At 40.9% G+C, this 61,504-nt stretch overlaps 4 protein-coding genes across 4 annotated transcripts in view; all 4 read right to left on the bottom strand.

The window, feature by feature from the left end:
* Nucleotides 1-1,067: 1,067 nt before the first annotated feature.
* Nucleotides 1,068-6,443, bottom strand: commd2 (COMM domain containing 2). Its single transcript, XM_049587678.1, has 6 exons — nucleotides 6,285-6,443; nucleotides 4,013-4,090; nucleotides 3,211-3,293; nucleotides 2,135-2,209; nucleotides 1,934-2,032; nucleotides 1,068-1,555 (listed from the first exon to the last, which is right to left on the bottom strand). Exons 1-6 carry the CDS (start codon nucleotides 6,349-6,351, stop codon nucleotides 1,346-1,348), a joined length of 612 nt encoding a protein of 203 aa, XP_049443635.1. The 5' UTR covers nucleotides 6,352-6,443; the 3' UTR covers nucleotides 1,068-1,345.
* Nucleotides 6,444-8,689: 2,246 nt separating this feature from the next.
* Nucleotides 8,690-20,933, bottom strand: lmnb2 (lamin B2). The gene is made up of 13 exons (XM_049588354.1): nucleotides 20,508-20,933; nucleotides 16,484-16,620; nucleotides 16,222-16,378; nucleotides 15,850-15,975; nucleotides 15,658-15,756; nucleotides 14,981-15,052; nucleotides 14,761-14,886; nucleotides 14,411-14,631; nucleotides 13,272-13,509; nucleotides 12,969-13,076; nucleotides 12,619-12,738; nucleotides 12,374-12,451; nucleotides 8,690-11,607 (listed from the first exon to the last, which is right to left on the bottom strand). Exons 1-13 carry the CDS (start codon nucleotides 20,724-20,726, stop codon nucleotides 11,572-11,574), a joined length of 1,737 nt encoding a protein of 578 aa, XP_049444311.1. The 5' UTR covers nucleotides 20,727-20,933; the 3' UTR covers nucleotides 8,690-11,571.
* Nucleotides 20,934-26,115: 5,182 nt separating this feature from the next.
* On the bottom strand, nucleotides 26,116-48,590 carry b4galt6 (UDP-Gal:betaGlcNAc beta 1,4- galactosyltransferase, polypeptide 6). Its single transcript, XM_049587569.1, has 9 exons — nucleotides 47,819-48,590; nucleotides 42,638-42,754; nucleotides 39,946-40,059; nucleotides 37,314-37,438; nucleotides 37,068-37,184; nucleotides 36,662-36,849; nucleotides 36,418-36,540; nucleotides 33,739-33,840; nucleotides 26,116-33,202 (listed from the first exon to the last, which is right to left on the bottom strand). The coding sequence occupies exons 1-9, from the start codon at nucleotides 47,931-47,933 to the stop codon at nucleotides 33,055-33,057; spliced, it is 1,149 nt and encodes a 382-aa protein (XP_049443526.1). The 5' UTR covers nucleotides 47,934-48,590; the 3' UTR covers nucleotides 26,116-33,054.
* A 7,359-nt stretch (nucleotides 48,591-55,949) lies between these two features.
* The window catches only part of ttr (transthyretin (prealbumin, amyloidosis type I)), a 6,463-nt gene continuing 908 nt past the window's right edge, over nucleotides 55,950-61,504 (bottom strand). Inside the window, exons 2-4 of the mRNA XM_049588806.1 lie at nucleotides 59,163-59,302; nucleotides 58,928-59,063; nucleotides 55,950-56,507 (exon numbers count right to left, since the gene is read on the bottom strand). Coding sequence (XP_049444763.1) covers nucleotides 56,400-56,507; nucleotides 58,928-59,063; nucleotides 59,163-59,302 — 384 coding nt within the window. The 3' untranslated portion in view covers nucleotides 55,950-56,399. The remainder of the gene's footprint in view (nucleotides 56,508-58,927; nucleotides 59,064-59,162; nucleotides 59,303-61,504) is intronic.

The following is a 61,504-nucleotide window of genomic DNA, read 5'->3' as shown; positions in this document are numbered from 1 at the left end:
GACAACCGTGCATCAGTCTCATCAGGAGCTCAGGAAAAAAGCAAAAATAAAGTTAGCAAAATATAAACCATGTACACAGGTTATTATCATGTGACATGAGCCTAAACTTCAGTAGACAAAGTAAATGTAATATATTGCTATATTATTCCTTTTAGTATTTATAGGCAAGAAAATATCTGCTGTAAAAGTAGCCTATATGTGGGGTTGTAGCATTATTTAAGTAACTAAATACAAATACTTAAACTGCAGTCTGTGATATCTGTTCAATTTGGCCTTAATATGCCATTTTGCATATTTGGTCTTCATATTTTAAAAGTACTGTTTCACAGAGGAGTCTGTATTGTTTAAAAGAGGCACGGGTAAAAAGCAATGTGTATGAAATCTTTATGCACAACTGACACGGCGTCCAGTTTCACTTAAATTCTTCTCTTAATTCTTTCCCACAACAGGTACCATGCAGAAAAGATCACTCATCACCCAAAGAGGAAAAGAAAAGTGAAAGAAAAAAGGAGAGGACTTTAGTTTCGGTCCAACCGATGTGTGGTATTTGTTATGGGGGTTGTAATGTCATCTAAGTGATGTCAGATTTACATTGACAAATGACTTTTTCACCTTTCTGTTACTTTTTAAGGACATCAATTGTCCTAAAGTGGGTGAGGCTAATCTGCAGCACCCACAGAGCACTCTCAGTCAAGCCAGGGTGTATTGAGCATACAACTGGATACATAATAATCTAATTATACTGAACAAGTTGTGTGAGAGGTTGTAAATGGATGTTTTGATATAGTTCTGCTGTTGTTAAAGGTGGCCCCCAATGACTTTAATTCATCAAGAATTTCCTCCATTTTTGGATCCTTCGTTCACCATGGAGGCATGCAAGAAAAGCACATTTCCGTCACAAATTCAACGTAACACGGGGTGAGTAGCTGATGTACAACTGATCATTTTATGGGTGTACTATTCCTTTAAAAACTCATGTTCTGTTCCAGTCAAATGTTGACGCAGAAAAAGCCAAGGCCTTTCTACCTTTACCCTGTTGGCTTTTACAAACCACAAGAACAGTGTTTCATCTCCATTTTACACTTTAATACAATATCAGCAGTACTGTAGAAACATTATATACAATATAGTCAATACCATCCGGCACGTATTGTGACTCAAGGGTAAAAAAGTGATGACCATTTGCCAGTCAGATGGGCAAAAACCTAGTTTTTGATCCAGGACCAGCTCAACACTGCACTGCAGAGCAGAGAGACACTGCTTATTGTATCCAGGTATGGAGGCAGTGATGTGATGTTCCACAGGTGGCAGGAGGCACACGTTGCACAGAAAGTGACCTGGGGGGTTATTTGATGTTGCGACATATGCGGCGAGCATGACTGGTTTTCATGGCAGCCAGAGCGGCCTCCAGTGTGGAGATGAGGTGCAGGAGGGTGCTGGGGTCTGTCTGGAGAACCATTCTGCTGTGGTCATCACGGCTGTCACAACCTCCTGTCAGGAGCAGACGTATCGTCAGCATGGGAATGACCTGCTGACGGAGTGAACGACTTGCCAACTGACAGGAAGGAGTGTGGGGAAACCAAAATAAATGTGAGAAGTTAAAATCTGAACATTGATAAGCAGGTCATTTATAACTCCAAGTGCCAGTTTACAGACTGTTTCAAACTTGACAACAAACACACTGTGAATAGGTCCAAGTGTATTTCCTGTTGGAATGTTTGCAGTAGCTGACAGGAGGTAAACAGAAACCAAAGCTGTTGCCGTAGCAACAGAATATGAATAAAACAGTCTATAAATATACCTATGCTGTTCTTTTACTTTGTAGGGTACTCTGACCTCCTCCTTTGCTTATTTCATACCTGCAGGCTCACATGATGATACACACACACACACACACACACACACACACACACACACACACACACACACACACCTGTACATCCAGTCTCCATTCCAGGTTTTGGTAGGCGGGCAGGTTGGAGGGCAGCTGACTCAGGATGCTGCGGATCTGTTTGTGGTGTTGCAGGTAGAGCTGCAACATAAACCCTCACACATTCAGCTGGAGATCAAGGAACTGATATTCAAAGAGTAACTGCAAATCAACTCAGATCAATAAAACAGATTCAAAAGTCACCTGTAAGAGGATCTGGTTAAGCTCTTCACCAAACCCCAAAACCAACACTGAGTCCAGAAAGTCCACTTCAGAGATCTACACCCACACCCACACCCACACACACACACACACACACACACACAAAACAGGGACACTGAAAAGTTAGTTGACACCACACCTAGTGAAACATCTGGCTCACTAGTTTTTGGGTGTTTTAGTGTTTCACAATGGCACAAAATACGCTGAAAAAATACCACACATGCTTAAATGTTACACACAGACGGTGACATGTCATATCTCACAATTCCAGTTATTGCATTCCAGACGCTGATAATGTGCATGCTGACATGATCACAGGGACTAAACAGAAGCTCAGATCATGTTTGAATTTCTTTATGTGGTCATCTGTTTTAGACACACTACTGCAAATGTTTACATTGTATAGCCTACTCTGCTACAAGTAGCTACATGCAAACGTCAGGGAAACATGTAACATTGGTTGCCCATGTTGTTAATTTCTACCTAATTTTAGATCATACTCCTGCTGGAACATGTCGAGTTGTGTTCACAAGCTTTTATTGGGAATTTTCATTGCAGAGAGTGCTCCTGTACACAGTCATTCCACAGCTGCAAGTACACTGCTACATGAAGCTACATGCTAACATTGCTGATGTTGTTAATTTTGGATTATATTACAACTGGAACATACAAGCATTTATTGGCAATTTAAACAGGACAAAGTGTCGCTTTACACAGTCATTACCCTGCTGCAATGACAGTGCGGAGACACCCGTATTATTTTTTTCCCAAGCGTGTTTTAATTAGTCCCACCCTACTGTGCTGTGATTGGTTGGTGCTAATTCTTAAGTGGTCAATGTGGTGTGTACTAGTCAATCACAGCACAGCAGGACAGGAGCAGACAAAACATGTTTGGGAAAAATTGGTGTGAGATGATACGAACCCGGAAACGCTGAATAATCAGAACAGACTGGGGTTTTTTTGTGGAGGGGGAGTCCAGACAATGTGAAGCTGTCTTCATGTTAAACACAGAGAGCAGTTACAATGTGTGTGTGTGTGTGTGTGTGTGTGTCAGTCACCATGTGTTTGGAGCTCTCCGTCATCAGGAACATCAGGCCTTCCACTCCATGCTGCACCATTTCCACAGGAACAGATAGTTTTCCTGCAAGCAGAGGGTCATTATGCATTTACTCTGACGTCCTGGCAGCTTGTGTGTCAAAGCTGCATGATATGAAAAAATGTCCTACTGATTTATTGAGCTGGGTTTATCAACATAAATAATGAACTTTACACTTGTTTGAATCATTGTATTTATTGGTTAATGAACACAGAAATCCATACAACCATTTTCAACCACTTATCTGGGGCCGGCTCACAGGGGCAGCTTTGTCTCTTTTAGCAATTAATAAATCAAGCCGTACCAAATGATTTAAATCATTATGTATAATTATGTTTTCTTTCATTATTAACTGCAGATCTGACATGGTATGAGGTGTGGTGGATGTGGTTTGTGCTGCTGTTGAACTCTATAATGTTAAACTGCCCAGTGTAATATCACCTCACTTATAACAAATAAAGGTAGACTAAATATTAGAAACACATTATTATTGTGGGGCTGTTGTGTCCCGCTGCATTTACTTAGCAAGGTACACCTAATGGTCACGACTAAATACATTTCTAAAGCAACATAGCCTAACAGAATACAACATAAAGTAGTTTAAACCTTAATAAATACCCTATATGAGCAGAAATGATTTACAGTATATATTGCCCGTGACTGGTCCACTACTGCCCACAGTGTCATCTAGCACTTTGAGCAGCAGTTTCAGTGGCCCAGTCAGCTGCTTGGTAAGGAAGATGTAATGAAAGCTGTATTCTTACTTGCTGCTCCCTCATAGATCTTGGGACTGGTTCCTCTCCTTAAGAACTCCAACGCTATCCGACCAAACTCTCCAACCACTGTGGACAAAAAATGTATTTATTTATCCAGTCATTCAGCTGTTATAGAGAAACAGCACCTGTCAAACTGAGAACCACAGAGAGCAGTTGTTCCCATCCTTTCTCCTTATGGGACCCATTTTCTATTATTAAGTAAACTGACAACCCCTGATTAGTGGATATTTCATATTATATTCAATGCATAGCAATAACATTGCACAATTGTACAACAACACAAACATTAAATGCAACAATAGCAGAATGTTTCTGTAAAATAAGCGATGCAGATGAATTTTGAGCAGATTATTTCCTGTGAGTATCACATAAGAGATGAGTTTTCCTGATGTTTTAGAAACGTTTTATATGATTCTCTGTCTGTGTTATGTAGTTTTTTATTTTTAACAATCATACAAACTTCATATGCTTCTTTTTTTTGACAGTTTTAGGGTCTTCTTCTACCTGACACTTTGCCATTGTTCTATTAGCTCTTTGGTTGTTTTAACTGCATACTTTCTAACCAAAGATGAAGCTGTTTATCAGAGTGTGAAGGCTCCATGAATATAGCTTGTGTTCAGGGTTTCATGGTGCCCTCATCATGTGAGATGTACTTCAAGTTTATATGTTAAGTAATGACTTTAAATTTAAAAACAACAATTTCATTCATTTTTCTTTACAGAAACGAGTGCCTGTATATAAGAGACGGGTGCCTGTTATAATCAAACACAAATTCTCCTATGGTGTCAGCCAGATGCAGAGGGCTGCTTTGTTATGAGAAATGGTTTGATTGGTATTGCATATCACAAAGTTTCCAATGTCTATGTTGCAAATCCTGACTCTCTCTTGTTGCCTTTCATCAAATTGTCCACGCTCTTCATCAGTTGTAGTATTACACTCCCATGGATCCCACACTAGGTGTACTAAGTAAGAAACTGGACTGTTTACCTAACCCTAACCCTAACCCTAACAGCTGTAAATCACAGAACTGTGCTAATTGGCTTCTAAGAAACATATGCACTAATATAATATAGTATATTTCTATAAATTGAGCTGGGAAAATGTGCATGAAATCCTAATTGTCCAAAACAATCCATCTCTTGCTGTTACCCTTTCTCCATTACTTGATAGAACTTTCCCTGAAGGTATGCACATATAAAAAAAATATTAAATGGTCAGAGTGTAAGGAATTTCACAGACAATTATTTCTTTGCTTTGCAACATTTTGTAGCTTTGATAAACATTAGCACAGTCACTAATGTGCTCAGATCAGAAGTGTGTGAGGTTATGCTGGGGCCAACACACTAATATGATTAACAGATATACTTAGATACATTTAGTTTTAGTGACACACTATGCAACTCCCTTTAGCTCCTGTTAACTGTGAGGAGCTGATATGGCTGAGCTATATGGAGAAAGTCGAATATCTTAGAATATCAGAATATTCTTAGACCAAGTACCTTGATATATTGATATTGTGACGATATTGTGACGATATTGTAGGGTTGACTATGGGTGCTTTCACAAAACATTTACATAATGAGATTTCTGATAAGTAATCATCAGCAATGTGGATGTAATGACTAAGGGAGTAAAGGCAAATCAGTTCAGAAAATTACAACACTTTATTGTAATGCAACAAGGAGAGGCAACACTTGGAATAACCAAGATCTAAGACAGTATTTTGTCTTATATCATGATATCAATGAAATCAATTTATTGACAAACTCCTGTCTCTCATGCTGTGGTCATGTAGTCTGGTGTTGCATTATAAACATCACTGAGTCTAACTAGGTAAATGTCTCTTTTTGAATTTACAATCTTTTCTGTCACAACACAAGTTTAACTTTAAGTCAAATGTTCAGTCAGTTTCTCCCTGTACACTTGATAAAACTGAATTGCTATTGCTGTTGTCATAACTTCTGATGTTGGTGTAGTAGTAATCTATAACTGTTGGTTTCACACTGTATCACCTTGATGTTAGTGCTGTGATTATAAACCAGCTCCTAACTCAACAGTGGATAAACATTTTCTTTAAAGCTATCACCTCATTTTAAACAGTTGTGTGTGTAGTTAACACTAATGCTGCATAGCCCGTTTAATACTTTAAAACTGTTCAATAGTGAACATTGTCACTGTTGTAAGATCAGCTGATAGTCACGATGTACCGTTACAGCAGCCAACATGTAGTCATAGACCTGATCCAGGAGCAGTTACTGACCTGCGGTATCAACCTTCGGCAGGAAGGAGAGATGCTCTTTATGGTCCTCGGACAAAACCAGCAGCATCCTGAAGAACAACCAGCACAGTCCTGGATAACTACAGTTCAACAGTCAAAAACCAACACATCCATCAACCCGGAAAACCATTTGGACCGTTTCCTCTTCTTCTATGGTGTTTAACTGCAGCTGCTGTCTTCACTGCATTACTGCCATCTAGTGGACGTAATCAGCTCCTACATGTTCCTGCTGAGTGTGCTCCTGTGACTGTGAGGTGTGGAGTGAGACAAGTAAAAGTGTTCAATATCAAATAAGTAAGACTATACTACTAGAATATATATTTATAAAATATTTAGTGTTACGTTATGACATTTGTGCTTCTTTATTGGAGCTTATTTCTATTTTTTCTCTGCTGGTCTGTTTCTTAAGGAGTTTCCATTACAGTACCTTCTCTGCGATTCAAGACAAACAGGGTGGAGCCACTTTGTTCCAACAAAACTGAAAGAAATTCACTTGTGCTATGCCTTTGGATTATTTGATCAATACATTTCCCATGGTGCAATGAGATATGTAATCCCTTCAGCGTGTTCTAGGTCCACCTCAAGGCCTCCTTCCAGTTGGAGCTTCTTTGCTCCTTTCGATGCAAAGGACTGAACTCCCTCCGGATGTCCGAGCTCCTCACCCTATCTCTAAGGCTGAGCCCAGCCACCCCACGGAGGAAACTCATTTTGGCTGCTTGTATCTTATTCTTTTGGTCACTACCGAGAGCATGTGACCATAGGTGAGGGTTGGGACGTAAATGGACCAGTAAATAGAAAGCTTTGCCTTCCGGCTCAGCTCCCTCTTCACCACGATGGTTCAGCACATTCAGTGCCTGCATCACTGCAGACGCCACAACAAACTGCCGATCCATCTCACACTCAATTCTACCCTCACTCATGAACAAGACCCAGAGATACCTGAACTTCCGCGTTTGAGACACTAAGTCTCTTCCAACCCCGAGGGGGCAATCCACCAGTTTCCGGCAGAGAACGATGGCCTCAGATTTGGAGGTGATGACTCTCATCCCAACCCCTTCACACTTGGCTGCAAACTGCCCCAGTGCATGCTGGAGGTCATGATGTGATGAAGCCAACAGAACCACATCTGCAAAAAGCAGAGATGCAATTCTGAGCTTCCAAAACCAGACCCCTTCATCCCCTCTGCTGCATCTTGAGATTCTGTCCATGAATATCACAATCAGTATCAGTGACAAGGGACAACTCTGGCCAAGACCAATGTGACGGCCTTACTAATGTGTCTCTTCCTTCACAGCTGTTCCTTGTGGTTGAAGAGGCGGGCCGTCCAATCTTCCTGGCCACACCTGAGGGTGTGGTCTTACTTTATAAAAGGCCTCAGTTGTCAGCCTGCTCTCTCTCTCCCTGACTGAGCAGCTGACTGCCACATGGCCAACATGGTGTAGTTTGGTTTGCCTTTGTTTCATTTGTTCTGTTTTACATACACATCCACACACACACACCCACACACACACACTGCAGCCACTCACAACATGACAACATGTGTTACTTCTTATTTTGAAGTAGATTTAGTTAAATAAATCACCTTTGTACCTTAAATTGTTTGTGTAGACTCTCTTTTGTTGCAAACTGTGAGCCAAGTTTGTAACAAATGGGGGCTCGTCCGGGATCGATTGTCTACTGGGAAGAGCAAGAGAAGAGGAAGCAATCTCAGGTTCAAGACACACAAGTGGTGATGTCACACAACAAGGAGAGGCGATCCAAACGCGACGAAAAACTTGACAAAAAGTCCCAGGCCATGGAGGAGCTCAAAGCTGAGCGTGAGAAGAAGAAAAACAAAACAGCAGAACTGCTGGCCAAACGTCAGCCCCTGAAGACGAGCGAGGTATACTCTGACGACGAGGAGGAAGAAGAGGAAGACGATGACAAATCCTCAGTCAAAAGTGAGTCATCCACCGAGAACGCATTTCACTTTAAGCCAAGTATGCGGATGCAGCTCTCACTTTGGTCACACAGGGACCTGCAGCAGGTCAAGAGCTGGTCCCGTTCCACGGCCAGGATGGAATCCACATTGCTCCGACTGAATCCGAGGGTCAACAATTACTCTGAGCCTCCTTTCCAGCAACTGGAGTTAACTCTTTCTAGAATGCTTTCTATAATAATGGTATTAATACCCAAAAATAGAAGGTCTTTGTCACTTGCTTAACTTCTAATCATATTTTTCTTCCTTGATATTTTATGACAAATATTTACTCCAAGGAACACCACAAATAACCACCCCTGATATCAGATGTGTTTATGTAAAACATTTATTGTGTATACAAAAAGTAGTTCAACATCAGTTAATCATGAATGAAAACTCACATTTGGCATGCCCCTCCCCTCCCCCCTCCCCCTATATTATCACAATCACATCTATATTGTAGGACAACTGGGCAGAACCAAGTCATGTAACAGTCCCTCCAGGAACAGAGGTTTGTCAGTTAGTGCATGTGCAGCAGAACAAACTGATGTGCATGCATACTAATATGCAACAGTAACTCCACATGTAGTTCCAAAGAAATATTTTTGATTATCCGACTTTGGAAAAGTGTTCTATTAACTTTTATTCTGTATCAAAATTGCACCGATTGGTAAAATTAGCATCTTCAGCTTGACCAGTTCTTGTGAAAAAAGAGTAAAAGTAAAAAAGTCAGGATAGGCGGTTAGAAAATATTTATATTGCAGGGATTAGTTAAATAAACATTCATTCTTGTGGTTGACCCAAGAGACTTCCTGGAGGGACCGAATTACCATCGTATTTCAGAGCCTTGTAACAATCAAAATCAGATCTGTATTAACTTAATAGTCAGTTTCGTCTAAATATGTCAGACTTCAAAGTTGGTCACTTATGAATTATCAGACAAGAAAGTGTTGCTTTTGCCAATATCAAAGTCACTGACCAGGTGACGCCTTTTAACTCAAAGCAGAACACTGCAGGAGTAGTGTTCGGTATCGTTTCCTCAGAATCCTGAAATATATTTAAGGTAATTAACACCCAACCTTAATCATCCCAGAAATCCGTAACGCTAAATAATAAATGAAATATCATGTGTAAACAAACTGATTATACATAGACAAGCACTCTATTAAAAAAAAAAAAAAAACAACAAACAAACAAACAAAAAAAACAACTAGCGATGAAAAGCACAGCATACAGACACACTAGAAAAATGGGGCCAAAATGACACAAGGTGTGAGAGCAACGCTCGTACGGTGTGGTATCACCTCATACGCTGTAGCATGTTGCTTTCACTTTTTATCTTGTGTGTACAATGTTCTGCCAGTCACAAGGCTATTCAGTGGCCCACAACCCCCATCCACCAGATAGAGCAGTCATGCTGCTTTGCACGGTTCAAGGAGAAACAAGTTTGTCCCATCACGATCCCAGCAGAGAGAACCTGGCGACTATAATTCTGACAGAGCTGACACGAACACGAAACCACGAGTTAAACTAGTTTTATGGCTGTAAACCTACTTCCTAACACAACACTCCTTTCATACAGGAGATGCTGTCCCTGGGTGTCACTGTTGGGCTGCTCATTAAAGACTGTTAAACATTAGCCAAGAGACCTGTTCCTGAGGCAGGTCACCACTCCTCTTCACATTTTAGTGTGCACTAAAGGTTTTCATTCAAATATATCTTTAAGAAAAGTTTGATTTTAACTGACCACTGCTACTGACTTGGCCCCTCTGCACAACAGATCTTTGAGCAGTTCACAACAACTGCTTCTCAAATATGTGTGTTGAGCTGCCTGGAGGAGTCAGTAGGCTTTTTTAACAGATTTTGCAATACTGCCATTAAAAAAGATTCGCCGTTACGTTGGTTTTTGCTTTTTTACACTAAAGCAAAAAAAATGCTACCATGATGCTGCCCCAGTGTGAGAATTAAGATAGCATGCTGGCGTCCTGGAAGCAAAATAGGCTTGACATGTAACAGCAGTGTCGGCAACTACTGTGACGGCTCCTTTATTTTATACAGACATTGATTTGGCTCTATTACTACCTCTGCTGCTAGGTTAGCAGCTTAACAACAATGCCCCCCATTATACGTTCACACGTTTTATACAGTACGGCGAAAAAAAACAAAACAAAAAAAAAACCAACAAAAAAACCAACAAAAAAACAAAAACAAAACAAATGGCGAGTGAGTCAACAGCCTGCTCTCCACGACGCAGCATATTTTCTTTCCACTACAGACCACACAAAGGCAGCACAGATAACTGACAATAGAAATCAAAGGGTTGTCAGTCAAAATTAACCTGTAGTGTTTTGTTTTTTTTTTCCAGGATGAGTTGGCCCTGCTGCAGGGAGCTCTAACAGGTACTCACAACAGCTCCTGCTATGAACAAGTGTGTCCCAAAGGTTTGACATTCAGTTTTGAGTCTAAGCTAACCAACATCTGCCAGTTGACCACAAACCAGCAGTGTATTCAAAAGATTGTTTTGGATTCGGGAAATCAGTTCCTGATCTGAATTGAGAATCTAAGGACAGAGGGTGTTGTACGCTGGACAGACTGTAAAGCCTCTCGAGGCAAATTTGTGATTTATGATATTTGGCTATTTAGATACAAAGAAAATGGACTAGACTTTTCAGCGGAAGACATAAATAAAATATTCAGAAAAAATCTACCTATCAGTTATCCACACAAATTTGTTATAAATGGGAAACACTTAAAAGTCCTGATTTTGGAGAAAAACACTGTTCTCCAAAATCCAATTAAGACTTGCTCGATATTTTGTTCGCTATGAATTTATCATATTTCTATGGCTATACAGCGGAGGTCCTTTATCTTGAGAACTCAAATAACAGGTTACAGATTGTGTTCTACTGTGTATGAAGAATGAATGAACCGCAGAAGAACAAAAGACAGCTAGTGGTAAAAAAAAATCATTGACATGTAGAGTACTGTTAGTAGTAAGGGAGGGGAAAATTCAGCTGCAAGACCACAGTCTGACTGAATATTTGGATCCATCATCATCATTGTCATCATCATCATCATCATCATCATGATCCACACACTTTGCTAGTAATATTTGAAAAAGGACTCATTAAAGCAGGTCCAGAGAGGTGGAGGGCAGTAAAAAGAGTCCATTAGTCCAAAAATTCTTATACTGTCTTGAAGAATAAAAAAAACCACATAACGATGAGGCAATAGATAAGATCATAACTGAGTGGCTCTAGAGAAAAAAATATATAATGGGGAAGTGAAAGCCAGCAGAAGGGGAAGGCTTCACATGATGGCACACTCTCTGGATGACACTTTGCCCTGTAGGGGAAACAGAAAACTTCACATTAGTGATAATAAAATATGTATGTATATGAACATTTTTGGAGCATTTATATAACTTAAAAACAAAAAGGGTTAATATAAAGAGGAACTACTAAAAGCCTATTTTCTTATTTAGGTGCAATAAAACGTCTGACAGTAATACAGTATTTACCACTATTTGTTAACAACTGCCTTGAAAGGGTTGGTGTTGTGATATTTGCGCATATCCAAAAACCTGTTGCTATGTTTGAAAGTAGTTGGGTTTCCCCTTCTGACCACAGATGTCGGCTCTTCTTTTTACCATGAACCATTACTCAGCCTTGCAAACCGTTAGCGAGTTGATTTGTGTGCAACGTATCCATGACAACGTACAGAGGCAACCATAAACAGACAGGGGGCCGTGTTTCACAAAGTGCTGTAAAAACTGCAGTTGAGACACATATGCAGAATGCGCTGTATATGCGCTAAAAAAATATGCCTAAAACCTAAATCATATCTACATATCCCACATCTTAGTGAAAAAATAGTTAATTTGGAGGAAGGCCTAATCTAGAAATTCCAAACTGAATATGCTGTTTACATGACCCGAATCAAATTCAGAATAATGTCGTATTAGGAATCATGGTGGAATATTAGTGTGCATGTAAACATACTCACTGCTATAAACAGGGTGGACAAAATAAAAGAAACACCTGTTATTGACACTCAGTTTTCACATGCTTTTCTCACAGGTTAATCTGGCAGGAAAAACAAGTCCACTCACCGTCTGTGCCTCTTCCTCCTCTTCCTCTCCATTCTCTACCTCCACCTCAGTCTTGGTTACGCTCCTTGTGGCCACCTCCTGTAGGACAATCAGTCAACACGTCTCAAAACAGAAACACCATACTACCAAGCTCAACAGCCCTCACCAAAAATAACACGAGAACAACATTCAAAATGTAACATGAGGAGGTCTGTGCTCCAAATCAATATAAATCAGTACAATCAGCCATGCATGGATATCTTTACCTCGCCATCAGCGTTGATCAAAGTGGTAACTATGTCATTTCCTGTGCCCCAGGAAGTCTGACTCTTCCACAACAGGTCAGTTGGTGGACTGTGGGCCACACCAGCATCAGCAGACCACACCTGTATACACAGTGCAGGTAAATAAACATGTTTCGACTCAGCGGCTAGATGGCACTCAAACATACACACAGAGAAATAACATCAGCTGAAACACTAAGAGCTTTTCAGCTGGCTTCTACCCCATGGAAAGGTATGAAATGGTTGTTTGATCTCTGACTCAACCTTAGATCTCAAATAGATCCCATTCACCCCCAGCTCTCAGACATTCTCTTACACACGATATTACTCACCGTGACTGTCTGTCCAGCCTTGAGGACAAACTTTGGGGAGAACTTGTAGATGATCTCTTCCCCGTTGTCAACCTGTCTCTTCAACCTCCAGTTGCCCAGCGGCTGGTCCTGCAAAACATAGGAAAGCTTAACATACAGGATATTCTGACACCAAACCTCAGAAGGCTGCTCTCTGCTGACTTTATCACAGTTTTTATTCAACCCTACATGACGATGATTCAATAAATCCAACCTTGATAATGTCATTTTCAGTGTTTGTTGCAACTATGTGACTGCTGGTGATCGGCACCCTGTCTTACACACCTGCTCAGTGTCATTGGCCAGTGTGACTGCGTTTCCATCCATGTCAGTGGGCGATATGGTGACGGCTCCGCTGGCGGTGGCTTCTTCAGACACCAGCAGCTGCCCTTCTCCTCTTGCCACCTCTGCCGCATCCTTAGCCTCTGCTTCCACCCTCTTCCTCTTGGAGGAGCGGGAGGAGGAAGAGCCTGTTATTCTGGAAACAGTGACTCGAGGTGATGGGCTGGGGGACAGCTTCAGCCTGAAAGAAGCACAACAGAAGGGGTCTGAATACGAACAGACGCATTCTGTATTCCATAGTCTGGTATGCACCTCCCCAGAAATGTAACTACACATCGCAGCAAACCTCCCATTTAGTTTATTTCTTTTGTGAAGACCAGAAATCCTGGCTTTATATGAGTAGAGGAGGTCTGCTAGGCACTAGGCTAATTTATGCAACAGAATATGTCATAGGCTTGTGCTAACAATGTTAACAATTTGTGCATGTGGAGAAAATGTGTCTAGTAAAAGACAATTGATTTGTGGATGAACCTTGTGAGTTATAATGGAGCCGAATTTTGTAATGTACCTTTGTTAAATGTTCCTGGCTTCACTTGAGTTGAGAAAAACTCCGCTAGCCACTAGGCTAATTTATGCAGTGTAAAATGTCATAGGTTTATGCTAATACAGTTAGCATGTTGTATTTGTGGGGAAACCACCTGGCAAGACAGGAGTTTTGTTCTTGAATCTTGTGAGTTATAATGGAGCCATGTCTTTAAGGGTTTGTTGGTTGAATCAATCAAACTTAACTACACTTCACATGAACTTAACACAGTGGCATAGTAACCCAATCACGAACTAGTGTTTTGGAGGTGTAATACCACAGAGACACAGACACATCACTATCTAAGTACAGATGCTCACAACAGCATAGACCACCTACATTGGCTATGGTGTAAGCTCTGCATAGCCTACACACAACTATAAATCAGCCTTAAGTCAAAGAGGTGTAATGACTGTTATCCAAATAACAATGACTGACAACCTGGGAGAGACTCTGGCATGATCAAACTGTCTGTCTTGAGCTCCCTTTCACCTACAACAATTAGCAGTTTCACATAGTGTATGTGTGTATCCAAGGTGTGTGTGTGTGTGTGTTGTACCTATGCTCCTCTCCCTCCAGCAGTTTCCTGTATGCATTAATCTCCATATCTAGGGCAAGCTTCACGTCCAGCAGCTCCTGGTATTCACTGAGCTGAGCGTTCATCCTTTCTCTCAGGTCGCTCATCTCTTGTTCTTTTCCTTCCATGGCACGGCGGTGCTTGTCTCTCTCTGCAGACAGAATTTCCTCCAGCTCTCTGATGCGATCCTCTGAGTTGGCCAACTGCACATACAAACACACACATCAGACCAGCATAACCTACAATTCTTAAAGCTAATTAGCATTCAGTTCCTGAAGTTGACGATAGGTGAACTGTGAGATGTGTGTGTACAGGTGGTCTTAAAGGTGTACCTGTTTCTGCAGGGCGCTCAGCTGATATCCAAGACCCTCGATTCTCACACGGGACTCCTGCAGCTCCTCCCTGGCTGTGCTCATTGCCTTGTCATTAATCTCTGAGGACACCTTGGCGTTATCCAACTAGAATGAGAACAAGACAGACCTTGTGTGAGTGTCAGAGCATTGAAAAATAAAGAGGTGGAAAAAAAAAAAAAGAAAAAGATTTGTTTCTCACCTTGGCCTGGAAGGTTTGTTCCAGTTCTCCCTTATAGAGAGAGACTTGCTCATCATGTTGCCTCCTTAGGTCCTAGTGGGAAAACACAAACGAAATTAACGCCAAGTCTCAAATAAAGAATTTATGTAATTATGTAAAATCTATGCAACATTTAAGACTCATGTAATGGAAACTTTAAGGCCTCTGTACTATGTGCCACCAAGCAGGAAGAATGTGAAGTAATGTTGCATTTTATGTCTTTTCAGGATATCACAAGCACAAGTGCCTCACATGACGTTAACTCTTTGCCAGTGTGTAACAAGCTGTGAGTACTTCACTTGATGTCCAAGGACGTGACTAGATTAGATGGCCCAGACTGCTTTGTCAATCTTCTGATGATGCTAGTCAAAGATCCCTGACCTCGGCTGTTGTCTGTGAGTATAGGTATCTGACATCTCTTGTGTTCAGGGCTCACTTTTTGCACACAGCTCAATCTTGACTGTTATGAGTCTGTGTGCAGAAGCTAAATTAAACTTACCGAGAGACAAGTTTCTGACTCAATGTGTTTTGTCTAGTAGAAACTGCCACCACAATTCCTTTTTACTGATATTACAGTGTACATAGATATATATTGTTTGTATTTCCCAGTCTTTCCACAGATATGACAACAGCTACTATAAATGAATTCCCCAACATACCTGTAAAGCTTGTGCTAGTTTGAACTCAAAGTCCTGTCGGACTCCAGAATCCACCTCCACTATCCTCTGCTCCTGGCGACGCCGAGACTCGCGCATCTCCTAAACACAAGGAGGAAGAGGAAGAGTGCGACTGTGAGATGCCTCAGCTGAGCACATGTCAATGCCCTCACACACTATACACACACCCCTTACCTCTTCAAACATGCTCTTCCTGAACTCCAGCTCCTCACTCAGGGATTGACAGCGGTTCTCCAAGTCTACGCGCATCAGGGTCTCTGCCTCCAGCTGGCGCTTAGCAACAGCATGGCTGTCCTCTGCCTGTAATAAACATTAACACATGAAAACTTAACACAGGTCTGACTGACTGGCCCATCATGAACAGGCTGTGGTAGAAGACCAGAAAAGATTTAAATATCTGAATATCTGGATTCTGGTCTCATTTTGGGCCAACATTTGCTGGGTGATAAAGATGATCCAAGGAGTGAATTCATTAGATTCTTAACCTCTCTGAAGGGTTTCTTTCTTCCCTCCTTTCTTCCCATCAGAAAACCTTGCAGTACACACCTTAGCCAGCAGGCCCTTGACATCAGCCAGCTCAGAAGTCAGAGCAGCGTTCTGACTTAAAGCTGTAGCAAGAGATGCTTCACTCTTGTTCAGCTGGCTTTCCAAACCACTGGCCCTGGACAACGCAGCAGCAAGATCGCTGTCTTTCTTCTTGGCACTGGAACACATGGACAGAATGAGAACAAGACAGATGTTAATATTCCAAGTGGCCTTCTCAAACAATGTGACCTGCGCGATAATAAGTTGTACTGTATCATATCACCTGCGTGTGGCTTCTTCCAGGTCAGCCTGAGCCTTGCCCAGGTCTATCTGCAGCCGGGCTCGCTCTTTCGCAGTTTCATCCAAAACCCGTCGAGCATCAGCTAACTCTGCCTCATACAGAGACTTCAGGCCTGTCACCTAAAGAGATGGGCACACAAATTCATTATTGGATGATTTGGCTTGCTGAAAAAAGAATAATTACAATTCACTTTGCTTTATTTCACAAGTATAAGCTAGGTATGGGTCACGATTTTCGAATTTTGAATAGTCGTTTTATTTTTGAAAAATCGATTTTTTAATGCGACTATTACTATTCGCTGTCTTTTCTCCCTTGTAGACCCTGCTAGTTCCAGATAGAGGCTTTACAATACTGCAGGCTGCTCCTGAACACAGTCTTTTTGGTGGCAGGGATTTCCAAGAGATGCAGATCCCACCTCTCCAGATGCTTTGCCACTGAGCTAACTTTACGCAGTCATTAGTGGCTGGTGGTAGAGCTAACAGTTCTGTTAGGTACAGGATAGCAGGGGGCAACGTGCTGCACCGACTTAAATACCACAGTCATCAAAGGTACTTCAATTCTGTCCACTATGCTGTCTATACCAGCCATTTATAGAAGTTTGTCAGTCTTTATATAGCCTTTCAGAGTGTGGCCTATACTGAGACATGCAGCCCTGCTGATCACTTGCTCAATCTGGTCTAACCCTGTTCTGTGCATAGGGCACTGTGCATAGTGATAAGGACTTCACAAATGTCTTCAACATCTACAAATGCCTTTGCTTTATTACTCCCTGACCAGCAACAATTTCTTTTTTAATAAACTTAGTTTTATGCAGCTTCCACTATGGGCAAGGATCCAGTGTCAGGATTAACAGATTGCAAACTATTTTCTAAACCGAGGGCCTAAATTCTAATTACTTGCAGTAATTTTCACTGAACTTCCAGTATAGTTTTCAACAATATACTAGCTATACACACGGTCATTTAAGCCCAGTTTGCCTGCCGTTTGCTCTCAGACACAGCACAGCACTTGTGCTGAACCATATGAGCCACATGTGCTTTCAGGCAGCTGCCAGCAAACGTCCTCAGGATGGCGCGGAGAAGGACCGTTAGTCCGGATCTGTGTTTCAACTTAAAAATGTCAGAGAATAGCTTCTCACAAAAGAATGTGCTTCAAAACAGACACAAGACCTGCTTGATAAATTTGGGCAGCTGTGGGGCGGGGGAAGGACACTCCCTCACATCTTGTTTACACATGCAAACTCACAGTTACAGCCTTCCCAAGAGCCTGAAGCATATGGGTGTGTTTAGTTTTGAGCATGTAATTTACATACTCAGCTCTGATTGGACAGTTACTTTCTACTATTGCCTCTGTACTGGTGCACAACAAAGTACTTTATGTCCTATTGTTCATACCTAGCCAAACTGTTTGGTTGAGAAGTTGCACAGTTAGATACAGCTTACTAAATTTTAAATGTTTAAAAAAAAAATTCAAATTTTAAGTGTGTGTGTGAGTGTGCGTTTTAGGGGCGGGGTGGTGTGGCCTTTATTGAACAGTTCAGTTGAGGCTAGGAGGCAGACAGGAAAGTGGGGGAGACAGAGGGACTGTGACATGCAACAAAGGCTGGATTTGAACCAGCAACTTGGCACTTATGTGGCATGAACCGAAACTATTTGGAAACCAAGGCTTTCTAGCCTGCTTCATTTTTTTTTTCAAGACCTGTGCTGGGACAGCATTGTGGATAATGATAGATATCTCTGGTGCTAGTACTGCAGGAAGGAGGAGATCATGAGACATACCATTAGTAACAGCTCACTGGAGCACTCAGTGTATAGTCAGACTAAAAGACATTCCACCTACACATGACCAGTAAACACAACTTTGTTCCTACACAGGCAGAAGATGGTAAAAAATAAAGCACATATACACGATAAGGCGGTGGTGGGGGGGACTGTACTTTGTAACATCTACTGTACCACAATCCATGTGACAAAAGACAAAGTAATTACTTCTGCAATAACCAGAATTGTAAAACCCTGTCTCACAGCATTATACACCACTGTTCAGTGATTTGGCCTATCTGGATCATACTTATTGAGCCTGTTTATACCTGGGTTTCTCAGGTGATGCGATCACAAGTGGACAGCTCTAAACACAAGTGTACGTAGCCACAAAGACACATTGTGATCCCACCACTCAAACCACATTTAGAGGTGGTCTGGGCCAAATATGGACACATTCTTTCAGCAGCGTGAACACCAGTGCTGCTCTACAATTAAATTAAATTTGACTAATTTTAAATAATAAAGGTTTTGAGTGTGCATATAGCACTGCAAACCTCCCGCCGGTTTTAAGAACCACAACACATTTAATCTTTGCAAACGGAAATGATTCACACGTTTATTTGCATGCTGAGCGGGGAAATCAGATCTGACCACAAATGTTCACTAGAAACACACGTGGAAAAGCATTTTTATGCCAGGTGTGAAGAGGCAGACACAGAGCTGTCTGCCTGTGGTCGGCTCACACGAGACGCGTGATAATACCAGGTATTAACAGACTCATTGTCTCATCAGTGCTGGAAACAAGCCTCCACCATAGCAACCCCTTGGATTATTCTCTATTTTTTAGAACCAGGAATCAATTTCAATTTCAGCAAGAGTCCAAACAGCATTGAATATTGATTTTATCCAATTCCCACCCATGTTAAAATAAATATAATATGATCACTTAAATCACAATACGCAGTAACATGCAGGTTAACTGGTAACTCCTTAAAAGTTGCCGTTTTTTGCTGGTACACATGCTTGTTTAATAACTACTATGTTCTCTGGGCCTGTAAGTGGAAGCACGGGATCCCTCTGCTTTAATGAACTTACTGATAAACACAATTCTCAGGAGGTCACAGCTTCAACCAGATGGGCCTGAATCTTCACCACCACCAATGACAAACCAAAGCTTGATATTATTGTGATATTTGCTGTATCCAGTCTCCATTATTCTGCTACAGAATTTTGGGGAAAAGGCATTAATATAAATTCTGCACCCTTGTCACGGAATATGTGGCAGAATGACTTGAAACTCAAGGCAATAATCTCATTAAAGGATTTTAAATCCTGAATGAACGCATTAGAGGTAGATTCCTTCAGATGTCAATGTTTTTAATTTACCTGATTGCGAAACTAATTTAATTTCATCTTTTGATTTGTGAGTTTATTTTGCTTGATTTTTTATTTTGTCTCTTTTTGTTTTGTTTTTGTTTTCTGTCCATAACTATGTGTTTTATTTATGCTGCTGCCTGGGCCAGATCCCCCTTTAAAGAGAGATTCTTAATCTCAACGGGATGCTCATGTTTAAATAAAATCAAAGTATTACTATGCATAAAGGAAGGGCTACCATGAATTTGAGGGACAAGCTGCAATCACAGATATGAGTGCCTCAGTACGACTTTGGTTGAGTTTAATATATTTTAAGTCTGAAACATGATCTGCTTCAAGATACTGCAGGTTATGATATCAAGTGAATGAACGTTACACATCAATCAGTGAGGACTCGTGAGGTCATATTTATATATTGGCGCGCAGAACCACCCGCTCAATCTTCCCGGTCCCGTTACATTTGAATGCAGATTAGGAAATGCATGTGTATTACTACCGCGAACGAGGTCAGGTTACCGTAACGGTCATCTGTGCCGGTAAACCAGTGTAGTGCACTGATAAGCTAGTGCACTTGGTTGTGAACACATTATCCAAGCAACTCGTTAGTCGGTTCACGTTTTAACGGCCAGCTGGCAGCCATAACTACAACCAACGTGAGTTCGTTATAGATAAACATCGGTATTTGTTTGTAACTTAATACTTTGCGTCGACTCCGTCTTAGTCACACACAGTCGTTTTCTTTAGTTATATTCACCGGAGCTGAGAGTGGACGTTTACGTAAGGTTACGCGGAGTGGTCGGCTGCTGTGCGGCTACATGTGGATGAGTGATTGAATAAGAGAGAATAGTTGAAGCTGGTGTTGGGCTCACCTCTCTAGTGGTCACCTCCTCTTTCTCAGACACTTTGACCATCAACCGGTCGTTCTCCAGCTCCAAAGACCGGACACGGTCGATATAAACGGCCAACCTGTCGTTCAGGTGCTGCAAATCTTGTTTCTCTTGTAAGCGGGAGATCCTGGTCGGGGAGAGAGGTGTAGAGGCCGCCGACCGGCCAGCTTCACGGCTCGGGGTAACGCTAGCTGTCGCCATGACGGTTTTCTTTCAAAATCCTGAGTTTGCTTCTCCGCTCCGTGAGCAATAAAACACAAGTGTATCCGCTGTCACCGATAAATGGGGACGCAAATAACTTTATCTTCAATTAATGATAGCAGGTCAATCAATGAGTCGCGTGCTCATGCAGTGTCTCAGAGAGTAACCTGAAACACTAATGTGATTCCAAGATGGCCGACGCCGCTATCAAGACCGCGCCAAAAGCAGAGAGCGCTTCCTGTGTCGCAATGGACGATGGGAGAAGGGGAATCTCTCTCTCTCTCTCTCTCTCTCTCACACACACACACACACACACACACACACACACACACACATTGTTGCACTTCTATCCTTGTGAGGACCATAGTTGACACTGGCCTAATGCATTCCATACGTCCTTAAGCCAAGGGATTGTTCGTTATTTATGAGGGGGGAGGGAGTGGTGAAAAAAGGGGGAGGCTTGTGGAGAGGGACTTAGGTTTTTAATTTTGGCTTAGAGGAAGAGTATACACATTTTAAAGGTTGTTTTTTTGTATTTATTTTACTGCAGATTTTTAATAAAACATGCTTTCCAAACCTGCCCCAGTCATGTTTTCTCAAAAAATTGCCAAAATTACACCATTTATCATAGTCAGAAATTGTTCTACCGGAAATTATTGTTGGATTTTTAAGATTTCCGATAGTCCTTGGACAAGTTGTGTGACAAATGCTTCTGTCAGATAAAACAAACAAACAAACAAACAAACAAACAAAAACAAAACAAAAATCTGAGCTTAAAATAATTATATTTCATCACAATCACTTTACTCTATGCACCATTTAAAATTTGGCCAAAAATAAATGGTTTGCATGAACTAACCAGCATGCACGACAAGAGTCAAGAACAGTCCCTAACCTTAACCAACCCAACCACAACCCTTGCCCTGAGCTAAACATGGCTGTAACCTGAATCCTATAACCTCAGACAGGCATATGAAGACGTGACGACTAGCCAGAGTGTCCTCACGTAAAAAAAAATGTCCTCACTCTTGCTAAAATACTGTTTCTGGTCCTCACTATATCATGTATGCACACAAAGACACACATTCTTGTTTCACAGGGAGCATGTTATTTTAGAAACTACAACCACCAATTTACACCACATAGATCTCCTATGCAATTATACAGAGTGAAGTGTTTAAGAAATAAAATAGTATTGGAATTACTCAAAGCAAAAGCCTTGGATCTAGGCAGTTATTATAATAGCCTATCTTTTTTATCTAGAAGCCAGAGATCCTGAGTTGCACAGCTGGGAGCTGGTTTTCTTCTTCTGACCACTGAGGTTGGGTGATTCAACAATATTCAGGAGGAAAACAAAATGTGTGAGTTGTGTAATTTAGGTGAAGTGGGAAGTGAGTCCCCTTTTCTTTTATACTGTAAAAACTATGATGACTCCATAGAGTTAATGTGTCATGAAACGGCTCGTCTACACTCTGACATTCTCTGGTGCTCAGATGACCAAAAGCTAGAATGGCTGTTTATGTTTGTTGTGTGTAATCTTGCCTATTTTGTCGTAAAGCCTGGAAAAGAAGGCAAGATAGTTTGTTTGATTAGTACTTATTGTGATTTTTTTTCAGTGCTACACGGTAAATGTCTCTGTGAGTAATCCATGAACTCGTCTTCCACAATGTTGATGTGATTATAAAGGATACTTTTGTTGCTTTGCCCCATTTTTCTATTTTCTTTCTTTTTTATGTTGTCTGAAAATATGAACATTGGACTCTGGTCATGGCTTGTTTTGATGTTATGGTGAATTTTATGGTGAATAAATGAATTAATTCATTCATGTGATATACAATGAGAGGGGCAAATCCACCCCAGTACTCAAATATGCTCCAAATGCCCCCCTCCAGTATACTGATAAAAATACAAAGAAAAAAATGACTAGGCTACGACAGGCAGTAATAATCATTAGCAAATGTAACCATAATCAAAAGTAAATCAACCTGGTCTCACTACCAACACATCAAATACCAACGCTTGGGCAGTGGGCCTAGGTGTCAGATACCAATGCACTGAGGCACTGTTTAGTAGTGATATGAGATGCAATGGGCAGCTTTGACAACTGCTGTAGAATCTCTCCACCACCAATCTCATGCTGGCTCCCTAAAATGACACTCCACTATCAAAACTATGAGAACCCCAGCTTTAAACAGTTGATTACGGCCCTGCCTCATACTGTACACAACTTATAGGAAACGCCAAAGGCAACAATGCATCCCTGTGGAAACACTTAAACAGTTTTACCAGCAACTCATACAGTCAAAGAGGGATTACAGATCATGCCATGGCACATGAATTTAACACATAGCCTACTTTATAAAATCAGTAGAACTGACACAAAATGTTGATTTTCCAACTCTAAGTAATAATACAGTGGTTATCTGATCACCAGATTCCTTTTGAATCCAAGGGATCAAGGAAGCAAAAATTGCAGAAGTTTCTAAGAAATCATCAAATTCTACGGCGAAATACATACTTGTTTTATTACTGAGATATACAGCTGTATATTGATATTGGGCTTTACTCATTTTTGTATTCTCAAGTTAATGTTGGACTGTATTAACAGTCCAGCACTGGAGCCTCTTTCCAGATATATCCAAAGACACAATAGTAACAGAGTAACTCGGAGCATGGTGCATGGCAACTTTAAAATACCACATTGTAGATCTAAATTTGGACAATCATCTTCTCCATAAAGGGCTGCCGACTTGTTACCACATTACAAACTGAAATCAGATTAATTAATTCCAGATATAAAATCCTTTACAAATTAAATGCTGGCTAAAAGCAAACCAGAGCTGCACCTATTTATAGTGACTTGTACTGTGCATTTCCAAGGTCTATTGCTTAATGGTGTATTGTGTGATGTTTATATATTTCCATATTTGTAGTGTATTGTGGTTGAATGATGTTGAAAGCTGTATATTTTAATTACATTGGAGATGTAATAGCCCAATAGGGACGAGCAGGACTGGACTAAGGCAAATATTAAGCCCTGGCATTCTGGCTCAAATTGGTCCACAGCAATCGATCACACAAATATAAGTCCATAGACTGATTACTGAACTGGCCTACGGGGCATGCCCAGGGGAACCTATATTAGGGGTCCCCCTGGCCTTCAGCTGCGAAATGTTCCTTGAATTAAATGACTGTGAGGAGACTCAGAAAGACACAAAACAACCACAAAATTTCACAAAACAACAACAGAGAGACACGAAACAACAAAAGAGGCAAAATCACCACAGAGTCTGTGTCCTGTTCTTATACAGGAGAGGCTGTGGGGCCTTTTGTAGCTTAGAGGCCTATCTGTGCCCAGGGGCCCCATTGTCTCATAATCCACCGATGTATGTTTTGAGCGTCAGACACTCCATTTCCTGGAAGGGAAATGACTTGTTTTTTCCCACCTGGACCTGTATGCTCTGCTTATTGTATGCTCTGTTTTGTGGCTGCAGCATGGGCGAATGGCCCAGAACAAATTTCTCACTTTGTGAGACAATAAAGTTAATCTTGAATCTTGAATCTCTGCTGTTTCTCCTCTACTCTTCCTGCTCTAACTTGTGTCACTCAGTGCTGAGTTTATTTTTTAATTTTTATTGTGCTGTCATTATGACAGGCTTACAACAAAATGACCTGGTGATGCCGATTCCTGTCACTATAGTAACATCGGGAGCTCTGGATCCAGTCACAGAAGGCGGTGTTCAGTCCCAGGTCTCTGGGCTTAATGAAGAACTTAGAGGGCACAGTGGTGATGAATGCTGAACTACAGTCTCTGAACACTTCAGTGCGTCCAGTGGGTTAGGGAGGGAGGAAGTGATGAAGATTTAGACTAACTGCAAGTTGAAGACTGCTGTGCGGTAGTAATTCAGGCAGGGGGCTGTGGTCGTTTTGGGTACGTGGACTTGGTAGACTTCTTGAAACAGAGTGGAGCAGTGAAAGGTAGAAAATATCTGTGAAGACATCTGCTCGTTGATCTGCGCACACCTTGCGAGCTCGGCAAGAGATGCCATCAGGTCCAGATGCCTCGCGTGGGTTAATCCATTTGTAATGTGTGATCTGGTTGGATTTGCTGATGAGGGAACAAGGAAAGGCCTTATATCCTCTTCAGAAGAGTGTAAACAAGATCAAGTGTGTTACCACCACACATTATAGGTGTTGGTGATACCTTAGCAGGACAGGTTGGCATTGTTAAAATCCCTTGCTTCAATTAAGGTAGCCTCTGGCCATGCAGTTCTGGTCCTGTGCAGATGAATGCATATGATATCTTTTGAGGATGTTTGGATTTGTTCAACCTTTTGGATGTCCCAGAAATACTTTACCCTGGTCCAATAAGTGATTGTGTGTCAGCGTGAGGTGCATTTAAACACGTTGAATAAACAACTTTAATAACGAAGAATCAACTTGTGGCCTTATATCTCATTCTTTATCGGATTACAGATAAAAAGAATCTCAATTTCGAGTACAGTTCATTAAGCCCCGGCCTGGTTGTAACCACACCTCTCACACCTCCTGCACAGTCAGTGAATGCATACATGTAGAACATGCATGTTACTGAGAGTCAGCAGAGTGCAGTGTCACTTCTCTGTTGCTCTGCCCTCCTGTGGCCACTGACACACCTGCAGCTTCTCCTTTGCTGCAGCTGCTGATTCACCACCCTATGTCTGTCCCATTCAACAATTTATCAGGACTTTCTCGTGTGACTTTTGTTTTTTACTCTACTGTATAACACATGCGATCTGAAATGTAGTATCATCACTAGCGGATTATGAGACAAGGGGCCCCTGGGCACATATGCAAAAGGCCCCAGCATCTCTTCAAGAAACAAGACACATAGACTTAGTGGTGGTTTTGCATGTCTTTGTAGTTGTTATGCGTCTTTTTGTCTCTGTGGTTATCTTGTTTGTGGTATTCTTGCGTCTCCTTGTGGTAGTTTTGTATCTCTTTTAGGTATTTTTTTCTTTTGTTGTTCTTTTTGGTTATTTTGTGTCTCCATAGAGGTCCTTTGCATCTCTTTATGGTCTTTTTTGTTTCTCTGTGTGGTCATTTTAAGTCTCTTCCTGGTTGGTACATGTTATTTTGAGGGAGATTTTTGAAGGTAAAGGCAAGAGGGGGGCCCCCTGACACTTTGGGCCCCTAGGTATGTGTCCGGTAGACCTGTTCAGTTATCCATCCATGAGCAGAATACAATACTTGTAATAAAAAGTTCTTAAAAGTAAAATGACGTGTTTTTAAAAACAAACAAAAGACTTTGTTACAAGGATAAATGTAATTTGTTGCTTCCCCCCAGTTTTTAACAAATGTATTGTCATATAAAACTGTAAAAAAAAAAAAAATGAGACAAACAAGTCTGTTTTCCAGAATATGGCAATGAAGTGTTTATTTTGTCTTCTGTTGACAAAGAAAAAAAACTTTACAAAGTAACAATTCAACACCAGACTCAAACTGTTTATACTGTCTGTTACCAAAGACTGCAGAAATCTGACAATGGATCTAACTTCACCATGTAAAGAAGTTCAGTGATTGATGTCTGGAGGGGGGGTGGGGTGGGGTGGGGAAGGGGGTGGTTGGGCGGGGAGGTTGTGGGGTCGGGGTGCTACATTAAAATGTTCACAGGGTTGGCTCAGTGTGGGACTCAGCTTCGTTCTTCAATGCGGACTCATGTGGAAACAAAGAAGTTGGTGATCAGACGATCAGGACATACAGAGGATCAAAGAACTTCAAAAGAAAAGATGTTGGACCGTCCAAATCATGTGTGTGATGTGGTCAAACACCCAGACTGATTAAAAACAATATCTGATGACAATATATCAACTGTGTAGTTGCGCCAGAGGGTTCAATACTGACCAAAGAAATAGCAGTCTGACAAAAACAGAACTCTTAACACAAGGTCCGCTTACTGGAAACTTTCAGCCACATCTCGTGGTCTTCATCAGGGGATGGTGTTTGTCTACTTATAATGAAAATGGTTCAGTTCTCATTTGGGGCCTGACAATACTGGAATCTGAGGCAGATACTGATATTTATATTGGATGAATGCAAAAACTTGATAACATTACAACCAATACTCATTTTACATAAGCACAAACATTTTGGGTAAGGATCCCGTGAGTTTGTTCTTTTGTTGTTTCCAAGACTAGTCAGCACTCTCTGGTGGACAAATTATGTAAAGACAACACCATGCTGAAATAAATTCAAACATTTTGGGACAACCCATTCTTGGTTTCTCACATTAAAGTCCATCGGTAGCTTTTCAGGCGCTTTAAACTGTATCACATGATCTTCCTCAGCAGATGAATGTTGCCCTTTTGGGATGAATTCAAAATACGTTTTTGAACATTTAGTATTTTCAAGGACCTGCCGTCAATGTTGGCTTAGAAGTTGAGACAGAGTCTGCTGCAGAAGATTAATTGATAAAAATCCAGAGCTCCAGAAGCTACTAACAGACCCTTTGGTGCATTTCTTAAGACAAGTTCTTCTTACTTGATGGCTACCATATACAGCGATACCATCTGCAATACACCAACATCAGAAGATTTCAGCTCTACTCTTACCATAGTTATGAGCAATTTCCATTTGCAGATGGAGGCCACAAAACTCTGGAAAATTTCCAGTGCGTAAACTTTGTAATAAATATTTTACAAAGTGATTCTTTAAGAATGTGATCCAAACGTGTTTAGAGCATTTTGCAGTCGATAAATAAACTTGTCAGCTCTCTCTGGTGGACAAATTATGCAACAGAAAGACTGTTTGTTAACGACTTCAAGCATGTATTTGGTATTTGTGGATGCACATTGTTCTCTATCTACTGGCATATGCGCCAATACTGATATATCTGTGAAGTGGCAGGTATGAATCGATTTATCAGTCAGGTTCTGATTATTAATAATCAGTCAAATAAAAAAGTTTTTTTTTAAACAATGTCACAATAATGAAATGTAAAACACTGGAACCAAGATTAATTAGCACGGGGATGAATGTGTCGAATCACCAACATGGACACATCACAACATCATGCTGTTCAGTAACTGCTCATCAGTGGAAAGCTGCCCGCAGCGCTGTTCACAAAAGCAAAGCCGCTGTGTACCTGCTCTGGTCATCATGCACATGGGAACTAGATTGGAATTACATACTTCGTCCACATATGTATTTGTAGGCTAGGCCATGCAGATTGAAGGCTATATAAACCAGGATTCTGGATTGGTGGATTAGCCTTACAGCTTCAGCAAGTTGTTCTTGAAATCATTGATGACAGAAGGATATGTGCTTGTTCTTTTGGAGGACAGCTAAGTTTGATTTGTATGAATTTCTTAGGGAAATGAGACTAAATCTCGACTGCGAGGACATGCACATGTGCAGAGAGCCCTTGCAGCTCAGTCGCTTAGTGCATATGGGCAAAGCTTTTGTTGAACATGACCCACTGGCAGTCACAGTGGATTATTACACGATGTCAAGGCAGCCATGAACATCATCAGATCTTTTGGATTCTTATTGTAGACATATTTCACACATGTTGATATGGTTAATATGAAGGGGACCAAAAGTTGACAAATTCAGGAAAAACAAAAACATTTGTAATCTCTTCATTTACAATGTAAAGTAAAAAAGAAAGAAATAAGGAAGAACTCAAGGCACAAATAAATACTGCAAAATGGAATACAGTTGTCTAATGGTGGACACAGCATCTGAACGGTCTTACATACTTTTAGATTTCAGATGTGTGATAAACAGGGCTGCAGGGGCAGGTGGGGTCAACCTCAGCTTATACTGGGACCCACTGACCCGACGCCCAGCACTTATCAGAGCTGCGGATGAATACAAACAATTTAGAAAACTGATTCAAGACAAGTTTCTACCCAGTTTAGCATTTGGCATCTGGAGAGTTTTGGCTTCGGCCATGCAAACGATGCACTAAGCAGATCCATGAGCGTAATGGAATGTAGCCTGATCTAAAGCGCTACATGCTGACTGACTTGTCAACAGCTCTTCATGCTGGGAAACACTCGCTTTTCTTACATTAAGTCATTGTGATGCTGCACTCTGAATTAAACAGAGAAAAGAAAAATAATGCACAACAATTCGTAAAAAGAAATCTCTGTTTTTAGATAGTTTGGGATATTCAATAATTTGTGATGGAGACATTTTTGGTTAACCCTCAAAGAAAAACTCCAACAGCTTCACATGTACTGTATTAACTACTGTACCAGATGATTCAGTCCAGGCTTGTGGAAGTGGGTTCACAGATATTGAAAATGTTTACAAACTAAATCTCGACACTGCTTCTCAGATATTTCACTATGAACAGTAATTCATAATTAAGGCATTACTGCTGCTTTAGACACTGTAACAACAGGAGGGGCAGATCAACAAGGTGTGTGTGTGTGTCTAGCGGGGGTGGGGGTAGTGTTTATGCCCTAACCAGCTGATCACCAAGAGTCACAAATATGTTGTGATGAAGTAAGCATCCACTTCTAAAGAATACTCCAGCTTACTGCTACACGGTCTGATCGCAGTCAGTTACCTATAAACAGGGCTGATTTCTCCTCTTATGCAAAAATGTGGTTCTAAGCTAAGAAAGGCGTAGCACAAGAGAATCATCTGCTAAACCAGCACTTCTCAAAGTCCCCCAGTTCTCCCGACAGGAAGGAGCACGGCTAAAAGAGGTGCACTTCAGCACAACATCAGACTGACTGGTGACTCTGCACTTCTCTCTCATCTGATCCACATGCAATTTTGTGTTAGCTCTGTAGCTAAACACCAACCAGATTGTATTGTAGCGTGAGGCTCAGCTGTGTCTGCCTTTGAGGAAAAACAAACAATCAAACAAACAAAAACTGTAAACATATACGGGCTGCTCTGACGATTGCTGCTGCAAGGGCTTTTGGGAAAAGGGTGGGGGGCAGGTGAGGTCAGGATATATCCACCGTGGCTTAAAGACTGCCTTTCCCAGAAGGCCTTGCAGCGTTTGTGTGGAGGAAAACTATAGAAAATAAATTAGAAACATTACTCTGGCCATTTTATACCTGAGACCTATTTTCCGTTATCTCGCCTGTCCATCTATTGTCGACAAAATCTCATCACCTGCTTTGCTAAATGTGCACCTGTGTCAGGCTTTCAGGTGTGTGCCACTCCAAATATTAAACAGCACGCAAAGAATCAACACAGCACGAGTCATTAAAGCACCACTGAAGCACCCCGGTGAAAAGTGGTACAAAATTACTGAAACACTAGCATGTCTTATTGCACAGTGAGTGTCACCACTTTGAAATAAGCCATGCTGTTATTAGCCTGCTTGTACTGACAGGAGAGACACACCAAGAAAACATGACTGCAGACCCTGGACACTGGGTGTTACCATGATGACACAAGACACAAGATGGGTCTCATACAGTTTTGGTCGACATTAGTGTGACTGTATCATATCAGTGTCGAGGCATGTCAGAGTGTGGTCAACCGCAGCGCTACTGTACATCCAAAATAGAAAACAATTTTACGGCTGTGACCAGGGTACAAGACTAACACTGTCCGCCAGCCAAATGCTGTCAAAATATGTGAGTAGCTGGTAGATTTGCTTCACTCACCAGCCAAAAAACATAATGGTCATCTGTAGAGTGGCTGGTATAATCTGAAGATTCACTAGCCATTTAGCTGGCGGACAAAAAACAGTTAAGCACCCTGCAACTAATTATTGTTATCCTCAACTAATCTGCAAATTACAGAGTCCTATGTGATGCTTTTATTTGCTTGTTCTGTTTAAAAATGACTGAAACAACTAATCAATTTTCAAAATAATTGCAGATCAACTTCCTCTATCATCGACTAACTGATTAATCGACAAACTGGTTCATCTCTAAAAAGAAATGACGCATAATCCATATGCTGCCACTCATGTTTTTAAAAATGCATGTTGGGTTTAATGCTCAGTCCTTACCAAAACAGTCTCACAACAAGGACCATTTAGTAGCTCCCCTGGAGCTTTCAATCATTTCACATGATCTTCATCAGCAGCCAGATTTTCCCAAGTTGCCTATCTGCTACTATCTATCCATCTATGTCTCCGTGACAACAGGGCAATCTCCATTTTGTGATGAGGATTATGTGATATGATCAAGAACTCCAGAATAGGTATTAAATGTACCTCATGGCAAGTTGTTTTTTTACAATAAAAAATGACTTTTACGACACCAAAGATAGATACAGCACACAGCTAATGTGGTATGTGTATGTGCTTATCTGTCAGGTTGGACAGTTTGATTGGTGGGTTTGTAGATGTGGGTCTCAGCAGCAGTCACATAGAGACTATTTGGTTCTAAAGTTCTTACATGTCTTTGGTCACCACAGCTCTAAATTGGCCACTGGAGGACGAGTCTCCCAGTGAGACGTAGGACCACAGCTTGGACTAACAAAGACCACAATCGCACAGTGTATAGGGGCCTCTAAGGGAGTCATCATGAAGCAAGTAACAAGATTAAATAGTCTGACAGGACAGGAAGTAAGGTCCGGGTCAAAAAATGGCCAGAGTTCTGATTTAACGTCTCAGGACAACGTCCAAACATACAACTATTCATGTTCAAATTCAAAAACCTAGAAATGTAGAGGATAATCTTAACAGTGAACATCTGGTCAAAAATAATCTGCCTACACATTTCTCTCCATCTTTATAGTGCTCAAAGCTTTAAGAAATTAAACTTTTCACAGCGTGTGCCATTCAAGAACAGCAGTAGCTTCAGCCGTAAGGAGCCGACGCTAAGGTTCTCTCATTCTGGCCCTTCTGACTGCCTGACGAGCTTAAAAAAATAATAACACCACAGTCCAGACACACAGCATCCAGCCCAAATCCCCATGCTTCAGCGCATGGTACAGTACAATGAAGAGCTTTATCACATGGTCCAGCACTAAATCATCTGAATAAAAATCATAAAAAAAATCTAAAAAATAAAAACACATCTCAGACAAAAAAATATACACTCACATGAGACCATGAACCTGCACTAAAGCATGTTGTGTGGACACACTCCTGCTGTAATGGCCGACCCTGCTCCCTGTACAAAGTCATGGAGGAGAGACTCAGTAAGGCCTCCCTCCTTCTGAGGAGCAGCTCTACTCTTTTCACACAGTGCACCTCAAAAGGGAAAAAAAAAAAGCACAACAAAAGGCAAAATTAAAAATGTACACATCTCTAACTGATGAAATAATTTATGCTTGAAAAGAAAAAAAAATCTGGTAAACAAAATAAATTAAGGCATGCAAAAGATAATGTCAAATCTTAAGATTTGGATACTTCAGTTTTTTTTAAGCCAAACATCCTATATTGTTAGAAGATCTTCCTGATAGGAAGAAACCACTCACTCTTATTAAATCCTTAGAACGAAGGTAGCTGCCAAAATAAAATTCAAACCTCACTGGAATATCACTGTAATATGCCCGAGCATTTAAAGGCCCATATTTACATATTTGTGTTCTGTGTTCGAGCTTTAAGAGGCCGATATTTACATACATGTTCATGCGGATTCAGCAGCAGTGCAGCAAAACAAACAGCGAACACTTTAGTGACACAGCCAGGAGTGCTTCTTTAAACATCCTGAATCAGAGAAAAATAAATACCACGTATCAAAATTAAAAAAAAAAATAAAAGAAAAAGTACATCACAAACATTAAAGTCAACCTCGCTCAGATCCCTCCTTATAAAGGAATACTGTGGCCGAACAGAATGATATGTATAAAACAAATGATAGTAGAAAGTGAGACAAGAACTTGTCTGTTGGCTTGTAAGGTGACGGTGATACATCAGAAGTGAAGCAGTGCGGAGCCGAGCAGAGGGAGCTGTGGTTCTGCCACATTAAGGCTTTGCAGTAAACATCAGAGCTGAGATGCTGCTGCTCCCTCCAACCTAAACCAACTCATGTCAACTCGTAGTAGTTAAGCCGGCACGGACAAAAAGACATGCAGCAATTCATCCATCTCACACACGCACACACACTCACACGCGCACACACACAGATTCACAGACACACACACAATCAACAGTTCACTGTGAGAGACTTGCCACTGCCTCTTCATTTTTTCCTCTTTTTTTTCGGTTTGGATTTTCTTTTTTTTTCCTCACTAAGATTTCTTGGCAGCATTACATGGTGTGCCTCTTCACCCCTCCCGGCCTGTGCCCCCCTCCTCTCCTCAGCTGCACCACTGCTCTGCCTCGGGCTGAACAGGGCACTAGGAGGCCAGGCCGGAGGGGAGCTGGGTGAGCTGGGGGTGTGGAGGAGGGGTTGGGTGGGGGGTTGGTGGGGGCAGTTCAGTAGTCTGCGATAGGAGCGAGCTCGGGGTACAGGTCCACCGTGATGTTCTTATAGAGGCTGCTTAAGGAGATCTGGGGGCTGTAATGGAGGTTGTTGAGGCCATCCAAGTGTTGCCGCTCTTTGGAATACCTCAGCAGTTTATACCTACAAACACAGTCACACAGTACTTATATCAATATCAATATACATAAAAGAAAGGCAGGAACGCTGTGCTGTTATGGAACTGAGACTAGCTTAATTGTCTTGTTAACTCAACAACCCTTCATTTAAACTTGACAGAAACAAAATAAAACTCATGGTCCTGTACTGCAGAAAAAACAAACGAGGTCCTGTGATGACGCTGCTCACACAGCCTTTGTGGCCCGGGCATTATTCCTTCACCACTCAGTGTCATGGTGTCTTTTAGCTCAGCTACCGGCTCAGCTACCAGTTTCATCAGCAGATACCAGAGACTGACCTCTGGTGGCACAAGCTATGCACTACATGAGTTAAATAAAATGAGGAGCGCCTCTCAGCACAGAAAATTATATTGTCGGGATTACTTAATACCCTGGTATACCGTAATACCATGATACCGCCCAAGGCTAGTAAATATTTAAAAGACATTTCTAACAATTTTTCAACATTTATTCTTCAGAATAGAGACCCTACTGTAGATGTGAGACAGAAAGTTGTCTTACCTCCCAAGGAACTGTACCTCTCCTCTGTGGTGGTGAGGAATTGACTTGTACTTGCCGATCTCTCCCTCTGGTCGAGTGACATTCAGACTAGCATAGTGAACCCTGTGGAGAAACCAGGCTCCATTACTATTTACAGGATTAAACCCACATGACTCTATAGTCAGCCTAAACCAATATGTTTGATGTGCTTCAGTTAAACTGAAGCTACGAACACTGTAAACAGTCTACTGACAATCTGCTGATACAAACACAACAAATATCTACTTACAGGTGTGTTTATAATTTGCTCGCAGTCAGCTGACAGCATAAAGCAGTGTGTTAATTAATTCAGAGTCAATAATTAACCTGCATGTCTTTGGACTGTGGGAGGGAGCCGGAGCACCCAGAGAACACCCACACTAAAACGGGAAGAACTTGCAAAGTCCACAGAGAAGGGTCCAAACCAGCCAATGAGTCCTGACCCGATCCTCTCTTGTTGTGAGGGGTCAGTGAGAACCCCCATGTCACAAAATAAAACTACATCATAGTTAATGTGGGGAATCATAAAATATCAGGGCAAATATTAAGTGGTTCTTAGAGTGATGCAGTTTATATCCAACTTTAAGGACTAGAAGATAATTTTATGAACTTTCCTAACAGGAAATCACTTCCATCAGTGCTGATATTTATCAGAGCTGCAGAGCAGTCTGGACCTGTTAGGAACTCCAGGAGATGAAGGTCTGACAGAGGGACTCTGAGGGAGGAGTGATGTTTCAGGAACACATAATAAGATTGTGGAGGTTTTCACAATAGGAGTACAGTTCATGTATTTTTAACCAGTTATGAAACAAACAGTATAAATTTAATACTGATGCCTCGATATCAGACAGCCGCACAGCTGACCATGAACAGACCCAGGTAAGGCCTTGCTGTCGCCTTCAACCTGCAGTCTGAGCTCCCATTAGGTGGGAGGCAGAGAGCTCCACGCCTGATAGCAGCGACTCCTCCTCAGCCAGGAGCAGAGCTGTGCCTCACTGCTCCGCCAATTCTGACAAATGACGGTACCCCCCTCAGCAGTGTCTGTATGCAGCAGCTTTTTCTATACTATAGCACAACAAAAATGTCATGTAGATGATGATGCAAGTGTACTTGGGTATGGAACGACATGACTAATGTGAAAGCTGAGCAGCAGGGGAGTGGAGGGTGGGGGCAATCGTACATGTGCATGGTACAAATCATCCGTACCCAACACCCTGAGCTTATTAAAAGATTGTTTTGACAAAATCAGTCCTTGTCCTTGTGAAGTACCACTTTTTTATTCTGTCAGATGATCCAACAACTTCAGCAGTCATGAATCAAACTTGAATCGCATTTTACTTAAAGGCTTACTCTCAGCATGAATCCTACGAATGATCCTAAGATGTTTGATAAACACGACCCAGGTCATGGAGAAAAGACATTCATTTATGCCTAGAAGGATGAATTTAATCAAAACTAGAATCTAAAATTAGAATATGTCCTCCCCTGTAGACATCTATGGTTCACTATGATACTGTCACTAACTGTCCAGAAACACCTTGTGCAGATACCTTCAGCAGGTTACCATGGACACCACAGGGAGCCTGTGTAGTGGTCTGCTGTTGGTCTACATTCAGAAGAAAAGTAGAGAATGTTATGTGTCTTGACACTGGTTAGAAACTGGACCCCACATTTGTATCATGATGTGAACCTTCATAAAGTGAGCTGGCCCAAGTCACCTGATGTCCTACGTTCATCTACTAAGGGCTGCCTCACACACACTGTAGCAAACATTTTGTCTTTAATCATTAAGAGACCACTCTGAAGATTTAAAGTGACACTCCTATAACTCTGTCAGACGCATTGAAAACTGATAAATAAGGATCACGGTAGACGCAGCAGAACCAAGGATCCTTCCGAATTTCCTTCTTTCAGAGAAATTCCAAGGATGCGTGTGTGTATCCTCAGTGGGTATAAAATCTCCACTATGCTTTGCACACAATTTGCTGGAAGTGAAGGCGGGGCCTCAGAGCTCGGCAGGATTTAGATAAATATGTCATTTGTTTGGTTGAATGTCTCCACGAGTTTTTATCATACAAGACAGACACCTCCTGATTTACTCTTTCCAATGTGTTCACTGCCGAATAATGAGATATTTAAAATAACATTATTTAGATAAACATAAAAGTTTTTAAATGAATAATTTACACATTCTCCTTCCTCGTCAAATCCTGGCACCTACATTTCCCACAATGCAACTCCTCTGCCGACAGTTTGTCTGGAGATTGTGGTGTATTATACTAGTGGCAGCTAATGTAGCCTGGAGCCTGTAGATTGCAGCAGTGATGAGGAGTGGGCTGTCGAGGTTTGGTAAACTCATGTCTTTTTGATATAAACACCTCTGGGTTTCTTTCATTTTCAAACTTCCCCACCTTAAAATTATAAGGTTCTATGTGCGTTCTCAGCTGTTTTGAGATACTGAGCTTCAAAATTTTGCATTCCAAATAGCATAAATCATAGTAAGACTGTGAAAACGTACTAGTCATAAGTCATAGTAAGTGGTCACAGAAAATATGAATAACTCAATTTTGACAAAGATGTCAGATAGAACCCTATAATTCTAAGGTGGAGGGTTCTTAATACTTTATGAATCCACTTTAAACCCCTCTTCAAAACACTTACCTGTTCCACAAGTCATCGTCCTCTCCTCCCCAGCCCCAGAATGCATTGGGAAAGCCATTAATCTTACGGAACTGCTCCACAGTGAGTCCACTCACACCACCAAAGAACTCGCTGTATGGAAGGCTGGAAACAACAACAAACACAAGTTAAACATAGATCTACACCATCTAGATCGCTCACTACATGCCCAAATATTGCAAAAAAAACAAAACAAAAAAAACCTACATTTTAATGACACACTCACATGTACATGTATTTGTCCAGCTTGGCAGCGAAGTGGCGTGGCATCTGACCGCAGCCGTAGTAGTTGCGGTCATTCTCGGGGATGTGGTCAACATCATGGAAGATCAAGCAGTCCCAGTCCAAGTCCTTCATGGCCTCCAGGAATCCCACGTTAAACAGCATGGCTCTGTTGAAGGGCTGGCTCCCACTCTGAACACACACATATTAATGTCAGGGACTTCCTTCACCATCCAAAATGCTCTTCACACTTTTTTTTTTCTTCTTCCGCAGATCCACACAGCATGAGTTTAGAACAGTTTGATTTAGCTGAATGTTAGACTTGTAGGTGGGCAGAGATACACACACACACACACAGTCCAACACCATACACTGCAGTACACACACACACATACACCAACAGACTGTACCTGTTCGATGACGTAGAAGGCAAACTGCAGCCGCTGTCTCTGCAGCATAGGGATGAGGTGTTGGAAGAGGATGGGGAGGTGTTCATGGCGGTTTCTAAATGGAATCAGGATGGCCACCTAAAGCACAAATATTACAGTAAGAACAGACACACACCCACTAAATCCACCTGGTTTCTAGGTTTTGCATCACTGACATTATACTTTAAAATGTACTTTGTTGATAGGATATTTAATTACTAAAACCACCTTCCAGCGAGGTCTGCAGTCCTTTGGTTTCCAATGGCCTCCAAACTCAATGTCGTAAAACTTGGAGAACTTCAGCTCTATCTCCTCCATGGGGATCTCTGTCATGTTCACCTCCATAAGGCCCTCTGTGGAGAGTTTAAGGGGATGGTTAGATTATGCCACTGGCACACCAGCAACCAAAGGGGGGAGGGGGATGGACATCTTGTAAGTAGACACTTTCACCGCTGCACACATTGTAATGAGAAAACAAGTGAGTGACTGGTTCTTTAAACAGAATTAAGCCAGCTGGAGAGACAGTGCTCAGCTTTGTGAAGCCTGAGACCTGCTTATTGCTAACTGCCTACAGCTTTGATTCCAGGTAATCAGAACTACTCTCTTCTGATGACCACAAAATAGGTTTGAATCTTAGGAGTGTGTCATGAAGTAAGATCAAGGGATTTTCTGTTGTACGAAGGTGGCTCTCGTTACCAGGCTAGATCACCATAGTAACTTATGCTGCAGACCTGACCTGGTCAGGACAAGTTTTGTTCAGAGTTTCAGCTTAAAACCATCTAAAAAGCTCCATTCACAGCTTCTTTCAGTAATTTCACTCTATAATCAATCAAACATATGAGTGATACAGATTCTCAACTGAGGAAAAAAAACAAAATTAACTGCACTTTATCCAACTTATTGAGCTGCAATGTTACATAAATGCCACCGAACAAAGCTGTGCAAGTACACTAGTGTTACTTTCTACACTGGCCCTTAAGCATCAGTGATGCAGAAAATATGAGCAAGAATATTGTTTTGTTTTATTCGCAAGGTTGTTGTTGCTCTCACTGAACTACTGAATGTGTTTGTGGTGTTCTCTGGTCCATCTGCACACACTGGCTCTAAAACAAGCCTTCTATAAAATACTTTTAATCAGGATGACTTTTACTTGCATAGGAAATATGCTACAATTTCCTTAAATCATACGATACAGTTACCACTTTGGGTTCTGCACTTATTCTTGGATCTGATTTGCTGAGGTCCGTTTTACACTGCTGCTATATTACAGCTAATAGATTAGTCTACTGGTATTTATCACAGATAATATTCAATCAGTAAAATTAATTTCACTGCGATCTGTCCAAACAAAAGTGATTTCCACATCACAAGTCATTTTGGGACAGCGTCAGAACTAAATGAAATTCTTGAGTGTGACGTTTAAATCAGCTGCATCGAGTTTAAAGTTCAAGAGCTGCAGAATGTACAGCTGTCACGCTAGAAGTAAATGAAGGGGTAAAATAAGATCACACAACTTGTAATTTTGGCTAGCATTCCTCTCTTGTGTTACTTTTAATTGTAATACTTTTAAAACATAATATTCAAAGGTGGAAGTAAGCAGCACACTATCGATCATTTTTAAGTGTCATATGACGCGCTTCATGTGTCATTTGTTTTGTTTTATGTGAGCTCGCACAGAGCCTGAAGCAGAAAGCCTGGGTTGACAGAGAAAGTTAATAAACACCCTTGTGGTACCAGTTATTTCAGACTGTAAAGCCTCAGTCTGGTTCTGTTGAACTTACTTTGTGGTACAGGCATCTGGAACTGCCACTTGTGGCTTTATCTACTCACAATTATAATAACAATAATAATAATAATGATAATAATAATAATAATAATAATAATAATAATGATAATAATAAGCATAAAGACTGCTAAGTCTTGTAAGGCACTGTAATTAAGGTTGAGGTTTGACAGTGTTTCATCCAATCTGAGTCCATCATCATCATCATCATCATCATCATCATCATCAAATCCACTTCCTGAGTCTGATTTCAGTATTTAATCTGCTCATTGTATCTGGATCCACTCAGTCCTCTTATAAATCAGTTTAGTTTTAGTGTTTAACTTTTAAATAAACTTAAGTTAGAAATAAGTATGACTTAATATTCAGCTGAAACCTGCAGAGCCAGAGGTCAGACGACTTTCTAAGTGGCAGCCTAATCAATATTCACAGCCTGTAGCTGCTACTGGCAAATTAAATAAGAGGGAAAAGACATTTTTGGGCCACAGATTGTCAGTGTACCTTATATAATATGTACATTTTCGCAGCAGAAGGTGGTACAAAATGTTGATTAAATATGTATTTGGCACATTAAAACAACAGCAACCTACTGACTTTGGCTCACTTTATTTGTATTCATTTATTTTTTTCCAAATGCTGAAAGTCCTGAACCACAACTATTAAACCGATAACTTTAAAGTCAAATTATTGATCTGATATTAATGAAAGTTTAACTGGTAAAATGCAACTCCTGAAACTGACATGACTGTGACCAGCTACATTGTGTTGCTGGAGAAGATGCATCACTTTGCTTGTGTTGTGAGAACCGCAAAAACACCCACTCCACTTGTGACTGTACAGTGGTGTTACTCGGGTGCTCTTTGGCTGTGTAAAGAAACTACTGCAGAGAGAGGACACAAATCAACATCAGCAAGGCCTAATTTTTGTTCCGTCATCTATTTTTACAGAATTAACGTTCATCAGAAAAAATGTTGCATTGTGGAGCCCTTTATGAGGAACGCTGCACAACATGATTAGCATCTGTCTTGAAATACAGCACCTATAACTGAGCCCCTGTATCAACACCAGTCTACTCACTCATAGAAGGTAATCGCTCTGGACAGGGGAGGTTCTGGGCGTAGGTGAAGTTTTCAGGGAGGTACGTGGTTGGCTGCACCAGGTATTCACTGGAGTTACTGCCATCAGGATAGTCTGCAGTAAAAACAACTAACATCAGGTATAACAGTAGAATACTCCACATCACATCACCTACATCAAATGACAGAGCTCTGCGTCTCCGTGTTGGTGATCATTCCCACATTTCAATTCACTTTCTTAGTTTTTCTTGGCCGTAAATATCAGTGTTTTCCTCGAGAGACTGTAAACTGGTAGTGTAGCCTTTATGATCAACTGCAGCCAATTACTGCACTTCCAAAATAGTTATATGTACGTGGATATCAAATGCATATTATGATGTATTATGAGTATTAGCAGCATACATCTAAATAATTTAGTGTGTACATTTACTTATAATCTGTACATAAGTAGAGTTCTGAGGCACTTGAACATTTCATTTGATACTACTTTATAATTTACTTCAGGGGGATGTAATTTACTTTTAACTGCACTCCATTTATCTGACTCCTATAGATATGTGTTACTGTGCAGGATCAGAGCTCCAAGACTTTGAGAGTTCAATTTAAATCAACAATATACAGTAGCAGGCAGCTGTGGCTGTGCTGCGGCCTGCTCTCTCCGGTTTTATGCCAGGCTCGGCTCCTTTCAAAGACTCCTTGCGAAGCACTCCTCCGGGGTTTTTTCGGACCTAATTGTATTGCGGAGTTTTGCACAGCGGCGACCGGATCTTTGCTCTCAAACCACAAAAAAATGTGATGGCACAACAGTCTCCTTCAGTACATTATTCTATGCTTTCTTTGGATTTTCACAGTGGCTAGTCATCTTGTTTAATTTGTCTTCTGTTTAAATCGGAACCATGAAACAAGTTGTAGGAAGCCTCTGCAAGTAATTGGTTGCTGGCAGACACTCTGTGCTGCAATAAAATGGTTAATCAGCAGTGCCGTGCACTGTAGAGCCGATGCGCTGCTGGTTCTGCCGGCCTGAATAGAATATAATGTCTATAGCCTTACTGTTGTGTACAGCATTTATAGACTAAGCTGAGTAGTGATGCGCAGGTCAACCCGTAACCCGCGGGACCCGCAAATGGACCTGTGGGTCGGGCAGCAGTGATCGTCTGTTAAATCAGTCTGTAAATGATATTTTGACATCATTGGCTATTACTGTCATGGCATCCGAAGGTACTGATGCGTTGAGCAGGTGACAGTCCGCGGTCGTTTTCAAAAACACACGTGTGTCACGCACTCCAAAAGAAACTTGTTGAAACTTTAAACAACAATTTATTTTACAAAATGGGAGAAACAAACGTTGACAAAAACGGTCCCATAATTCATATAAATTCAAAAGAGAACGAAAAAACAGCTACAAGTTAGAGGGAATAGTGATAAAGTGGTAAAACTTGGCATTGATCCACAGCCTCAGACGGATGCTCAGTTGGTAGGCGATGCTATATTTTCACATTTTTAACAATGGAATTTAAAAGTTTTGATTTTTATTGATAACCTGCATTTACCAACAACAAAAATACTACATTTAGCACCAAAAAATATGTAACAAAAAAAAAAAAGTAAATAAAAAAACGAATATAGAATACCAAATTTTCATAACGAATACCTACCCATAGAAACGAGTATTCGAATATCCGAATATTTGGATACAGCCCTACCTGTTTTTACTTTCGATATCTGGTTTATTTTACTGTTTCATGTTCACTGGATCAGCTGTGTGAAGTCACTGCTCAGAACCTCAAAACGTCCTTGTTTTGGTGCTTTACAATAAACAGACAACAGGCTCTTACTGCACCTCTGCCAACAGCTCACCTCCAACAGGCAAACATCTTTTACCTGCCCTGCTATGTGATGGAAAAACACATGCAGTAAAAATAGCAGGCGACATTAGCCGTGGATCAGCTTGCAACTGAACATGTAGCCCATTTTGTAGGAAATACCGAGATATATATTGTGTATCACCATTCAGCCTGATAATACTGAGGTATGAATTTTTGTCCATATCACCCAGCCCTACTTGTCACTGTCCTACTAGAATAACCAGGGACGTCACAGAAAAAGACGTCGTCTGGATGGCAGCATATGTTGCTCTCTCACCTCTATGTTCCTTTCAGCATTCATGGTGCCTTTACAGATGTTACCCATGATGCCATGGGCACTAACACACCACCACACCATCACAGATGTTGGCTATGAACTTTAAACAGGTAACAATCTGGATGGTCTTTGTTTCTCTTTAGCCTGGACGACACAGAGTCCATGAATTCTAAAAGCAATTTGAAATGTGGACTCGTCAGACCACAGCCCACTTTTCTACTCTGTGTCAGTCCATTTCAGATGAGCCTGGGGCCAGCGAAGTCAGGCTAAAACAGGGAGGAACTTCACTATATCCATTACTCTGCTGCTCGTCTCCAGCACCACCACACTCCATCCTGCAGCTGCTTGTTTTCTTTAACTAATTTGAGTATCTAGAAGAGTGCCATGTAAAGACAATGCATTCCTGTGGTCACTGTTAATGCAGCTGGCATTGCCACTGACTTTAAAGTGTTACCATTTGCACACACTTTGGTCATTGTGGTTGCATATTTGAAAGGAAAGAAGAAACAGGATATAATGGCAAGGGAAACACTGATGTGTGCATTACTCACCCGTCCCGTTGAGTGTACTGTTCTTATTGGTGTACAATCGAATCATCTGGCCTATGGTCCTCACGTTGTCCCTCAACATGATGCCCTGAGCCTGCACCATGAAGAAGTATGTGTTGGCTGACAGAAAGACAGAAAAGAGAGATTTTAATTTCACTTCTTGTACAACAAAACATAAACATGTAGATATTACTGTTTCAGTCACAACAACAAATTTGATTCTCGAGCTCCAGCTGCAGCTAGAAACACCAAAAAACAGTGAATGCCCTTTAAATCACAACTACAGCAGCAACATCACAGACACAGAAACTGGAACAACACTTAAACAGTTAACACGACAATTAAATAAATATTACACATGTAATGCTGTTCAAAGGTGACAGGTGTGCTGACTTTCAAGTTTAAAATTCTGGCAGGACAGTAAAGCTGTAGCATCTCAGCTGTCTAGAAAATAACCACTGCAGGTGTAAATGACTCAGAGGAGGGAAACATGAAACAGTCACTTTGCAGCAACACAAACGGTTTGTTTCAGCCTGCTTATTCACTGGAATTAATATCTGCTCTTCACAATTAAGGTTTCTGCAGTATGTCCATTTGGTTTTTGCATCTATGTTTTGATAGTCCTATAACAATCTCAATGTTCTGTCTACTAGAATTTTTTTTATGTTTATTTATTTCCCATCCTTTCAAACTGTTAACATTTAGCGAGTATGAGAGATGAGAAGAATAAAATGGCTTAAGAAGCTGGAATCAGTACCATTGCTGGGGTTATCTATCTGCTAAAGTGATGGCTTTCTTATAGCTTTATCCAGACATGAATGGGGACTTAAGGAAGAGCCACATGAAGCATGCTGCATAACTGATGGGATTTTAAACTTATTTTATCGCTGAACCTTTAATTAAAGACCACAATGAGCTCAAAGAACCCCTCCTTCTCACTGATGTCAATCAATCTACCAATACATTTTCTCATTATTTCATCATTAATTAGATAAAGAGCACTGCCGCCTACTTTTTAAAGTCCAACACTGTGCACATATAGAATAACAAGATGTAAAGTTGGGACTCTCACTGAAGTCTGACATGCTCACAGGCCCTGTGCAAAGCATTTTGCTGGACGGTGATTATTTCCGTCGTGCAGCTGGCCTAAATAAAAGTTGATAATATAAGGTCGGTGACATCTCTTTTGCCGCGGCAAAAAAGATGTGGAGAAAACTAAATCTGGGCTGATCTGACATGTCAGACTGGGGATCATGCTGTTAAATTGCATGACTTGTGTGGTATTTCAGACCTCTGAGAAACTTAAACGTCACACCTTAGCCAGCTTCTTCTCCCATTTGGAAGACTGAATCACAAACACTTGCAGATTAAACAGTCAAATGTATAAAACTGCACACTAAGAACAAACAGGTGACAAAATGAACTTATTAATGACGGTTCTAAAACCCCATGAGTAGCTGAAATCCCTCCCATAGAGAGTCTAAATATTGTGTCGTTCCTCTGAGCCAGACTTGGTGTAAATCACTCGTTTCACCTCGGTAAATGCCACCTCCTCACGAGTGGCTGCATGTTCCTGAGATTTGATCATCAGCATAACCGACAGCAGCCAACTGCTATATGGGAGATTTGGTGGCTGAGTCGACGTGAAATTTACAGAGACAGACAACAAAAATCACTCCATCTTAGGTGATGTTAACCTGTCAGGTGTCATAACAGAGGATGAGGAGTTGCCAGTTAAAATATCAAGATATAACACAATGCTCAGCTCTCTGTAAATTAATGAACAGAATATAAGTTGTATGTTGGTAACATATCAAATCTCTAAATTAATTCAGATGACGGCATTAATCGATTGTGTGTGTACAAGAGGTTCCTGCATGAGACCAAAATAAAGCAAAGACTGCAGGGCTTTGATCAATTCAGGGTGTGTGTCAGTGCTTTAGGATTGGCTGGTTCTCTCCGTCCTACCAAACAGGTCCGCACTAGTGTATAAGCAGGATACATTTAATAAAAGCTTCATAAAGCAAAGCCTAACCATACAAACTATACAGCTAAGTTATAAATACATCCATGTCACTTGGGGGTATGTAATAGGTACAAAAACATTTTTTTTAGCATCATATGAATTTACGATTTAGAAAATGTAATATTCTAAACATTCTAATGAAATCAATTGAGAAACTAATAATAATAAAACAAACATGTTTGTTTTGGCAATTAAAACAAAGTAAATATATGACAAGTCAATGTACGTCATTAAGGTAATGTCATAAAACATTTTAATATTTGTATAAAGCTGCCCTGCACATTGATCTATAACATCAGCAGTCTAAAACACCCACAGAGTGCAGAGGCATAGCCACCACGGTACAAACAGTATGGCAAAAGGTCTCTTAAGGTTAACTAATTTACACTGTTCCATGTTGTATATCATCATATTACACAACCTGAGTATCAGTCCTTCTATTGGCCAGAACATCAGTTTCAGTGTGCGTGTGAACGGTTAAACAGGAGAGTGTTTGGGAATGATAAGCGTCTTATCACGGAGCAGCCAGGCCGCCTGATTGGTGAGCGGGTGATGGGGTTAAGAAAACACGCAGGTCAACACAGACTGGACAGCAAATGATGCTGCTCCATTCAGCCTGACAAGATGGACAATTAGCTGGTAGACACAGCAAAAATGTTTTCTACAATCCCTGGAACCAAAATAGTGTCATCCTCAGTCCAGGATTTCAAAAATAGACTTTTTAATGATACTTTTTAAAGATAACTACTTCCCTCTACATCTCCTGCCAGGCTAACACACTTATCAATATGTACTCCAGTTCCCAACTGCACACATGCTTGAAAAGTCAAATTTGTCACAGGGCAGGCAGAACAAGCAAAGCATGAAATGAATGTCCTGAGTTCTCAAATTAAATTCTCAGCTGGATGTTGAATAGAGCGTGGAATACAGCAATCGCAGACTGCCTGAGAATCCACACAAGCTTGTCAGCCTGCACAGCAATATACTGTACAGAAGGCAGCACACAAATGCAGCATACATGTCGGCAACATACAGTAAGGATGCATCACATCTGAGCTCTGCAACAAGCTCACATTCAGAGGAGACCTGCATCCGAACATATTCACACCACCAGCTGTTTCACACAGCTGTGTGGTGTGAATACACCACACAGCTCAGGCAAAAGAATTAGAAAAATGTTCTCCTCCTAGCTGTGTAATTTGCACGCATTACCTGCACCATAACTAGCTACAGCAATGCACAGATGGATGACAAAAAGAAACCAATAGTTTGAATAATGTGTCAGGCCAACACGAGCCTTCAGCATTAGTGTCTCTGTCACAGATTCTTCACATTCTCCTGCATTCGTTATGCTCCTTCATTTATTCAGCCTGCATGTCTCTACATTACACTGAAGACAGCATGGATGCGGTCAATCATTTATATCTGTAGAGTCATGCGTTCAGTCATGCTAACTTCAGTCTAGTACTCTATTGTGTGGTCATAAACAGAGCCATTATAAATAAATCCATGGCTAAATATTGTCAGTGAAACACATTCTTCTGAGCCTTCCGGGTGGAAAACAGGCCGAAAACACTTGACTAATGATCACTGCCCTTTTGTAACTTTGAAAAAGATATGGCCTGTGGCCGCTACAAAAGCCATAGCTCAAATGTCAATTCTTAAAATCAAAATTAAGCATACTATGAGCACAAATGTGCAAGAATGCATACACAAAATAAGTAATAATTATGTCTTTATAAGATCTTTATTTAGATATCAGTGGAAATGGCTGTGAGTACATATTATATATTAATTCCTTGACTAACAAGGGACAAGTAGATTTTTCTGTGCTTCCAACTTTGGTAATAAACACCAGGACCATACTGGATAAATTCTTCCTTTCTTCAGGACAACAAAACAACCATGATTTCCCATTCCCACACAAGCTAACACACTGTACATCCAGAATATAAAAACATCCTGTCTTGGCTGTGTTATTTCTTTACATCAACAGTCATCCTGCTAGACCTCAGGCAAACTTAAGTCTTGAGTGAAATTTCCCAGAACTGCCTCTCCTCCCAAGTATGACTACATCTGATTGCCAGTAAAAGCCTGCACTCTCAGCATATAATTCCTGTCCACACATAACTACTTTCCTGTGAACATGTGATCACCACAGAAATTACCCAGTAAAATGGCAAATCAACTAGAGCAACATGGCCTCACAACAACAAGCGGGAAGAATGACAAAGATAGAAACCTGCCCAGACCACCAAGTTTCATTCTCGCATTGCCATTCATGAGAAAGAGGATGTAAACATTCACACTTATAGAAAGTCATTCCTAAATATTGTTTACGGGAAATGCAGCTGTGGATCTGCCAGGAGGCACATCTGATTGGTCAAACATCATTAAGTAGCAGCATTAAGTACTATATTGCAGTATATTAATAATATTATAATGCAATTATACATATATTATGTTTGTCAGAGATGCGGTACAATCAATTATCATATAATATTACATCATGGAGTTTACTTACATACAACCAGTGTATTCTGTTAAAATCATGATACACACTGAGGCAGGTTGACCAGAGTTCAGTGTCCTATAATCATGCTGTTGCAGAGACTTGTTCATCAACAAGACAGAACTCTGGGGTTAATGCTCACTCATTTTACCTGAGAATCCAACATGAGTGGACATATATGGAGATGGTAAATACATTTTGGTCCACTAGTACAAATAGATGCAGTGGCTCAACCTGCCTGTGTTGCTGTGTGGATCCTGGTCGCCTCAGTAGAAACCCCAAAATTAACATTAGCAGTGATGCCACCAGTTCATTCATTCACAAGTCTGCTGAACAACGCCAGCAAACGCGCATAGCATCCATAAATCTAACACAGACAGACAATACTTGGGTAATATTTCCACCCACTTCCCATCGGGATACGCACTTTGCTCTTTAACATGGCAAAATAGCGAGGGTTAGCTGGACATCATGGCCTGGGGTGGACCTTTTAGCTGTGGGCTAGTTAGCCTGTTAGCTAACGGTTCTAGCGTTAGCATGGACTGTGACAGCAGTTAGAGCTGGTGGGGCTGCAGAGGATAATCCAGACATAATCACGTTAACTGTTACCTTGTGGAGGGGTTAGTGTTAATCTCGGTTAACTAACCTATTCCAGGAGCCACATAAATGAAGTAGAGACAAGTGGTGGACATGGAGAAGAAGAATATGAAGGCCAGAAACGATCGGTTGGACATTCGCAGCAGCCGCCTCCAGTTCACCATTTTGGCTTAGGCCCGCTTCTCATTCGCCGATATGAATCCCATAAAATACTTTTTTGGAGTTAAAAAGTCCTCGAATTGTTGGACGACAGTGTCAATGGTGTGGTCATGGAAAAATCTGCACCGTCAAAGCCCAGGGATGCAGCGCGGAGAAGGCAAAGGCTAGCGGTGCTAGCTGGCCTGCTTTCCCCTGCCAAGAAATTTCCAGATGGAAAAAGCAGGCCTGTAACGTTAATATCAGGCAACTGAGAGCCTCATGGAGCACTGCCGGTCGGGCATATTGAAACCGTTATACTTCGGGCACAGAGCTCTGCAGCAGGACTACTTAAGGATACTCATGGTAGCCTTCCATGGTTGCGGTGTCGCCAGCGAAGCTTTTATCGCTAGCACTGAAGGTTGGTCATTGAAGGGGGCAGGACCGCTCTGCCTTCACCCACACAGTCTACTCTCGGCCGGTGCGGTGTTCCCAACACAGTCGGCGCACTACTTCGTCAAACCGCGCACACGGGAGTCCAGTCATGCCACCGGGTGTCTCCACACTGTCCCCGCACGACTGCGGCATTCAAAACACATACGTGAAGGATGTTATGTGAGAAATAAACTCAATAGAAGAGATGTCAGGTCCGCCTTCTTTTCATTTTCTGCTGGCACTGCAGAGACCGTTTCCGGTGGGTGTAACAACCCATTCCCCTCCTCCGCGTCGCCATGGAAACCCGTGTGCGCTGTACGCATGGGGTGTTTTCCTGTAGCGCCCTTTTAGCGCCTTTGACCAGTAGTCCATTGAAAATGAAAGACAGAAGAGCAAACATTCAAAGTCAAAAAAATAAATGTAAAAGTCAAAGTGCAAAATTGCAGCTAAAACTTAAAAATATAGAATTTAAAGTAAATTAAAACATTAACAACACAAATAAAGAAAATGACCCTATGACTAGGCTTTTCCTATCTATTTATTTATTTCACTGGTAGAGAAAACAGTAAATGATGATCCCACAAGTCAAAAGGCAAAGTAAATCTATGTACGAACCAAACGTTTGGTTTGCAACTACCAGTCACAGGGGCTCACAGAGTGGCCCCCAATCATCAGGAAGGCTGGCCCATGCTTCTCTGGGCTACACATACACCAGAGCAGCCACCTCCCTATTTTTGGCTATTATCTCTGATTCTTTGACGTAAGCTGCCCATCCAGTGGTACACCTCGGGCTGCTGCATATGAGAAATCTTCAGAGATGGTTTGTGTTGCTGAGGCTGCAGCCGAGTCACGACAAACACCTGCACAACACCTCACATGTCACCTGCTTGTGAGATGTCTCCTACAGGGGTCAGTGACTGTGACCCCTCACACTTCACCATGTTGCCAGGTGGAAACTTGGACCTGCATGGTCTCTCAGGCTTGCCCTTTGAAGATGGTACTCCTTTGAGCCCTTGGCTCTGAGAGTGAAGGGTCTTTGTACTATATCTGTGCACCCCTCTTGGATATCTATCAGTGAGGATGGGGACACAGTGGAGTTGCAACCAAACTTGTGTTTTCAACTCATCACTTCTTTCAGGTCTAGAGTTATTCACCTGAGCTCCATCATGGTCATTTTGCCACTTTATAAATGTCTGACTCATGTTTTGACCAGCTGCTTCTTTCATTTTCACCAGCCGTGACAATGTTGTGACAGCTGGTATTATTTTCACCTTGTGAGTCTGTGTGTGTCATCATGGCACAATGTGATCCTTGTGACACCTACTGTAGCAGGAGCTATTTTGAGTGCTTTGCCAGGTGTTTAGATGTCTGTCTGTGGAGAGATTTTTGTCACGTCGCAACCGTGCAAGATGCGATCACAAATCTACACAGGTGCGTAGCTGGCATCAAAATGAAGGCAGAATTTCAAGGGAAAGGCATTTCGTCCCCATACAGCTTTAAGTCGCAATTCGCTGTAAATATGCAAGCTGGTCTCTAGTCCTTATTGAAAGTGATGGCTCGATAACATTGGCCAGGTAAAAGTGTGACTTTCTCAACAGCAAACAGGCTCACACTTCTTGTCCACACCTTGAACATTACCTAGTCCATGCTTCACTAAAAAGTCAAAAACATGATACAAACTACCACACACTCCAGACTCCAGCTTCACACTGTGTAACAAAACAAGTAGTTCATATTAGCTAACTTCAACACACTGAAAAAGGAGTTGATTTGGAGTTAAGAGGTTTGCAGTTTGCTGGAATTTTCATTTTCTATTACCTTCTTCATCTCCTTCTTCTGCTTCTGCAGGTCCCTCAGATGATGAATTAGGAGAGTTCATAAGTATAGTAGCAGCATCAACAACATAACATACAATTATCATCCTGAAATAACTTCTGTTTTTCCCATACTAGTCAATAAGAGTATAGAATATTGTTTTTTCTATCAAAGTTGAAGGAATTAAAAAAAATGAAAACCAGCTAAGCACCTGAGCTCATCTGAGTCATGTACTATATTTTGTGCAGAGCAAAGGTGTAGCCAGGAGATGAAATTCTGGTTTGAACCTTGCAAAATATCTTGTTGTAAACCATTCTCAAAGGCAAAGCTGAAGACATATCATTGCAATTTGACAGTGAAAAGACAGACTGAGAAATGTAATAATTGTTGGCAGAGGACAGAGAAGTCCTAGGTCTTTGCAGCATGAAGAAAAGTTGGAGACCTAGCATAGATTTATGAAGTATGCAGCTTCAATTAATTCTCTCTCTCCCTGTGTGTGCATGTGTGTGTGGGTCCTGGAGGAAGAATGTAGTAGTATGTACTTTTAAAGTAGGTCTAAAATTACCAGTACCACACACACAATACCAAAATACTGACCTAGGACAGTTTGATCAATTACCATGAAAAAAATACTGTTCCATCAGTTGGTTTGATCTTGGCACCAGGACACTTTTGGTTGAAGCAGGTCAAAAATACTAATATATTATATTGTCAGAGCTAGGACATATTTAATTTGTTATGCAAAACCACATATATTTAATAAAAATAACAAGAGCCTTCCCTTTACCAGTGCAATAATAGCTTGTTTGTTAAATTGAGTACACACTTAAACTTACTCAATGTAAAACACAACTGAAAATATTTTTGTGTTCATAATACTGAATCTCTTTGTGTAATGATCTGTTTTGATATGTAGAATGAACACATTATTCTTCTTACTGAACATGAACACAATATCTTTCATTTCAAACAACTACCAAATTTTATGGTAAGAGCACAAAATATTTATAAAGATCCCCTCCAAACATGTTTTGATTCTAATATGTTTTTCCCCAACAAAAAAGAGCTCAAGAGCTACCTTATTAAAATTCTTAAAATGTCATCTACTCCCTCTCCCTCATTGAAAAAAGCTGAATCTATGAATAATTTCAATAGTTTACCTGCTGGATGCAAAACATGTCCATGTACTTCACCATTTTCAGTGTGAATGACCTGGAGCCAAGTTTCAACATCAGACTTTTGTAAGTTTAATAATGAACTATGATTTATTGGCTCCAAACTTATTGTGGTGTTACAAACCATGCTCGTAGAAACTTTCCAGTTTTGGCTAATAAATGTGAAAACAGCCTCCCAGTGTCAAACACTTAATAAACATCATTCTGTGCAGAATGAAGTGAGTGAAATAACAATGAGCAAGACAGATCGGACTGGAGGGGGACTAACAAACGAGTCTGCAGCCTTCTGGCTTTAAGAGTTTTGCAGAATCATCTCCAAAATCAAAACTGGATCTGTATAGAAGCTCTTCTGAGTAACAGCTCTTTGGGTAGGATCGGAGAAAAAACAGCTTGCTTTGCCTCAGCTTTTGTAGGAAAACAAATACTGCAGGGGAGAGCAGAGTCACTCAGGGACAGGGGGACAGTTGAGATAGTGCCTCAGTGCGTCAGTTAGCCTCAGTGCGTCACCATGCTCAGACTCGGCCACACCCTCCTCACTTTCACCTTCAAAGTGGAGATGTTCTGACTTTTCCTCACATTTTATTCACAGTTTTGAAATCTACAGCGTAGAAGTGAATGTTTGACCCTTGTTATTTTTGGTTCTACCATACTGTATTTAGTTATGCTACATACAAAAAACACTGGATGTTGGAAAGCTGATTGTCTGGCTTATCAGTTTGTGCTGGTTTTAGCAGTCTGAATTTTTGTTAGTAGCCTACAGCACAGGAGTCTGGAGTGTGTTTGCTCACTCTGGGACAGTTGGGACAGTTACCCAGGGGCGGTTGAGACAGTATTGTTTATATTTCCTAGGCTTTTACAAATTCACAAAAAGTTGACAAAAACAAGGCGAAGGCTTAAACTAATTGAATAAGACCCACTGTTAAGTCACTGAGTAAATATTTACTGCATCATAAAGGCCCAACCCCTGAGCATATTTTTAATGTGCAGAGTTTAACCACCTACCTTTTTTTTAAACTCTCAGGTTGTTGTTATTGGGTTTTTTTTCTTTTCTATTTTTTTAATTTGTCCTTTAACAAACTCAGTAGCTGACATAAACCTATAGGCTATTTGTAGCTTATGGTACGACATAGAGCTGATTTTTTTTTTTTTTCTTTTTCTGAAAGAAATATTTGAACAAGTAAAATTGTAAATAGGCTACAAAGTGTTCAAATTTAGACAGCATTTTTGAAACAAGTTGTCCCAGCCAACTTTATTTAAGCTCCAAAAAAACTTAATAAATTGTTAGGAGACACCTCTATATGTTCAGGGATCAAATTATTTTCATTACTGTTCAAGTAGTCTCTGAATAATGAAAGGTTATTTCATGTCAATGCAAAAATTTGTCAACTGACCCGGCCCTGCCCCACACAGCTGTTAATAATATGAAATACGGATTAATACGCAAGTTATAAACATAGGCTATCGACATTAATGGGTAAGGCTGACATTAACATGTGTCAACACATTCCATAGAAAACACCCAAATCAACAACGTGTTGGTCCATAGCTGCATTCTGTTCCAGACAGTACTCCCTTGTACTCCCTGTTTAAGGAATGTTTCTGGAATGTTTCTTCCCTGGATAAATTGCAATGCACTGCAACATCACCAACGCACACATCACTTCCTCCATGCGTTAATCTGGTCATGTAAACACCTCGGATACCTGGTGCTGTAGCTACTGCTGTGGAAATTTGACACCACTGAAATAAATGACCGAATACATAGTGAAACAAAAACTGATATCATTACAAAGCTAATTCTATTGAAATGTATGTAACTTGTTAATAGATAAGAACTGATCAGTTTACAAAACATTGAACAGTGTCATTTCTAAAGAGACTGATATTATACAGATAATTACAGATTATTATAATGTAATATCTGTATTATGTTATCCTTGATAAATATGAACAGTGCACTGAATTGATGTCAGGCCCTGTGCACCCTCTTGTTGTCACCACAGCTTCAACTCCTCCTCACTCCTCACATTTAGTTTGGCATACTTTTTTAGATGATGCCAACAATATGGGAAAACCTGTCAAAAGTAACAATGCCTAAAAGAAGACTATTAGCAATGATTACCTTGACCTTAAACAATATGATTTAACCTACAGTATGTTTTTGCTGCTAGCTAGCTAGCTCCCCCAAGTGGTAATTTTTGGTACTAACACAAGGGTTTCTCATCTCCAGTCCTCAGATCCCACCATCTAAGAGGTTTTGTTGTAACCAGGAAGTTACATAGCCTGCTTGATTCAACTTATCATGAGCCCTCAGCAGTAAAATTCGAGTTTCCAGCTGCAAATTCAACCTGTCAGGTGGGTCCAGGGGACCGGAGTTAATTACCACTTTGCAGCATGTATGCACACGAATCGTTTTAACCACGGGGGACTCAATTTGTCACACTTGATTATTTAAAAGTAGAACAAATGAGCACTTTTCCTGCATGTAAACTGCTAATCAGAGAACTGGTTTTATAAAAATAAAAATATAGATGTATATCTATCTTACTATATAATGACGAAAAATGTGTGTGTCTGTGTGCCTGTTCCACGTTTTTCTCCTCACTGACTTGGTCAATCCATGTGAAATTTGGCACAGTGGTAGAGGGTCATGTGAGGATGCGAATGAAGCAATATTACATCAATTGGCCAAAGGGGGGCGCTATAGCAACCGATTGAAATCGCAAACTTTGAATGGGCGTATCTCATGCCCCATATGTTGTAGAGACATGAAACTTTGCACAGAGATGTCTCTCCTCATGAGGAACAAATTTGCCTCAAGAACCCATAACTTCCGGTTTATAGATTTTCCACCATTTTGAATCTTTTGAAAAACACTTAAAATCAATCTCTTCCTAGGAAGTTTGACCGATCTGCATGAAACTCAGTGAACATAATCTAGGGACCAATATCTAAAGTTCCCTCTTGGCAAAAGTTGGAAAACTTACTAAAACTGAGCTTCTATAAGGCAATGAATATTGCAGAGGGCGTGGCTCATCACATAAAGGTGTATAACATCTCAAGGGTTTCACCGATCACCACTCAACTTTGTAGGCATATGACCACACATAATCTGAGGGGACCCCTCCATTATTGACCCCATCAAACAAAATGGGGGTGCTAGAGAGCTAATTTCTTATCTAGGCCTGACCGCCTTATCGATTTTTACTAAACTTGGTAGATATGTAGAACAGGACGCTTCAAGGTGACTGGAGAAATTTAACTCTAATTGGCAACTGGGTGGATTGCTGTGGCTGCAATCGTACTATCAAGTTCACAAAAACTCTGTCTGAATACATTGCTCTTCTTAATGGGTTCATTTGACTATTTAATCTGCAGTTTCCTATGATCTGTATCCCAAACACACACCATATGTGAAACTGTACGTGGGCAACTGTGCACTCAATGGGTATGGACTAGTAAATTTTTAATTTCAAAACTTTCCATTCATTTTTTGATGTGAATCCCAGAGCCTACAGCTAAATTAATCCAACTCTGCCAGTCCGCCAATTTTTTTTACCATGGAAATCTAACACCAAACTTGACTTTAGCGTCTTCCATGAATCCTTGAACGTCCTCCTGAGGATGCTGCGTAAGGACTGACACCATGGCTGGCTTCAGACTATTGAGGTGCTTGTCTTCATCTTTGGGTTGTGGAACATTACACTGGGTTGTCTGCTGAGTTTTCTCCATGCCCCAAACAACTGTGTTTCGTTCCACCAGGAAGATTATGAAGTTCTTCCTGTATTACTGTGGCCATATCATAAGATTCACAGCAGTGAAAGTCATTGCCACATTAGCAAACCACAGAGCTTTCCAGAGGGCTAACAGCGCTAGCTGCAGCATTCACAATGAGTGCTGTACTCTACTGTTGATGAGGTTACTAATGTTTCTAACTATAACATTAGCACTGACAATTAATGTTAAAGGGAAAATTTGCAGAATTTCAGCCAGCCCTGTGTCATCGCAGTGTGTGCAGTGTGTGCAGATGACCAGTGTTTGCCTGGGAGTATATCTTGTCCCCAGGGTCCTATGTTCCCCAGTCCAATATTCTGTTAACACACATCAACACTCCTATTGTGTTCATTCCACTTTCTTGTCACTCTCTTGTCCTAAATTAGCTTTGGTTTACTCTGCATATCAATTCACAGGACATATTAGACAAAGAGCCATAAAAAGATTAAAATTGATGAGGAAGATTGCGTGCTTACGATGGAAATGTTTAGTTCTTATGAATATTACATCTTAACCTTATCTTTGATCACTTTCCTCCTAACATGACCTTTGACCTCAATAATTCCTCCTGGGTTTTCTGTAGCTTTAGGCACCATTGGTTTGTTCTGAAGATGTTCAAAAATGTACACATCTATACTATTTAAAAAAACAACAACAACAAAAAAAAAACCAACAGCCGGTCACTGTAGTTTTATCAAACATTACTCAAACAAGACAAAGAGACTTTGTTGGGGATTATTTTCAGCTGTGGAGTAATCAACATTTGGTGCTCAGTGTGTATTTGGACAAAGCAGGATGGTTTATGTAGGCTAAAGTCAAAATAAAATACATTGTGTGTGTTCATGGTAATGAAAAATGTAATTTTAATGGAGCTCTGTAGCACAAAGGAAAAAGAAATCAAACTTTGGATACACACACAATATGTGTTAATAGATACATTACATTCACTGTTGGTTTGGATCAACACATGAGATTTGTTGATAAGAAGAAAAAACTAATGATCTCCAGCATTATGCAGCTCACTGTCCTGATACCTTCACCAGCCCATAAAGAGCTGCCGACACCAAGAACAATAACCATAAATATATTGTTTTTATAATTGTTCTTACTCAAGCAGAGTCCACATGACAACTATAATGACAACAACAATGGATTAACAACAGAAACACTGACAGCCAATCAAAATCCATCTGAACTGACGGGGTGTCACATGCTCACATTGTTATCGTTATAGTTATCATTATAGTTATCCTAATAGTTCTTGGGGTGGACAGCCCTTAAATATCACATAGTGTATCAAAGATGTACATCGGTGACGACGGCTGTGGTGGTGAAGGAGAATGGACTGAGCAGCAAAGCCAAGGTGTAGTGACGATGACCTCCAGCATGGGCTTCGAACACCATCTGCGTGCACACCCACACACCCACACACACGCACACCACACACAAATCAGAGACGGTTTTAGTTTGTTTGCCACAAACTGAATGTGATTATGTGATTAAATGGACAGTTGTGAATAAAGAGGGGATAGAGGCTATTGGATAATGATAACAGATGACTTTTGGCCATGCTCTTCTGAGAAGTGTTAGATAAACAGCAGGATAGCAAATAGCTGTTTGAACATACTAATGTAAACTGTCCTGGCGTACTGCTGTCAGGCTACAAGATAACATCAGATAACAGAAGATAAGCCTTTACACAGGTTATAGAGTGTGTTCTACTGTGTCTTATAAGGACAATGTACTACATCAGAACAGGGTGGGTTGGGATTCTGACCATGATTTTTGATGTGGTCAGACAGCACGTCGAAAGTTGTTCTGGCCCTTATGCTCCAAAAGATCAAGCAAATTAAAGCACGAACTGAGTAAAAAAGCCTGGACCATAACATGTACCAGCATTATTGTCTGAGTCAGAAAGGCAAGCAAGGTGTTAGAGCCAAACTATATTTTTTGGTACTCTGGTTATGGAAATTTCGTAAACATGCAATGTGATTTAAAGGTCTAGTGTGTAGGATTTAGGGGAAGATATTGGCAGAAATGGAATATAATATCACAAGTATGTGTTTTTTAAGTGTTTTATCACCTTAAAATAAAAACTGTCATTTGCATTACCTCAGATTGAGCTGTTTATATCTATGTAGTGATTAGTTCTTTGTCCACAGAGTCCACCATGCTGTGCTGCCACATTTCTGCAGTAGCTCAGAATGGACTAACCAAACACTGGCTCTAAATAGGGGACATTTAGCAGCCCCTCTGTCATGAGCTGAACAGTGTTGGAAAAACACAGACTTTTAAGTGGAAACTGCTTTATTCAGTGATTTTACCAGTTTAAATTACCAGGTCCATTTGTTTTGGAAAGGAGCAGACGTCTGTGGATAATTTGGCTCCTGGTTAAAACCTCCTAAAAGTCTGGAGCTTAAATTATCCGAGATAAAAGGTGAGCACACATTAGCAGGTGTTAGTCTAGCGACCCAACGGCGACAAGCTAAACAGTCAGACCTTGCACTAGACTTTTTTCCTCGCCAGTCATTTTGACCGACAGGGTCATAAAAATCCGGTCATAATCTATTTTTACCGGTCGTTTTAATTTTCGTTTTTAAATGATAATAAAGATATTCAAAGACATTTAGTTGTCATTTGTTCGTTTTTAATAAATCCAACAAGCAAGTTATAAAGTGTGCATTAATAAGGACATGAACGAAAAAATGAACAGATATCCACACACCCGTGCCATTAGGCTTCGTCCTGGACACACTGGACGGCACTAACGCTTCACTAACGTGTCCGGTGTGTCCAGGGCGTTATGTAGTTATGCCTGTAGGCTCGGTGACACAAAATTAAAATTGTAATGAAGTGATTAGGGTATTGAAAATGTGTTCGGTTACGCACTGTTGTGTTATTTTAAATTATAAACATGGTATTTTCTCCTCACGTTCCACAGTGCGTGCTGTTGTTATTTTATTTTGAAAACTGGCCGGATTTTCTGTGTCCGACTTCCTGTTTGGTACGATCTGCTCGATCCAGCTTGACAGAAGTGCTCGCGGCTCCCGTGAAAAATAGACCAGACGCCGAAGTGAAGCGCTGCCTCCATGGGCGCTCCGCTCTGCTCAGCGGCCTGTGTGGACAGTCAGACAGGTTAACATGGGCGCTGACTGAAAACTGCCTCCGCTGCTGGGCGCCGTGCTTCGGTTCCACTCCCGGTGTTACCAGGGCGTTATGTCAACAACGTTACATGAAGCAGATGAATGACTTTTTCTCTGCAGACAGTGTGAAAACGGCAGCTACTTAAACCACTGACTGTGCACTCCGCCGCCACGTGGGCAGGGGTGGTAATTGCAACTGGTCAAAATGACCGACGGCCTTCAGATTTTCCGGTCATTGTTGTAAAAATCTGGTCAGTGACCGAGAATATCCAGTTAACGCGACCCCTTTAACCAGTGTATATTTTTACTGGTTTAAATCACTACTACTGTTTTTGTTGGAGAAAGAGAGAACTCTGTGGTTAATTTGGCCCCAGGAAAAACATCATGGACAATGAAAACTTCAGGAATTCCAACCGAGAGTTCACACTTGGCACACGGGAGAAGATTCAGCTGGTTGCAATCTGCAATCCTCACTGCCAGATAACACTAAATCCTACACACTGCTCCTTTAATTTAGCTAGTTTGTGTTTTTTTAAGTTATTTTTTTAAGTGTTGTATTTTGTTTCATTATTAATAAATTGGTATAAATAATGTGCAATATGTTCTCTTTCTGTTTGTCTGTCTGCTCGTCTGTGTGTCTGTCTGTCTGTGACGGAGTTGTAATGACTGGTTTACACTCACCTCAGCTACTTCATGAAATGGTGTGCTCCCCTCATTCTTCCAGTAAGTTTTGGTATCAAACTCAACACGATACACTCCTGCTGGGAACTGCTGCTCTGTGATGAGGTTGTGGATCTCTCCGGTGGCATCTGTCACTCTGCAATGAGGAACAGGGATATCTGACTGCATGCTTTGTACATATTGAACAGATACTGAGAAAAGACATACTTGACCTTATGGTTCATATTGTACACACCCATTAGCGATCTGTGTCCATCCCCCATCAGCTGTCTTCTGAAACACCTTGAGGGCCACTGATCCGGCTGGAGTCCCTTTCACGGCATCAAGGATTTTCACCATCAGAGGACACTTGGTATCTGAGTCTCCATGTTTCTCCTGCAGCACAGACACAAGCCACGACTACACCTCATTCTGTGTTGCTCATTGTCACACTTACAGCACCCATCCTCACACATCCACATGTTGTTACCATATTACCAGGGCAGTGTTTATTACACTTTGTTACTTATATGACTGTAATTTAGCGTGTCTCATACATTGTGCATTAAATAAAGTGAGAGCTTTAAAAACCACACAATGCTCTTAATTATCATTAGTAGTACTAATACTTGATATTAACTGTATTATCCATAACCACTTATCTTGTTAAGGGTCACAGGGGCTGGAGCCTGTGGAGCTGACATTGGGTGAGAGTTGGGGCACACCCTGTACAAGCCGCTAGACTAGCACAGGGTCGACACATTGAGACAGACAACCATTCATGCTCACATTCACACCTACGGAAAATTTAAGTCACAGGTAACCTGCATGTTGCTGGACTGTGTGAGGAAGCTGGAGAACCCAGAAAAAAACCCCACACTGACAGAGGGAGAACATGCAAACTCCACAGGGGCCCAGCTGGGTACGAACCCAAAACCCTGTAGCTATGAGGCAACAGTGTTAAGCACTGCAGCATTTTGCTGCTCTAACTTAATGTTGCTTGATTGGCTGATATCATTGTTTCTATTTGTTTCACACTAAATTCATTCAGAGTGAGTCAGCATGAAAATGTGGAATGTGTGGGATGTTTTTATTCTGCAAGTCAAGAGTTCAAAGTGCAGGGACGAATGAGTCAGCATAGATCAATATATTTTGTCTAATTTATTAAGTTGGCTGATGAATGAAAACTAAGAACATTCAGTGCTGTCTTCTAAACAGCAGTGAATGAGTGGTACTCAAGAACACAAAACCATTTCATCTCTGTATAAGAAAACAATACAAAAATACCACAGGACAGTAATTAACAGCAATCATGGCAACAATAGACAATGACAGTATTCAGCTTCAAAGATAAATAAAAGGCTGTTTTTATCCTGAGAAATATGAAGCTTAAAGTTGATGAAAATAATTTTCAAACACAGTGAGATCACTTGTTACAGTTTATATCATGGTAAGATTCATGAGGAGTAGTAATGTAATTGACTAATATGATTTCTAATTGGATGATTTTTGGTTCAGATGGAATAAACCTGTAAAACCCTTGGATAGAGATACATGATTTATAAGTTTAGCTTGACCTGAACAAGCTAAATGTGACTTTTAACTGTGATTAACAGATATTTCACCACACAAGTCTCACTTTGAGCTTTCTAATACCTAGGTCTTAGACAGGGGGTCACAAAAATTAGAATATGTCTGAAATACAAATTAACATCCAACATTATTCACATTTAATTAGCAAAGCTAAACTGGCCTTTTCTTAAAAAATGAATAGATTAACAGTACACAACACTGATGATATGCCAACTGTTACCCATGAATCCTTACGCAATCATGTTAGCAAGCTATCAGTAAATCACTATGTGGCACACGTCCATAACGGCAAGGCGAACTTGTTAGCTAACAGTTACGTAGTACTGAAACATATTGGCCAGTTAGCTGCATTACTATTTCAAGTGTACGAAGATTGTTGTGAGCCACAGTGGATCATTTTGTGCTTTTCGAGCAATACCCTCTGAAACACTGTCCACCTCAGAAACAAACATAATGAATAAATTTATCAATTTAATGGCTATGCACCATCAAAGCGTATGTTTATACATGGCATTTTAGGTCAAGTTTAATATATAACTCAATTTTATACAGTATATGTAGTAGAGGGTCCCTGCACTCTCTCTCTTTCAGCTAAGGGGTCCTCGGCCTGAAAAAAACTGAGGAGCGCTGTTCTCATACAAATTCAGGCTTAGCCTCGTTTGTTCATCAGTACTCAATAAATGTTCCATTTCAGGCAAAAGCATTCAAATCCAGATTATGCCTTTAAATGCTGTGTAATTTATTCATTGTTTATTCAGCTCAGTGAGTTCTGTGAACATAATCTGTGCTGCCACGCACTGTAAAGAGCTGTTATCTCTTGTGCAGTACAGCGGGAGATGAACAGAGCAGCATGTACATCATGAGAGAGAGTAAACCAGGTAAAGGCAGGTCACTGAACCACATACTGATTTATTCTACTTGCCTGGGCTGTGTGTTCATCAAAGTTTATCTTTTAGCAGTTTAGACAGTAATACTCAGTGTGTTAATGTTGCTAAGATTGTACTT

Source organism: Epinephelus fuscoguttatus, linkage group LG10, assembly GCF_011397635.1.
Source record: "Epinephelus fuscoguttatus linkage group LG10, E.fuscoguttatus.final_Chr_v1".
In the NCBI taxonomy this organism is placed as follows: domain Eukaryota; kingdom Metazoa; phylum Chordata; class Actinopteri; order Perciformes; family Serranidae; genus Epinephelus; species Epinephelus fuscoguttatus.
This window is presented reverse-complemented; position numbering and strand designations above follow the sequence as displayed.

Bases quoted from the DNA above. Each gene is read 5' to 3' on its own strand.
- commd2 (XM_049587678.1), bottom strand. From the start codon at position 6,351: ATGCTGCTGGTTTTGTCCGAGGACCATAAAGAGCATCTCTCCTTCCTG. The intron at 3,294-4,012 runs GTAAGAATACAG...CTCTGCTTGCAG, and splicing joins GATCTATGAGGGAGCAGCAA to GAAAACTATCTGTTCCTGTG. The intron at 2,033-2,134 runs GTGACTTTTGAA...TTTATGTTGCAG, and splicing joins TTAACCAGATCCTCTTACAG to CTCTACCTGCAACACCACAA.
- b4galt6 (XM_049587569.1), bottom strand. From the start codon at position 47,933: ATGGTGAACTGGAGGCGGCTGCTGCGAATGTCCAACCGATCGTTTCTG. The intron at 42,755-47,818 runs GTTAGTTAACCG...TCTTTCTGTCAG, and splicing joins TTATGTGGCTCCTGGAATAG to CCAACACATACTTCTTCATG. The intron at 36,850-37,067 runs GTACAGTCTGTT...GTGTGTGTTCAG, and splicing joins CCTTCTACGTCATCGAACAG to AGTGGGAGCCAGCCCTTCAA.
- lmnb2 (XM_049588354.1), bottom strand. From the start codon at position 20,726: ATGGCGACAGCTAGCGTTACCCCGAGCCGTGAAGCTGGCCGGTCGGCG. The intron at 14,632-14,760 runs GTACACCTTTAA...TTGTATGTGCAG, and splicing joins TGAGCGCCCTGCAGAAACAG to TTGGCCAACTCAGAGGATCG. The intron at 12,452-12,618 runs GTAAAGATATCC...ATTGTCCTACAG, and splicing joins TGATCAACGCTGATGGCGAG to GAGGTGGCCACAAGGAGCGT.